Source organism: Callospermophilus lateralis, chromosome 3 (genome assembly GCF_048772815.1).
Source record: "Callospermophilus lateralis isolate mCalLat2 chromosome 3, mCalLat2.hap1, whole genome shotgun sequence".
NCBI lineage: Eukaryota > Metazoa > Chordata > Mammalia > Rodentia > Sciuridae > Callospermophilus > Callospermophilus lateralis.
In genome coordinates, this window is record NC_135307.1 from 91,539,556 (window position 1) to 91,611,644 (window position 72,089).

General features: G+C 37.1%; 1 protein-coding gene across 2 annotated transcripts; it reads right to left on the minus strand.

Annotated features, from left to right (window-relative positions):
* Nucleotides 1-1,350: 1,350 nt before the first annotated feature.
* Nucleotides 1,351-31,373, minus strand: Slc30a4 (solute carrier family 30 member 4). Of its 2 annotated transcripts, XM_076850735.1 has the most exons (8): nt 31,233-31,373; nt 30,607-31,100; nt 23,631-23,777; nt 10,129-10,282; nt 8,819-9,017; nt 7,441-7,546; nt 6,353-6,487; nt 1,351-5,753 (listed from the first exon to the last, which is right to left on the minus strand). In XM_076850735.1, exons 2-8 carry the CDS (start codon nt 30,995-30,997, stop codon nt 5,599-5,601), a joined length of 1,287 nt encoding a protein of 428 aa, XP_076706850.1. In that variant the 5' UTR covers nt 30,998-31,100; nt 31,233-31,373; the 3' UTR covers nt 1,351-5,598. The 2 variants fall into 2 exon arrangements, with proteins under 2 accessions (XP_076706850.1, XP_076706851.1); XM_076850736.1 differs by lacking the exons at nt 1,351-5,753; nt 6,353-6,487; nt 7,441-7,546 and having other exon boundaries at nt 8,840-8,940.
* Between the last annotated feature and the right edge of the window lie 40,716 nt (nt 31,374-72,089).

The window sequence follows — 72,089 nt, forward strand, 5'->3', positions numbered from 1 at the left end:
ACACATGACTCATATAGAGATTATATTTAGTCATAAGGCTTCACATTTCCTATTTATGCTTAGTCTTATTTCACAGCTTATAGCATTTATAATGGAAACATAGTTAAAATGACTTCTATATAGTCTGCTAGTATATTAAAGCTGAAAGTCTAGCATAAATAACAACTTCTAAAACTGTTACCCCAAATTAGAATTTAACACCTGACACAGACCAAAAAATGACACATCAAAATTGAAATAGTGAAGTAGATAATCAAATAATTTGTAATATGTCAGTATTTACCAATGCAACTTATCTGCTATGATTTCTGCCCAAACCCAAAGGGAGATAAAAAATAAAAAAGGTCAAGGAAAGAAAAGACCCTCTGGTAACTCAACTGGCCTCATATTCACCTGTCACAGAAAATTCCAAGTGGGTTCCAGAAGAGTTTACTGCATCCATAGTAGTGTTTTAGCCTTAAAATGGTACAAAACACACTACACAAGTAATAGCATACTTTCCCCTACAAAGTTCCAAATAGTAAATATTTTATATTGTCACAACTACTCAACTATGCCACAGTCACATGAAAGCTGCCATGGACTATATGTAATTGGACAAGTTTGCTGATTTCCAATGACACTTTATTACTTAGAGTTATTATTTATTTAAAGTTCACACAATTTTCACATATTACTCTACATTACAAAAGAGTTTAAAAATGTAAAAAGCATTTTTAGCTTTTGGGTCACACAAAACAAGCTGCATATAAGATTTGGTTTGTGAGGGAGTTTGCTCACCCCTGGACCACACTGTTACTCTGATCAGACTTCTTGAAGGCCCTCAACCACTCGGATTTTCACAGCGGCTTCCGCCCTTCTTTTCTGCCAATGTTTCTGGTATTGGAAGGGCATTACAAGTGACTAACAGCAAGCAAAAGATTCTTTTAAAATCTCTTTTTATCCTCTGGAAGACTTTTTTGGGGGTTTATTTCTTAAATTTTCTTTTCTTTTTTTTAATTAGTTGCTCAAGACAATACAATGATCTTGACATATCGTATATTTGATTCAAATGGGGTATGAATTCTTGTTTTTCCATGTGTACAGATTTCAGGATCACATTGGTTATACAGCCACATTTATACATACAGCCATACTAGTGTCTGTTGTATTCTGCTGCCCTTCCTATCCCCCCTCCCCTCCCATCACCTCTCTCAGTTGGTTATTTCTTAAAAATTTAAGAGGGCAATGCACTCTGAGATTATAAAATTAGATAAAATGTATTTTCCAATATTTTTTTCTTTTAAGAATATGTTTTAAGGCCCACAAACATTAATTAATGAAAAGAACAAAAATTTAAGGGACTGGATATTTTCAGTTTTTAATAAACCACATGGCAAAACAACACTTTATTTAATAAATGTATAAGAAATTCCAATTTGAAAATTCCAAATACAGTACATATACATATACATATACTTTGATCTTAATTACATGAATAAACCCCAGCTTCAAAATCTTTCTAAAATCAATCATATGCAAAATACCTGGTTTCTGAAGGGGCATATGGAAAAGTATATACAATTTCTTAAAACGTGATATGGCTTATTAAATAACATTGATTTGAGAAGCATAAACTTTCCAAATGTACAGTATCTTTCAGGTGGAAAGCTGATATACTGGCACATTTCAATTTTGTGTTGTATTTTAAAATATTCTGAATTGTACTATTTAAATGGACACTGTCTTAGATTTACCTGGGAAAGTCTCCATAAATGTTTTGCAATCTTAACCAAAGTTAGAAAATGTTTGTTGGTCCTGACAATGTGATTGGAAGAGCAGCTAAAACCCTTTGTAGGCAGATGAGAACTCAAACTGGCTGGTCTAAATTAAACACTGAAAAACTCCCACACAATTTCTTCAAATTTGCATGCTCCCACTAACAACAAAAAACAATATACCTGATTGGCAATCTGTAAATCAATTTGAAGCCCTGGCTTGATAGGATTCACATGATAGATCTGGAATTAGGGTCTGGAAACAGTATTTTGGCTATAGTGATATTAAGCTTCCTTAGTTATCCTGAGCATCCCCTTCATACAAGCATATAATGAGCTGTTACTGTTCGTTTATGACTTTGCTTGGTTCAAAGACAAACTGAACCAAATGAACCAATCTTATACCTAGGGACACATCCTGTAACTTTAAATTTACTATATATAAGACAGTCAAGAGCAAATTGCCTAAAACTTTATTTCAAAGGGATTCAATTCTGTAAGAACATCTCATTCATTATGATAAACTAATACAAATGCAAAAAAGAAAACAAGTTTAGCTGAACTGTGCTTGTTTCAGAATCAAATTATTATCTCTATGTTGAGAGTGGGTGGTTGAGAAACACAACCCAGAGTCCTGTTGGCAATTATCTTCACAGCTGGTTGTATGGTGTAGTCTGTCCATAACACTTGCTCTATGTATCAGTAAAAATCAACTACTTAAAAAAAAAAAAAAAAAAAAAAAAGATTCCTTCCCACCTAGAAACACATGTCTAAGTAGTGCCTTGTCTCTAAAAAATGTTTTTCATCACATTATAATGAGAGAGAAGCTCAAGTACTGGATCTTGACCATGTCCAAGAAGATTTTATGAAAGATAAATACTGTCACCTGGGACACCTGGGTTTAAGAGAGAGAACACTGAGACTCATAAGAGCAAGAAACTTAGTTGTAGAGAATGGAAATAAAGCACCCAAAGTTGAAAACAAACAGTAAAATAAGAAATCCAGTGATTTGGCAAACAATACTGACAGGAGCTATAGTTGTGAAAAATCTGTGCTCATATTACATAAGGTATAGCTAATGAAAATGTATGTAGAAATCACATCAGCTTCTAGTTCTGCATATTAAAGTCCTCTAAAATATGACTTCTTCAACTGCACTCCCATTATATTTCTTAAAACAGCAAGATTATTAGAGAAGCAAAAGGTCTTTTCCTAAAACAAATCAAAGGGCTGCATCTGGCCTGAGTTGTGAAACACAGGTTAACATACACAACATACACAAGTAACTTAGATATTTGCAAATATTAATTAGAACATGTAACTGTGAAGAACTGCCAAGTTGTTACATTGTGATCTGTTATGCCTTGTAATCCGTTTTTCTAATACAAAATTACTAATGCTATGTGTCTGTTCAACTCAGCCCCTGTGTTTCACAGGGCAGCAGAGAGCTCTTTGAGAGTTTAGCTGAGAAGCATAACCACCAGTGTGGTTGTAGCTCAACAGGTGAAGGAGAGACCAAACCAAAGCTCTTTGTTAGAAGCTGTGCAGTCCTTGGTCGCAATAGCTAAGTTAATGTCCTCTACTGTGGGTTTTGTCAACTTACAAAAAGTGAAATCTATCAATTCTCAAATCTTGCAGACCAAGTAAAGTATAATACAAAGTCTGTACAAAGACAAAGCACAGGAAACCAATAAAGTCTTTATAAAGACAAAGCACAGGAAACTTCATGTGTACCTTACTTTAAGCAAAACACAGTAATTAAAATTTACAAAAGTCTGCATTTTACAAAAGGGTCCTTTTCAATACTCAAATGGATTTTTAGACTGTTTTATCAAATAATGTTTTAGGGAACAGACTGATATGAAAAGCCATATAAGATAAAGAAAAATTTACAAAAAACAAGCTCTGTAGATATGGGAAAATTATTAGTATATAATGTGTATTGTTTCTTTTCTCTTCTAGATACCTAAATACCATAAATGCCCAGGTGTTCACTGAAATGGCTCTCATTTATTGTTACTTCTATTATGTGAGAGTATTTTGACTTAAAGTTTATATTCTTCTTAAATTTTTGAAGCTCAAATAAGTTTTCTAATGGATTGCAATAACAATTCAATTCAACAAGACCTACTGAATTTTATTAGGTATCACCAACCCTTTTATGATACCATAAATTCCCAAACAATCTTTAAGGTAAATACAGGTTGTCTTATTTTAGGTTTAATGAAAATGAACTCTATTTCCTGTTCTTCATTTATATTATAAGTCATCTGTACACCTATTTAAAGTTTTACTTCACAACTTGCCTAGTACATTGTTACTTTACTTTGATTTTCTGGGGGAGCCAAGAAGTATAACTATTCTTGGTTGTAAGATAACCAAGTATAAGTATTATACTTATTCTTGGTTATAAGAAAGTGTCCCCCTTGAAAAAGGACTTCAAATGTAAGTAAAGATAATCTCAAAACCAATGGCTACAAAATGAAACATGAACATTCACAGCTGCCACTTTAATACATCTGTTGCCAATTACATTGTCTTCAGTTTGGAAATGTTTATGCTGTCTCTTTACAACACAGATTCAGCGCCCATCCCTATCCCAGTGTTTTAATAAACACAGACACACATAAGGTCAAAAACCTTTTACTTTTTGTTTTCTTAAAGTAGTATTTCCTCCTGAACCTCTGAACCTTTCTGGTATGATATTAGAAAACTTCAAAATTATATCTTGGAATTTCTGGATTCCATTGAGAATCTCTAACCTCTGTCATAAAGCAGACATTCTCTCTGGAGTAGTAGTTAATCTACATAGTGGGCATCACAAACTGAACTTCAGCCCTCTACAGTTACCCTGAAAGGACAATACAGATAACCTGGAATGAGGGCAGAAACCAAGCTACCAAGTAAACTGTATAAAATATTGATAGTCCTTAAACAGGCAGAGAATCATTACTTAGATTTTGCAGTCTTTTGCTGTCCTTATGTCAATTCTAAAACCAAAAAGTGATTTTGGGAAGACGTAAATCTGATACTCCACACCCTGTTCTTGCTTCTTTGTTTTAAATAATCATATGGTAATCTGAGTTTAAGACTAATTTCTGCCATTCAGAATTCTACTGAAAATATTTCCTAAGTAATTTAATGACAGTGATCACAATATGTAAAGATTTGGTTCTGATAAGATTACAAATAATCAAAAATGTTAACTTTGAGATTCAAAGCCTGGTAATATCTGGAAAAAGTTCTTTATAAAGTATAACAATAACATTAAGACTTATTTGTGAAATAAAATGTTTCTGAAATACTTAGGAATACATGCTTATTCCATTCTGGACAATTAGTAGTACTTTCTGAAATCTGTTGAGAAATAATTTCTGTATAAAGAGAGCAGCAATTCCAGAAGCTGGATGTCAAGATTACATAATAAAAAACAAAACAAACAAAACAACAACTTAGTTTGCTAGCACTGGCTTGATATAAAGTGGCCTTTAAAAAGTATTTTTAAATGCAAATACTGATTCTGATGCTTCCTTTAAGATGTGTACTTTGTCAAATTAATGAAGTATGGTCTTGGATTGTCTTCTATGAGGTATCTGTAGAATTACATCTCATTCTGTAAACAGTATATGGGAAACATCTTCATCCTAAAATCATGGCGAAGTCTCATTTTACCATTAAACAGAGACTCCCATTGTCAGGCTGGAGTGATTGTTTTGAGAGACTGGTGGTTGATATGGACACAGCTGTCAGGGATCCCATTTTCTCATTTAGGTTTGCATTTATTGCTCTCAAGTCTGTGACTGCAGGATAAATAAGGCAGTAAACCCCAAAACACAAAAAATCAGGGACTGGAATTCTGACAATCTGCACAAGTTCTGTTTACTTCTTGTCTGTAACTCTGAAGCTGAATAGTACATTTATACATGCCAAATGTGTTCAATAATAAATGCTTTGCTTTGGATTGTACTTCCTCCCATTTAGATGAACTTCCAGGAACTGCAATGTCAAGAAAATATTATTACTATTCATTGTACATAGTTACACATTTATGGGGAAAAAACAACATTAACAAATTTTTACTAGTTTTAGTGTTACCACTCTAAATTATTCTGTTAAATAAGTCAGTTTGCATATCCATTCTCAGGTAGAGGAAGAATATCAGATATCAGTTATAAGCTTGACATTAAAAGATACTTAAAAAAATAAACCACATGCATGTATTATTTTGATACAAAATTAAAAGCATCAATTGTGAAAAGACACATGAAAACCACAAGAACCTAGCTTTTCTAGAAAAAAGAAAAAAGCATGGTAAATGTACTTAACACCTATGATCTGAAGGTAAAGACCAATATATGAAGTCTTATCTTAAAGGAAAAAAAATTCATAAGAGGAATCAGAACTGGGGGGAAAAAAAGAGAAAAATTCTTTTTCGGCCATCAATATTGACCTGCAACTTAACCATTTGAAGAGCCTAACTCCTCCCTTCAATCTTTTCATCAGAAAAGTCTTCTTAATTATAAGCTCAGATGTTTAATTCCAAAGATAGAAGTCCATTAACCCCAGGCAGACCCACATTTACATTAGCAACATACTTAGCTGCATGTGAACGATGGCAGTGGATTTTCCTGAAGTCAGAGACCAGATATTCAAATCTTCCACAGAATATACATCTTCTATTTTCATCAAGGCTTCTTTGATATAATCTACATTCAAATGGCTTGGTACCCCTATAAATTCAGAATATATAATTTAATAGTAAAATTTACTTTGGAAAGAAAAAAACAACTTTTACATTATATTAAAAAATGGCTTGCCAAATCAGTTTAAACAAATATCTTTTAAAGTATTAAAACGTATTTTAATATGTTAATGCTTTAAGATAAACTATATATACATTTTACAAAAGATAAAGGAAATACACAAGAGGTTAATAACACTTTAAAAATGCTCATTCCCACTAAAAAAGAATGCCAATCAAATCAGAATACTTAGTTTAATAGATAAGCTAGGATAGACAAAGAAAGGGAGGTTGAATATTTGATAATGATAAGCTTACTGATGAGAACTTTTAGTTTCATGATTATACATTCTCAGTAAGGCAAGAATATTATAAACCCAACAAAGTCAGTCATGAGTTAAATGGAAATTAAGGAATTAACTAAATTACTATCCATAATCACATCAAGAATCAAAAGTCAGGGGTTGTGGGGTTGTGGCTCAGTGGTCAAGCGCTTGCCTAGCATGTGTGAGGCACTAGGTTCGATTCTCAGCACTGCATTAAAAAAAAAAAAAAAAAAAAAAAAAAAAAAGGTCCCTTGACAACTAAAAATATTAAAAAAAAAATCAAAAGTTACATTCTTGTCCTAATCCACAGTTTATTAGCAGCATAACCTTAACTATGTTAAGTTATTCCTCTAAATTTCAATTTTCTTGACTGCAAATGGGGATAACTTACTCCACTGTATGCCTTACCAACTTTGCTTGGATATTATAAGGGTAAAATGGGTAACAGATGGGAGAATGCATTGATCCTTATATGCTATACACAAAAGCTGATGTATGTAGTCTAATAAGTATCAGTAATGTGCAAGTCATACCTCTAACCCAGAGTGTCCCTCTGATTCCCAATCTCTGTTAGGGAAGGAATAAACCCACAGTGAAGATTTTAGTAAGATCTTACCTTCCAGTATTATAACTACTGTATCCCAGATGATGCGAAATGTTGTGAAAGCCACAAGTAATGAAAACACATATGTACAGATGGGATCAGCAATCTTGTATTCTGGCTAAAAGGTAAAAGATCAAAGTTATAAGATTAAATATGGACAGACATAAAATACTGTAAAGCAAAGCAAGGTGTATGTCCTGTTCTTTGGCTTTCTTAACAGGATTAGAGAACACCATTTTGTTTGTAACTGGGGCTTGAACCCAGGGCACTCTATCAATCCTTTATATTTTTTATTTTGAGACAGGGTCTTGCTCAGTTGCCAAGGTTGGCCTCAAATTTTCAATCCTTCTACCTTGGCCTCCAAAATTACTAGAATTACATGGGTGTACCAAAGCTTGGGTAGAGAATACATTAAAACTTGGATATTGTAAAACTATTTCCAGAAGTTTAATCACTTGTTCTATTATTCTTCTCAGTGCCTTCTCTAAATCTTCTACCCAGAATCATAAAATATTGAACCTGGTGAGGTGGTACCATTGTGTTTACTACTAATAAAAATAAATGTATTACATCATGCTAAGTGAAATAAGCCAGACTCAGAAAGTCAAGGATTGAATGTTTTCTCTCATATGTGGAAACGAGGGAGGGAAAAAAAGGAATAAAAAGGGATCTCATGATAATAGAATATAGCAAAGGGAGCAATAGGAAGGGGACTGAGAAGAGATGGGGATAGACATGGGCAAGTACTGGGGAAAAAAACAACTAAATTATGCTATGTCTATGTATAAACATACCATAATGATCCCACTTTTATATATAATTATAATGCACTAATTATACATGGGAGATGAGTAGAGTAAGGCAAGAAGATCAAAGGGAGAGAAGGTAAGCAGAATTACTGAGGAATGAGATTGATCAAATTGTTATATACACATATGAATATAGGAAAATGAATCCCACTACTGTGTATAATTATAATGCATCAATTAAAAACAGGAAACTAAGTAGGGCGCTGGGGTGCACTCCTGTAATCCCAGTAGCTCAGGAGGCTGAGATGGGAGGATCATGAGTTCAAAGCCAGGCCTAGCAAAAGCAAAGTGCTAAGCAATTCAGGGAGACCCTGTCTCTGAAAAAAAAAAAAAGAAAAAAAGAAAATTCAAAATAGGGCTGTGGATATGGCTCAGTGGTTCAGTGCCCCCAAGTTCAATCCCCAGTTGCCCCCCTCCCCCAAAAAAGGAACTATACTTATTGACAGCCCATTAAACTTACACCAATACAAAATGAATAGAACTGGCACTGGTATCCAGCATACTGATAAAAGAAAATCATCTTTAGTTTTAATGCTGAAATTAAATACAATTCAAAATAGGAAAGTCAGAAATCATATTACCTTGAATCGTATGATGTATGCAGCTATTAGCACACCAACACTCTGTACCAAATCTCCCAAGGCATGCACAAATGCAGCTCTTACTGCCAGGCTATCCTGCCCATGGCTATGTCCACCAGAACCTGTGGTAGGAGAATTTGAAGGCAGGGAGTGGGAATGAGAGTGATGGTGACCAGACTGGTTCAACAGAAACCCCATTCTGTTAAAAATAAAAGAAAATATTATTATTTTCCCAACAATTATTGATAAAAATATTTGTTACTGTCAGATACAAATGAGGCAACATGGAACTCATTCATTTAATAAATATTTGAGAACCTATTTTATATCAGGTAAATAAGTGCTTAAGTCAAAACAGTGAATCAGACTTATCTATCCCCACACGGAGCTTATGTTCTAGTAGAGAAGGCAGAGAAGCAAGCAAACACATAATGTACAGCTGGTGATGTGAAATGCTTTAAAGAAATATAAAGCATTGTAAGGGGATGGAAAAATGAGAGGGGGAGTGGTCACAGAAGGCTTCTTTCAAATTTCATTTAAGCAGAGACCTGAAGGAAGTTAGAGAATAAATGGTTGAAAAGTGCTCTAGGTGGAAGAATAGTAACATAAAAATGTGCTCCATATACTTGAAAAAAGATGGTCATTGTGACCAGAATAAAGTGAGTACATGTGCTAGGAGATGAGTTGGAGAGCTATACACAGGATAGGGTCTTTTGATTTTATTTTAAGTATGACTAGAAGCCACTACACAGCCTCTGGTAAACTATGATTAGAAGACCATCTTGTTTGACTGTTGTTGTAAATACTGTTTTACCATATCACAGCAATGTTCATTTGTTTACACAATGAACATGATTGCTATTGTTTTGAAACCACAGGGCTGCAGCTTCTAAAGAGAAGCTGCATAGCTCTCAAAGTTTAAAATATTTACTATCTTGCCTTTTCAGAGAAAATTTCCTGACCTCTGGTCTAAATGATTAAGTGTATAACTTATAATCTTGTGGCTTGTAAGGAAAAAAACTGGCAGTTAAAAAAAAAAAACCCAAAACTAGTTTAACACGTAAGTATCCTAAAAGTTAAATAACAAAATACTTTGTCCTGCTTAAATTCCTGATTTTTAGCCAAACCCCAGTACACCTGAGCAAGCTAGAGGACTTTATAATATTCAAAGTTTTTTATTAAAATAAGAAAAATTAATGTTACATAATTTTAAATATGTGAAAACATCACTTCACCATATGAATGCACATCTAGTAGTCTCTAAGTTCATAGTGTCTGAAAATATTAATGTGAAAAAATGCCAAGCTTACATTATATTAATTGCAACTCCAACAGCAGCAGTGATGAGCATTATATCTCCATTTATTTCATAGTTCATATGGATAGTTCTTTGCACAGCTTCATATAAGAGGAATCCCATAAGTATATATATCAACAGCACACTAATCATAGCTGACAAAACCTCTAGAAGGAAAAATATATAAAACAAATATATACTCAGCATTTATTACACTTCAACTAATTAAATATTGTACATTTTTATATTTTCTTTTCTCTAGGAAGGTAAGAGCACTTTGTAATTTTTGTCACAAAGTATCTTTTTAAAAAAATATTTACCATTTGAATTATCTGAATCCTCCACTAATTTACCACCTCTCCACTTCCTACTCTCTGTTCATTATCTCTTCAGTGTCAAATTTTGTATACAAATATTTATAGACTATACACAAGGTAAAAAAATAACAAAGTGGGAAAAGTATTTGTAATTACAGACAAATTCCCTAATATTAAGAAAGTATACTTAAAAATGAGTAACTAAGTAAGCCAGAAGAAAAACCACTAAGGAATACAAACAGTAATTCACAGCAAACAGAATTGTCAAAATTCTCAAAATCAGTCATAAAAAAAGAAATTAAAATTAAAAAATCGATCCCTTTTCTCCCTTTCAACTGAATTGGCAAAAATTAAAAAGTTTGATAGTATCCAGAGTTAGCATTGTGTGGAGGAAACATTGTGTGGTTTTACCTTTTTTGAAGGTCAATTAGCAAAACTAATCAAAATTTAAAATGCATATATTCCTTGATTTGGCAATTCTGCTTCTAAGAATCTACTAGTGTACCAGCATATTGTGTACACTTCCATCTGTAAAAAATATCTACAGTTTTTTCACTATAGCATTGGCTTATTATAAAAAAAACTGGACATGTTAAATGCCCACCAAAGAGAAATTTAATGAATAAATTTTGATACAGACACAGACAGTGGGGATACCAGAGAATCATTTGTTCAAGAAAAAATAAAAATCAGGAAAATTGATAGTCGTAAGACAGACAAGAAAGTATTACATATGGGAAATGGAACCTGAAGCTTAGGGGATTTACTTTATATTCTTTTTGGTAGTGTTTGAAATGTTTTAAGGATTTACCACAAACACATGTTAACAGACTAAAGAAAAATAGAATTTTAAAATATGCAGTATTCAACGTACCTTGATTCAGGCTTTCTCCTGTAGAATGATATACACATGCCAACTGAGTTGCACATGTGCAAAATAAGGTATGCTCTGAGACTATTCATTAAATATTGTACATAACAGGAAATGATTAGTAGGAGCCTTGTAACATAATACTATGTAGTTGTGGAAATAATAAGAAAGCAGGTTGGAGATGCAGCTCAATGGTATAGCACTTGCCTATTGTGCACAAGGCCCTTAGTCTCATCCCCAGCACAGCAAAGAAAAAAAAAGAGTAAGAAATTTTATTCTGATGTCCAAGACACAGTGTTAGATGTAAAATAGCAAAGTATACAAAGTATGTATAATATGTTACCATTTGTATAACACAGAAAATATAATCATCTGAAAATGCAATCTCTGTAAGGATTATAAAAAACACTGGTTTCCTTGGGTGAGGAGAACTGGCTGGGAGACTTGGATGACTTTATACTATATATGCTTTTGTACCATTTGAATTTTCTGCCATGTGAATATGAAGTAAAAATAATTCCATCTTTTCAAAATAACAAAATATGGCAATGTGAAGTACATTTTAAAATAACTAATACTATATCAAATAAATGCTGATTACAAAATAATAAAAGCAGGAAAATATTTTAACTTTTTTTGTGGGGGGGTACTGGGGATTGAACCCAGGGCTTTCTACTACTGAGCTACATCTCCAGTCCTTTTTATTTATTTTGAGACAGGGTCTTGCTAAGTTGTGAAGGCTGGCCTTGAACTTCTGATTCCCCTGCCTCAGCCTCTTAGGTGGTAGTGATTACAAGTGTGTACCACCACACTCGACTAGGAAAATACTTTTTTTGGGGTGCTAGTATGAGGTATTGAACCCAGGAGTGCTTAACCACTGAGCCACATTTCTCAGCCCTTTTTATTTTGAGACAAGGTCTTGATGAGTTGCTTAGGGCCTTGCTAAATTGCTGAGGCTGGTTTTGAACTTGTGATTCTCCTGACTCAGCCTCCTGGGCTGCTGGGATTACAGGTTTGTGCCACCATATCTGGTTCTTAGTCCTTTTTCTTTTTTTATTTTGTGCCTGGCCAAGAAAATACTTTTCTTTTTCCTACATTTTTATTGGTGCATTATAGTTGTACATATTAATAAATTTGTTGTTACATATTCATACATGTACACAATATAACAATATAATTTGGCCAATGTCACTTCCCAGAACTTCCCCCACTCCCTACCCAACTCCCATCCCTTGGTCCCTTTTCTCTACTTATTTCCCTTTGATTTTTAGGAGATGCACCCCACCTTTCTTTTCCTTTTTCCTCTCTAGCTTCCATATATGAAGAAAACATACAGCCCTTGACCTTCTGAGTTTGATTTATTTCACTTAACATGATGGTCTCTAATTTCATCCATTTCAGGAAAATACTTTTAAAGAAAACTTTTCCTGTCAAGAAAACAGGACATTAATCCTATTAAGTGTTAAAAAGAAAAACAATCTAAAAAACTGTTATCTTGGATGACTCATTGTTCAAAGGTTCCAGGTAGTTCAAGTATGTTGGACTTTGATATACTTTCATCCCAATTTATAAATTATAATACTGTGAAATTATCTAGTGTTAAGAGACTTTTCCCCAAAGACAAATAATTAATTAGTAGCCAAAACTTCTTATAAAATCCTGTGTATCAACAGAACAGATGTTGCAATAAGACAAAGAAAATCTCATACAAATACTATTCAAAATTGTAGTCTACCTATTCCCGACATACTGATATTCATACTTAAATTGGCATATAAGAGCTGTAGAAGACAGGAAAAAGTCAACTGAAATATAAAGCTAGTGCAGTGCATTCCTATAATCCTGGTTGCTTGGGAGGTTGAGGCAGGAGGATTGCAAGTTAGAGGACAGCCTCAGAAACTTACTTAGCAGGGTCCTAAGCAACTTAGTAAAACCCGTCTTTTAAAAAAAATAATAATAAGGCTGCGGATGTAGCTAAGTGGTAAAGTGCCTCTGGGTTCAACACCCAGTAATATCCCTCCACCCAAGAAATATATAAAGTTTTGAAGAGAATTTCATATTAAGTATAGGCAGTAAACTCTTTAAGGATACAGACAGATTTGCATATAGCAGGTACTCAAATGTTTACAGATGAATTTGTAGAAAGAAGGTAGTCAAGGGCTGACAAAGGGCAGATGATAAAAGGCTATCCAGTTTATAAGTTTAAGCTAAATACACACAATAGGTTATATACTAAATCCTTTCAAACAAGGAGTAAACAGGTTAAAAGAAGTTGTAAGCCAAATAAAAGGTGGAAAACACATGAACTTTCTTGTCAAGTTATAATTGCTTATGGTAAAATACATCTGTATAAATAATATGAAGAAAGAAGACAATTTAATAAACCCAAATATCAAAATTCCATGTGCTAATGATAATCTCCTACTAGTAAGAGAACCTCAATCAGGTAGCAAGGCTCAAGTTAGCAACTAGGCCACCATAGTTTTTTTTTTAACATTTTAGTGAAATATTATTTTTTGTTTTTTATATATGACAGCAGAATGCATTACAATTCTTATTACGTATATAAAGCACAATTTTTCATATCTCTGGTTGTATACATAGTATATTCACACCAATTCGCATCTTCATGCCTGTACTTTGGATAATAACAGGTTTTAATAAAGACAGTGGATGCAGTCCTGCAGGGCTAAAGTGAAGGGAAGGGTGAGAGGCCAGCATGGATCCCTCATCCAATCAGAGTGGGCTAGGGCAGGATCTAGGGTGGGGGCCTGCTACAGAACTTATGAATGCCTGGTTTTGGATAGGAATGACAATCTGGTTCACAGTGAAAGTGGCATCAGTCCAGGAACTGCCTTATTCTAGACTTAAAGTTTACATCTTACTTTCAGTCAAGAGGATTGATAAGCCAGACTTGTCTAAAATGGAGAAATTTAACAAATTAAAACTGAAGAACACTAATATTGAAGAAAACAAAAAATAAAACAAAGTAACAAAACCCAAAATACTCTTCAAAGAAAACTATCCTGGATGAGAAAATGTGTCCAAACATCATAAAATGGAGATCTCCTCTAAAGAGCAATTTTTTTCCAACCACAAATCTTGGTTTTAGGATTCTTTTGTAAACCTGTGTAAAGAAATTTTAGGCACTATACAGCTTCTTATCTGTACTCCCTGGCTAAGAGGTTAACAGTAGTCAATGTTCCCTTAAATTTATTTTTAAATCTCCCACTGATATATAAATAAACTTCAGATGGAAGATAATAAGATGCTGTCAATAATCTCACCATTAATGACTTTTGTGTGTGGAGTCCTTGCCCACCCCCTTCAAAGGGCAAGTCAATTTTAACTTAGAATGGGTTCCTTCACTGATACAAACACACACACAGGGTGTTTTTTTGTTTTTGTTTTTGTTTTTTCCTGTACTGGAGATTGAACCCAGGGGCACTTAACCACTACAGAGTCACATCCTACTACTGAGATTTACAATTGAGAAGTGTAGGGATCTAGCTAAAAATGCTTATAGTAGTAATGTGATTGTTCACTCTGATAAAACAAACAAAAAGCTCTTTCACTACAAATAAATTAAACTTTGGTTAAATACTATGAACAGGGCTAATTAGGGTTTAAAAATTGTGTTTCATAGTATATTTAATGTGATAGAATACAGATAAGGAAAGGCAATTCCCTTTTCCCTAGCAGCATATAAGAAAAGGAAACTTTCCATCAACAACCAAATTATGACCTGTTTCAATTTTCTCGTTCTTGGTTGGTACCTAGACACATAACTTGCAATTAAGCTTTCCAGGACAAAAGGAATGCCTATCAGATGGATTTTTTCGTTTTCTTAAATGAGACCTAGGAAATCTCACAATTGAACACTAGATTTTGTAAAGTTACTACTCCGTTACCTTTAGATAAATCTGAAAGATTAATTTCAATCTAAATGGAAATTTAACATAAATTTAAAACTATGGAAAAAGATTTTATACAATTGCTATTACAGTAGTTATATTTGCCACTTTATACATATATAATTAAAATCGTTACATCTAGCTAAACTGTGGCATTTAGAGAAGGGAGTAGGATGAGTGAGTATGTGTTTTTGCTACAAGATCACTTAGATCTTCTCATTCATCAGAAATATAAACAAATATTTATGGCCAAAGATCTAATAAAGACTAGAATACATTCTGAATTTCACATACAGAGGATAGAGTTTTGGTTTTAATGGCTAATAAATGCTAAAAGAAAAATAAAAGAATGGAAGAAAATAAATGATTGTCAAGTTTTGATAGTAATATAAAACATGAAAACTGCTTATTGCACATTTAAAAACAATAGTAAAATACCAAAACTAGAGCTTTTCAAGTTCATAAGAAAAACACTGAAGTCCTTCTTCATTATTTTCCATAATAATCTTTCCATAGCATTTCCTATAACTTATGATTATATTTGTTTATGTATATTCAATACTGTTTGTCTCTCCACCCTATTATTCATTTATTCAACAGGTAACTGTTGGGCAACCATTCAGTGAATGAATAATAATTTGCCTCAGCTGTGTAAACTGCATACAATTAAAACATGTTTTCATGGGTGAGGCATAAATGTATTGGACTACCACAACTGTTAACTTCTCTAATGCTATGATGCCAATAATGAGTATATTTTACTTAAATTACACGAACACTTGTCTTTCTATTGTCTCAAAGAACTATATACAGTATAGCAAAAATCTAAAGTTGTGTTTCAGAGGTCTATAAAAATGAATAGAGAGTGGAGATGCATCCTCTTTTCCATTTCCTTTTATGATATTTCTCTTTTCTACCTTTCAATGGAAGACAGGAAGAAAACAGAAGGAAAAAGAGTGGACTATATTGGATTTGCCTAAGAATTCCAAACTAGCATTTGTATTTCAGCTCAGCTACAGAGGTCCTTCCTACTCTCAGACTGAAGACATACCGGATTTTTGGTGGCCCACTGTCACTATCAGAAGGCTAAGCTAAACACCAGGGTTTGTCTTTGGATTCGCTCACCTTTTATTCTAAATAGTATCTCCTGCTGCCTTCTTACCACTCCCCCTCACCATATACATGGTGCCAACTATTCTCAAGTTGATGATGGCTATCCAATGTTGACCTCCTTACTTATGTCTTCCTTCTGCTTCAATAAAAATTCCCATATCTAAGAAGTTCTAGAACTCTACTCTTTTCTTATAAAAGTTCATGTGATGTGGTTAAAGTCCCAATAAGATATGAATAATTACTAGACATAACTCTTGTCATGGGTAGGATGAAGCGGTTAAAATGAATCACAACTAGGAGAAGAGATTATGATTTTTTTTTTGGGTGTGGATATGAGAAGATTTTTTAGCTGAATATTTTCTGTTCCTTTAACATCAGAGGATGAAATAACAAATTATGTGGGACTAGTAATGCAACCATATACTTGCTCCAGGATGACCTGTAATCTAGCCAGATTTGCCCAAGATCTTTGCACAGTACATACAGCTATAAAAGACTTCTATATTGTCACTTTGCCATTAACCTAGGTTGATGATCTGCATTACCACAGCCCAGAAATTGCATTCTATTCCAAATACAAAACAACTCTGCTTACTACAGTCCTCACATGATCATAATCTTTAATCAGCACAATCTCTTCAGCCCAAGATCTGGGAAAAAAGCCACATAAATTAAGTCAAATTACTTTCACAATCCAAAGGATAGAAGCAGAAAGCAAGAAAGTAAGCAAGGGAATGGGCTATTCTCTTCAGAATGCCACTTCTCCTATTCCTATTCCTCCTGAGGATTTGTGAGATTTCTTCTATTGTGATTTCTTTACGTTCTAAGTTTTATTAGCTCTCAGAATAAGGTGACATAAAATAAATTGGATCAAATAAATCCAGACACTTAAAAATAACCCACATTTGGCTCCTATCCTGGCTCCTAAACCATAAAAAACTGCTATTGCAGTTCACTGAAAAGAAAGAAAGAAAAAAGAATTTTACATTATCTGTAACTCACATGAAGGGAAAAAAGAGAAGCAATGAAATAAAACTGACTCCTAGAGCAACCACTTGTGCTTATCCCACAAATCTAAAAATATCTCTCCACCTTGAATGAATGATTTTTGTTAAAATGAACTTTGTTATATTGCCAAAAAATTCAAAGACGTAAGAGTAAAAAAGCACATCCTTAAAAACTGTTATTTAATCATCAGAGTGAATCATCTTACTTTTCTCCTACTACCTTACTGAGACAGTTATGTGGAGACAGTAAGCACTCTAAAAGGAGAACGGAGAGGAGGCCCTTTGGAACATGGAACATGGAACATTTTGAGATATGAAAAGTTTGGCAGGCAAAAGAGGAAAAGAAAAGAAGAAGACTGGAACTTTTATTGGGAATTTACTGGGTCATTGACATGTTAGCTACTTTATAAACCTTACCATTTATTATTCACAATTCTGCAATATGGGCATTATCATCACTATTTTACAGAATAAAACTCCTACTCAGATTAACTTCTCTCCAACAGTTCATATAGATTTCATATTTGAACCAAAGACATGGCTACAAAGTTCAAAAGTATAAGTACCAAAGCAAACAAATAGGACCAGCACCTTACTGAGATAAGGCAGAATTTCCCTTCTGATTAATTCCTTCCTGTACCCAAAATGACCTATAATCAAGTTGTGCCATCTAGATATGATATGCCAACAATTAAATAAAATTTTATAGTTTAGTCTATGACCATGGCCAGTTTTAGGATTAGGGATATAATTTACATCAACACAAATGATTTTTGAGGATCAGAAACTATATTAAATTATTTGTTCCATAGCTTTATGACCTTATTTACTCAGCTTAAATATGCAATGGTTTTATTAATAATCTCTTACACAGAACTTATTATTACCAGACTCAACAGTATTATTACCTGTTTCTGTCCCTGCTTAACTCGTGGTCTCGAAGGAGATAGTTTCATAAAGAGAAAAGATGTGAGAAATGCTGTTAGGCATGTATAAACTGTTATGGTAACACAAAAAGGAAACAAACTGAGAGAATGATACTACCGTATCTATCATTCACAGACCCAAACTCTTTTTTGTATAAATCTAAAAATCAGTAAATAAAATAGGGGCAATTTCATTATAAAACCAATTCGTCATTATATATTAATATATTAGTTGCTTTATAAGACTTCATTTGTTGATAATTTAAACACAAATTTCAGGAAATATATGTGTCCATCACAGTTTCTATACAACTTTACATGTATACTATGTTTTTAATGAATGTCACTAGCTAGTGTGAATTAGATGTATCAGTTGTAATTTGAGAGTATTATAAGTGAATATTAAAAACTCCTAGCTAGGCATAGGGGTGCATCCCTATAATCCCAGTGGCTTGGAGGGTGAGACAGGAGGAGTGCAAGTTCAAGGTCAGCCCCAGCAACACAGTGAGCCCTATGCAACTCAGTGGGAATCTGACTTAAAGTACAAAAATAAAAAAGGGCTTAGAATGTAAGTCAGTGGTAAAGTACTGCTGGGTTCAATCCCCAGAATCAAAACCAACCAACCAAACAAACAAACAGACCAACCCTTCCCTTATTACAGAAGGAGAACCAAAGGCATAGTAAAACTAGTTACTCTATATCAGCTAAACAAAAGAAGATCAGAAATTTGGATCATAATTTCCTCATTTCAGTATGTTATTCAGTAAAAGCTAATCTTTGGGTTACTAAAGAAACAGAAACTTTCTTCTTCCTCACACCAGACCATTTGAAGGAGCTGGAAGTTCACTGTAGACAGTACTTAATACTGTGAAGCTAATACTCTATAAAGGAAATTCCAGATTCAGTCTCTGAACTGCCCAAGGAACTGATGTAGAAGACAGAAAACAAATGTAATAGCATGTGTCATTGTCACTATTTTACTACCAAGTAGAACTGTCTCTTCAATTTCCTTTATTTCTACTTTCTTAAGAAACATTCTAATCATTCTCATACCCATTACCTTTTGTACTTAAAAACTATTCATAGGCATAAATCAGTATCAAAAATATTTAGGAACCTAAAAGAAACCAAAGGTAAGAGTAGAAGGCAATAGGAAGTCCTCTTGCTTGCTTCCATTGGGCTCACAGCATTTCTGTTCTCTTAACCCATTTTGTCCCATTATCCCAGATGTGGAACACCTATAAAAAACTTAAATTGAGCAAAAAATATACCATTTATGGTAATTTGAAATGATTATTATGTTTTTAGAAGTCTACTCTTGAGAAAAGTAACAGGTGAATGATTAGAAAAATAAATTTCATATATATGAAAAATATTTATATTATAACAAATATATTAAGGATATACAAATATATATAAAGGACATATAAGCTCTACATTTTATTTCTAACCTATTTTAATGCACTTGTGTTAATTTTGTTGAAATATTCACAAAATTGAAAACTTGGGATTTAATGAGTTAAGGAAAAAATCTAAACTCCATTTTATCTCTAGCACCTAAAACTAATGAATATGATTTGTACCATATTATGATGAAATTTAACCCAAAATTTTAAAGATCAGAAAATCCGTAGTTTTTAATAGTCTTTCTAGATATATACGTATAAGCTACATATATGCCTTGAATTAACTTTATTTTCTCCCAAAGAATAAATGAAGCTAATTAAAGAATAAATGAAGGCTGTTTTGAAGTGCTAGACAGTGTTCTAAGCACTTTAAAAACTTCAACTCATTAAATATTCTTTTTTGTTTTTAATTTTTTTTGTAGTTGTAGATGGACAGAATGCCTTTATTTTATTTGTTTATTTTTATGTGGTGCTGCAAATCAAATCCAGTGTCTCATGCATGCTAGGCAAGCACTCTGCCACTAAGCTACTGCCCCAGCCCTCATTAAATATTCTTAATGACTCTAAGAGATAGGCACAATTATTACTATACTCTTACAAAAGGAAATAGAGACACAATGATGTTAGGTAACAACCCCAAAGTTACACTGGTAGGAAGCAAGGGAGCCAAGACTTAAGTCAAACCAGTGGTCTCTTTGTTGCCTTTCATGGGTACTTGTAAACACTAATCAAAAGGATATAATCAACTGGGCACAGTGGTATTTGCCAGTAATCCCAGCAATTCAGTAGTTGTAAATTTGAAGCCAGCCTCTGCAATTTATTGAAACCCTGTCTCAAAATAAAAAATAAAAAGGGCTGGGATTTAGTTAGTGACAGAGAGCCCTGGGTTTAACTGCTAGTACCTGGACATAAGTATAAACAAATCAAAAGCCTACAAGAGAATGTGATTTTTTAAAGTGGAAAATACACCCATAACAGAATTAAAATTACTATTATAATTAAACTATGGCTTGATAATTACTAATATCAAGAGTGCATTTGGTTCTTCAACACAAATAGAAATTTCTAAAAAATCTAGTTTAATTTTCTGCTTCCCCATGTGGAATCCCAAGGTAATATCTTGTATTCGATTCTTAGTCAAAAAGAAGCAAAAGAATTCTATTTTTATCTGAATAGCTAAGTGGTCATTCTTTAAGTTTGGAACTTTTAAGTCAGAAGTTTCTATGCATTTCTGAGTATAAAGTGATCTTCAAGAGGTAGAACTTGCATACTTGCTGCCTCAGGTCTAGAACTGGATATAGAGCATGTTGATTTTTTAAAAAAAATTTTAATAAGAAGGAACACTGAAGAACAGAATATGAACACATATAAGTATCTATTTATATTTCACCAAAGAAATGCTGAAAGGATAGCCCCAAAAGTAATCTAAATGGCTTATTACTATGGAGTAGGACAGGAGGATAAGGTGGAGGGAACAGAATAATATCAAGTCTTCCCTCAGTAAACTTTGTATGGTTCACATATTTAACAAAATTAATTAACAACAAAACCCCCAAACTCTTTCCAACCCTTCATGTTATCAAAACAAAACAAAATTTAGTCACAATAATAACACACCAGAAGTTTCTCAGGGGTACTTCTGCAGTGTTCTTCTGGACCTAAATCTCAAAGCGATGGAATTAGAGGTCACAAGAGCTGCATTGTTTAACTGTGTACAATGGAAGCATACCCTTCTTCCCAGAGCTTCAGATTATTCATGATATTTTGTGAAACTCAAAACACCAACTGCTTTTGTTTACAGCTTTTTTCACCAAATTCTGTATATTTCTGTGTCTTCTGCACTCCCCCAAATCAACATACTTATTTTCTTCCATTATTTCCACTATTACTTCATAGAAAAGAATAAGTGAAATAAGGTCTATATGTAGATACAGCCCCATAAGCTTTTGTAATACAAAAGGAAGACCCCAAAAGTACTCTTTTAGTGTGAAGCTTGAATACCTTCCTGCCTCTAAAAAATACTCACCTATCTGTATCTTTAATAATTCTTTAATTATTTTTAGATGACTTTGAAAAATTGAGATAAAAATTCACTATTTTAAAATATACATTTCAATAGTTTTTAATACCTGTATGAGGCTGTGCAACATCATCACCATTATCTAATTCTAGAACACGCTCATAACCCGTATAAGAAATCCATTCCATAGTTACTCCCTTTTAGTTATTTATGCACCACTTCCCTCCAACCCTGGGGATTGAGCCCAGGGCCTTACACATGCTAGGCAAGAAGTGCTCTACCACTAAAAAACACGCCCAGCCCTTTTTTTTGGGATAAGGTTTCACTAAATTGCCTGGGCTAGCCTTAAATCTGTAATCCTCCTGTCAGCCTCCAGAGTAGCTGGGATTACAGATGTGTACCACAGTAACCTTTTATTTTTGAAGTTCTATTTTATGAGATTCTTAATAGCAGGCCTTGTGGACCTTGCAGATTATTCTCTTATAATTTTAAACATTTTTTCCTGTTTCCATAATATCTATATTCTGGGAGACTTTCTTTTCTAGTCCTTCTACTGAAAAAGTATTTTAAAAAATTTCAGCAATAATACTTTTAATTTCAGATATAGCTCTTTCTTATGTTTCTTTTTAAAAAAATATTTTTTAGTTGTCAATGGATCTTTATTTTATTTATTTATTTATATGTGGTGCTGAGAATTGAATCCAGTGCCTCAACATGCTAGGCAAGTGCTCTATCACTGAGCCACAACCCCAGACCTCTTATGTTTCTTTTTAAAAACATCCTGAATATGTTAATAAGATAATTTTGTACAGTAGCTGATAGTCCTGAGGGTAGGGATGCCAGGTGACTTCCCAACATGAAGACCTAGATATCCAGTTTTGCACTAGAAAACACAATGACTAAACAAGAACTAGATGCTGTGTTAAGATTAGGCTAAAGAGTAACAAAGAAGATGATGAACTGATTGATTTATTAACCAAGAGTAGAGAGTCCCTACAAAATAAAACTTCCAGATATTAACTCTGGTTCTTTGAGATAGTTTCTGCTGAATATAAAGTTAATGGCAACTTCTGGATTCTATGCAAATGCTATCTGGGTATATGGCACTTCATACAATAGTTCAGGTAATAATTTTATACATATTTTCAAAATAAGTAAAAAAAATAGAAAAGCAAAGTAAGAGGCAGAGCTGTACAGATAACAATGTATGATACTGACCACCCCTCTTAAACATTAATATCTATTCAAATTGGCAATAAAAATGAGTGAATTTTTGGAATTATGTTGACACATGGATGAAATGAAGGTCAGGAACACAGTATATGTTATACCTGTTATAATAGTGCTTAAAATCTAGGCTTAGTAGCTTTGACTAAAATTTCTAAAGTGAAAGGAAAAGCTAATGCTCATTAGTGAGTTAAAACTAAATCATCATTTTCTTTTTAAACCCATATGGTTTTGCTTGGCTCAATACAATAAAAGTAAACTTTTTACCAACATCTTTAGGACAGAAGGAACAACATTTGAGGATTAATGCCACCATATAATTTTAAATGTGTGTAGCTGACTGGGCTAAATGTACGTTGGAAGTTTTTTTTTTTTTTTTTTTTTTTTTTTTTGGTACTGGGGATCCAACTCAGGGGCATTGGATCACTGAGCCACATCCCCAGCCCTACTTTGTATTTTATTTAGAGACAGGGTCTCACTGAGTTGCTTAGTGCCTTGGCTTTGCTGAGGCTGGTTTTGAACTCACGATCCTCCTGCCTCAGCCTCTGGAGCCACTGTCGCGCACCAGGAAGATAAGTTTTTGAATAAATATCACTTAACTATTTTCATTTGCTTTGTTCAAACAAGATATCACTATAAAGATTTTGGTTAATCAGGGTTACAGTTGTGGTTTTACCATAAAATATTATACCAAAAGAAACCTCAATTTCCTACCTAAGCGATGAAATCCAAAGGTGAATCTTCTGGTTGGTGACTTTGAAGATAGCCACAAAGCAAGGAGGGTAAGTATGATAGCACTTAGATCAGTTAACATATGAAGTGCATCTGTCATAATTGCTAGGCTATTTGCAATGTATCCACCTTAGAATAAGGGAGAGATGGAAGAAGAAACAAATTAATTAAAAAATGTAAGCAGACAAACCTGAATTATTTAATATCCTACAACACAAACTGTGAACTAAAATCTTTATCCTGTACAATTAAATTAAAGTATCCTCAATTTTATACAAAATATTAAATACATATATAGTTGTTTTTAGGTATCCACAGAGGATTGGTTTCAGGACCCCCTTGTTTATAAAAATCTGTGCATGTTCAAGGTCTTATATAAAATGATGCAGCATTTGCATATAACTTATGCATATTCTTCTGTATACTTTAAATCATCTCTAAATTACTTATGACACATAATACAATATAAAAGCTAAGTAATTATACTGTAGCTGGGCAGGGTAGCCCACATCTGTAAACCCAGCAATGTGGGAGGCCAAGGTTCACAAGGATCACAAGTTTGAGGCCAGCCTCAGCAATTTAGTGAAGTCCTGATCAATTCAGTAAGACCTTGTCTCAAAAAATAAATAAATAAATAAATAATTGAAAGGGAGTTCAGATGTAGCTCAGGGGTAAAGTGCTTCTAGGTTCAATTCCCAGCACCAAAGATAAAACAAAAAAAAAAAATAGTTACACTGTGTTATTTACAAAGCAATGACAGGAAAAAAAGTGCATTAAGTACAGATGCAATCAAAATAATACTTTTAATCCATAATTTGTTGAATCCATGGGAACCCACTCCGTGGAGCACCCACTACACAGAGTTGTTGATAAAGTCCAGTTGTTCTATTAATAGATTCTTCAATGAGTCAAAGACCTTAAAAAAGTTAAGAACCACTAAATTTGTGGCAAACATATAAAGAAAAATGTATTTTAGCAATGCAGCTTTTGCTCAACCTACTAATTCTACTATTAGTGAATTAATAACTGTAATGTATAAATATTACAACAAAGTTAAAGAAAATCTGTTCCCTTGTTGAAGAGGTTGAACAGTAAATGAAACTGAAGAAACCCACAAGATACACAACATAAAAGATAAAAATTAACTGATTCCTTCCAGGCATGGTGGTATATGCTTGTAACCCCAGCAATTTAAGAGGCTGTGGTAGGAAGATCTCAAGTTTGAGATGAGCCTCCTCAATAACTTATCAACATCCTGTCTCAAAAAACAAAATAAAATAAAGAAAAAAGAAAGGGCTAGGGTATAGTTTAGTGGTTATGTACTCCTAAACCCCCAGGATCCTCCAGCCCTGCCAAATGAACTGATTCCCTTGAATATGAATAGCAATGTCTCAAAACAGAGGAAGAAATAGTATTTAGAAAACATATTCTGATTGATGGCAATGTACAGGAAAAACATTGTTTCCACATGCTATGGTTTGAATATCCCCACCAAAACTTAGGTTGAAATTTATTTCCCATTGGGAGGTATTAAGAGATGGGGAACTTAATTTGACCTTTGGAAGGTTATTACAGTTAAATGAATTCAGGGGTGGGTCTCTATTTCAAAGAGACCCTGGATTTTATGAGGAGAAATATGAGGACCCTATATCTCACAATGTGATGCCTGGCACTGCCCTGGAACTCTGAAAAGAAGGACATTACCAGATGTGGTCATCTGGTCTTGATTTCCCAGACTTCAACAAGTGAACCTTTATTCTTTATACATTAGCCTGTGGTTTCAGTTATAGCAACAGAAAATGAATTAAAACCATGATCATAGGGTTTGGTACTATCTGTGGTCTTACGTAGTCACTGGGGACTCTGGAATATATCCCTCATGGATAAGGGGAGACTACTATATTTGAGTTTATACTACATTTTAATTTTTTTAAACTTTTCTCTCCTATTATCTATCATTTTTATTTTACTCTGACAGAGTACCTTAATCATCTGCTAACTCTTCTGTGAAGTTTAAAAAGTTCTATTATATTTTTATTGTTCAAAAGCTCTTTTCTTTACCCTTAGTTTCTTTTTTAAGGCAGGCTATTCTTGTTTCTTGGATACATGTGCTTCTGATATCTTTGAGGATACTAAGTACATTTATTATGCAATTATAAATGAATGGTTCTTGAAAAGGTTTTAACTGGCTCTCCTTATTTTACCCACCTTCAAACACACTTCCAGACAGCTAAGTACAACCAATTCTGGGCCTACTTAGGTTTCTCTAGTGTAATAGTTCTCAAATAAAATGGTTTCTGGATAATCGGAGGCATACTCCCTGGGATTTATTAGAAATCAAATGCTCAGTTCCCTCCCAGGTCTATTTAATTTAGAATCTCTGAAGATGGGGCCCAGAACTTCGTGTCCCAAGTTCTCTGTGTAATTCTGATGTACATTAAAATTTGAGAAACCATTAACCCTAGAGTAAATTGGGCTGGTTCTCAGCCTTCCCCACTGCTGGATTTCTTGGGTCTCTTAAGTCAATTACCTCTTTAATCTGTTTCCTTCCCAGTTTTCAAATTTTTTATTACCATTTTCTCCTTTCTAGTATTTCTCCTCTGTGTGGATTTATACTGTTTTTCCCCAAAATCCTTTTATTGCAGTTTAAGAGAGGCTTTGGGATGAAGCAAAATTAGAAGAATGAGTTCAATTTGCCATCTTTACCTGGGAGTTTATGTTCACTCAAGTGTTTTTGTTTCTAATAAAAATGTTGTAAAAATAACTGATAACGCTCTTACTAAATCCTATGGAATATCTTAGTCCTCATCTAATTGGACAATTTCAATCTATTTATTTTCACTGATTTATAGTGGTCCACCCTTATCCTCTCAAGGGATACATTTAAGTTCCTTAGTGGATGCCTGAAACCTTGGATAGTACCTAATCCGACATATTCTATTTTTTTTAAACATATACCTATGATAAAAGTTTATAACTGAGAAGAGATTTTAACAAGAGTCCATAATAAAATAGAACAATGATAGCAATGTAGTATAATCAAAAATTATGTGTGGATATGCTAGACAAAGGGATGATTCACATCATGGGCAGGACAAAACAGTACGGTGTGAGATTTCATCACAATACCCAGAACAATGAACATTTTAAAACTTAGGAATTGTTTATTTCTGGAACTTTCCATTTAATATTTTTGGGCTGTGATTGTGGTTAACTAAAACCAAGGAAAGCAAAACCACAGAAAGTGAAATTGAGGATAAGGGGTGACTACAGTGTTCTCTTTTTTTGGATTTTTGGGACACTTGTTTGCCTCTTCTGACTTTAAGTTAGAGTTCCTCAAGACTAAAGCTTTCTAGGTAATTTTACTCATTCCTGTGGCATCACATACATACTGCATCTCTCTCTACTTTGACCTCTCTTCTGAACCTCAGACTCATATTTCATAGCCCACTAGACATCTCCACTTGACTATTCCATACATATGAAAACAACTCTTGAACCCGTGCCCAAATCCTGCTCTGCATTCTATTCCTGCTTCATAAATGATGCCTTTCCACACACTGAACTGCTTAGGTAAGAAACTTCCGAATCACTTCCTGACATTTCTTTCTCATTAATCCCTACATCCAAATCATCAGCCAGTTTTGTCAATGTTCCCTCTAGACTGTTCTCATCAGTTCATTTTTCCACATCTACTCTATAGTCTAAGCCAAAACTGCTTATCTGGACCTCTGTAACAGTTTACTTTCACCTATTCTTGTAACCTCCATTCTCCACATAATAGCCAGAGTAATCTTTTGAAAAGACAAATGCCATCATGTTGCTCTCCTACTCAAGCCCTTCACTGGCTTCCCATTGTATTTATAAGAAGAACTATACTCATCTCACTCAATGTGGCCTATCAGGACCTGCTTATCTGGTCCTGCTGCCTCTTTCCCACATGCTCACTACATTCCAGCCATACTGGCCCTCTTTTTAAGTTTCCTTTAAAGAATTGAAGACTTTAGAACCTTTGTACATGCTGTTCTCTTTGCCTGGATAACTTCTATTATTCTCTTTTGGTTTAAATGTACTTAGGTCATGCATAAACTATGTCCCACTGGTTTCTATGTCTTATAGTACATTGTTCTTTTTCTTCATAATACTTAAAACAATTTAATCATGTCTATTCATTTAATACCTTTTTTCTTTAGATGAAATGCTTCAGATAGTAGGAATCCTACTAGGTTTTTTTGGTCCATTACATATCTAGAACATGTAGTGGCATATAGTATATATTTAAAAAATACTTGCTAATGAAAGAAGAAAAATGGATGTTGCCCAATGTCCTAGAGCAAGTTAGTAGCAAAGCTAAGAGTTAAAATCAAGTCTTCTCTTTCAAATCTTCAAATTACTTCATGTTTCATTACTACATACTTCCTACATGAGATGCTTTATTTCTAAGTCCTTTGAACATACTTTAATATCCTATTATAAAAACTTCTAAACAACATTCTGAATTGTTAATGTCTATACTAAGTATTATCATCTCTGTATTATTTAATAAGAGTTTCAGATTTGAAAATAAAGTCAGTATTTAAAAGGAAATACTTATTATGGTTTTCACTAAATAATAATTACCAAATTAGAGATTCTCAAAATGGGAAGTCAGGCCAATTATATCTTAATGACTTTCACTTAGGTGAAATAAACTCTAAAGTAAGGGGGAAAATTGTGGTTAATTACTTGAACTTCAAACATCACAAAGTCTGAATGTTTCAATATTCTTGTTGTATGAATTTGAGCAAATTACCAAATTTTAATCTGCTGAGATTGTGCCCCATCTGGACACAGTTTGCCCCTATCTTTGAATTTCTTTATAGCTTAAACATTTATAATTGTCTAACAGAGAAAAATTAATTCAACAAAAAATTTAATTATTGAATGTCTGCTTTGTGCCCATCTCTGTTTAAGGTTCTGGGAATTCAGCCTATATTTCAGTGCAGGAAGAGATATTAAACAAATAAATACACAAATAAGATAATTTCAGGTGCTGAGGGCTTTGAAAGTTAGAGATGGTAAAGAAGACAGAGTAATTTCCTTTAGTCTATCAGAAAAAGTCTCTCAGGTGTTTTCTGAGTCAAGAATTCAAGAAATTAGGGCTGGGCTTGTGGCTCAGGGTAGAGTGCTTGCCTAGCATGTTCGAGGCCCTGGGTTTGATCCTCAGCACCACATAAAAATAACTAAATAAAATAAAGGTATTGTGTCCAACTAAAAAATAAATATTAAAAAAAAAGAATACAAGAAATTAGCCAAGAAAAGATATGGGAAAAGGAAATCCACATAATACCCTGACCTATTAGTAGACCATGAAATTAGCATTCTAAGGCATAAATTAACAAATATTAGGACACATCACCTAATTTTTATTTTAATTATACATGTGTTTACACACATGCATATGTGTACATGTACATACATACATATGTATGCATGAATGTCTACACAAGTCACAATGTTAAGTGCATTTCTCACTATTGAGAGGTCAGAAAAAAAAAAATCACTGATGTAGAGAATCCTACCAGTTTGAAGGCATCAGGGTAAGGAAAAGCTATGTGAATCCTGAGAAGACAAAGATCAATATGGCTTAAGTTAACACTTAGGAGGAATGATATGCAATGAGGTAGGAAATGGGTATAATTTTTCTATGTAAAGCTTTCAGTCAAGCATTTAAAATCTAGACTACCAATCAGTTCTCATCATGGTTCATCAAAGAGATAACATGAGAGGATCAGCTCCTTGCTTTAATGTCACTTTGTAAAAACTGTTATTAAGAGAAGTTGGCAATTATACTTGGCCCTCCATATCTGTATGTTCTCTATCCTTGGATTCAACCATTCATGAATGGAAAACATCTGAAAAAAACAAAACAAAAACAAAAAACCAAACCCAATACTGCATCTGTACTCAACATACACAGACTTTTTCTTTTTTGTTAATTATTCCCTAAACAATACAATTTATATAGCATTTACATTGTATTTGGTACTATAATTTAGAGATGACTTAAAGTTTATGGGAGAATGTATGTAGGTTATATGCAAATAACTGCATCATTTTATATAAGGCACTTGAGCATCTTCAGATTTAGGTGAGAGGGAGATCCTGGAACCAATCACTCTTGGATAAAGAAGAGTGACTATGCACTACCCTAACAGTGAAAGTAACATCTAAGAATTTATCTTATACTGAAAATGTATTATTTGCAATAATTAAAAAATGAAAAAGAAAATCAAATTCATAGAACTGGTGGAGCCCTCTGGTTCATTTCAGAGTATCCTTACAATGAAAAACTTTCAAGTTAGTTGGTAGTATTGACTTTTACAAATCCATTGACTATAAATTCAAAAGGAAATGGTAATAAAGAAACTGAGTAAGTCAAACGTAAGAAAAAAAAATCAGAAGTCTGGGACTGTGGACGTGGCTCTTCCATTAACCACCAAAGTAGCCTCATAGTTTCTTCAACCCATTTAGGCTTTCAGAATTCTTATGTGTGATTAAAAAGGTACAGCAGGTGTTCAATAACATCTCTTAATACTGTAAAATTCTACGGTTCTACTTTAGACTCATTTGCTACTTTTAACATTGCAAAAATTAATCTGGTGTTTTATCATGATTGTTTTTTAAAAGAGGAAGTTACACGATATACAATGAAGATAATATCAACTTTACAGTAAATGACACGGGCGTTTGAAGAACTAGAAGATAAAGGCACGGTTATCTCAGGAGGTTTCAGTTGTACTTATGGCTGATGCCCTTTGGAATCCTGTGGCTTTTTCACATCCTAAGATCAGTATCTTGATACATAACAAACTTCCTGAAAAGAAAGCTTAAATCTCATATCATGTGTCACTAACTACAGCCTGACAAAGACTCTCAAGGCAAAGTAAACAGAAAGTGAGTTGGTAACACAACTCACCTACAAGTTCTCCAATCATGAAAAGCAAGTAAAGGACGGCGGCAATGGTCAACCTGGTTTTCACCTTTCTCTGCTTTACTAACTCTCTCCGTTTGCTGCAGTTGTCACAGGGGTCCACCTTCAAACTCAGCTGACTGTTGGTCAAAGGTAAGTCCTGGTCCAATAAGGAATCATCGTCTGTCTGGAGGGCCGGGTGCGCCCCGTTGATAGGCCTTTCTGGGACTTCAGAGTCATCGTCGGCCACCACGACTCGAAGTTTATTAAAACGAGAAAGCCCCTGGTCGCCCACCTCCTCCGAGAAGTCAAAGGCGCTGGTGTCATTTAAGAACAGCGGCGCGTCGTCCTTCCTCAGCAGAGATTTGAGGCGCTTCCACGCGCCGGAGCCGGCCATGGCAGAGGTTCAGCGGAACCGCTGGGTGCAGGCGGCCGGCCGGCGGCCCCTACTTCACGGGCGCGCCGGTTCCCGAGGGCAGTGCCGCGCGTCCCTCCCCATCCTGTGGAAAACGAAACACGTTACCAATTAAAGGCGCCCCAACACTGCCCACAAGTTCCGAAGGCGCGGACTGCGGGGAGCAGGGCCGGCCCCAAGGCGCGGCCGGGGATCCGCGAGGGGGCGGCGCACCTACCTGGGGCGCCGCCGCGGGGCCACTGCTCATCTCCCCGCCCCCGGCCGGCTCGACGGGGCCGGCTCGCGTTGTTCCGCCCGGGGCCGCGGGGGAGCGGGGCCGTGCTCTAGCCTGCCGCGCCCGCCGCTCAAGACCAGCTCCCGGGTCCGACAGGCTCGGGGCCCGGCGCCGCCTCTCTCCGCCCTGCGCGAGGCCGCGCGCGTGCGCCGGGCAAGGCGCGCGAGGGAGGGGTCGGCGCGAGGACACGCAGGCCCGCCGTACAGCGCTGGGCGCCCGCGGGGGCGGGGCGGGACGGGCGCGCGCCGAGCCCCCGGCGTCTCTCTGCTGGAGCTGATGGCCTCCCGGTCCTTCGCGCGGCCAGAGCCCCGGCTGCTGTGCCCGGAGAGGGCGGGGCTTGGGCCGCCCTTCCACCTACCCCGGAGGCGTGTGAGCGCGGAGCTGGGGTTCGCGGGTCAAGTGAATGGGTTCGAATGGTCCATCCCGGAGCTGGGCGTACCTACCTGGGGGTCATCCACTCAGAATCTCAGGACCGATCTTGGTCGTGGATGCTCCGCAGAAAACAAATTTAGTTGCTCTTGTACTGGGTGGGAAGCCAAGCAGCTTTTCTCTCCCCGAGTTGCTACCTTTCTGGCAAATTGGCAAAATTTGCTGCACAGCCAGGTCAATCCTATATGATCGGTTCTGTGTCCTGCCCTATGTTTATTATGATTTTTTTTCCATCAAATATGTGTTGTCCTCCTGTGTAATTTCTGCCACGTTCCTTTTGCCGTTGAGGTATTACAATATGTACTAATCCCAAGCACAGAAAGTCTAGTAGCTGTTTGGCCTTTGGTTCTGTTTGACAAATGACATAATAAGTTCTGAATAGTAGTTTCTGATTTAAACCTAAGTTTGAATGGCAAAATGGAAAGGCAGAGTGATCTCTTTCCTCCACAAAGTCTCAAAGATTCATCATCTAGGTTTTCTGTGTGGATTCTAGGGGGTTCAGTAGATCTTTAAATGTAAAAATTTTTTGAGTGTATTTTCTTTAGACTTTTGATTTTGTTTTTGGTACTGGGGATTGAAACCATGGGCGCTTAACTACTGAGCCACACCCCCAGCCCTTTTAATATTTTATTTGGAGACAGGGTCTCCTTGAATTAATTAGGGCCTGGCTAAATTGCAGAGGCTGGCTTTGAACTCTGATCCTTCTGCCTCAGCCTCCAGAGCCGCTGGGATTACAGGCATTTGCCACCCAGGCCCAGTTTTCCTTAGCCTTAATCCATTCTCAAATGGAGCTAAGACTCAAGTTTAAAAACACTGCCAGGAGAATTCATTTTATAGGTCAAACCCCTAGCTTCTACTTGGAGTGGAATTATGAGGCAAACTCCTGTGTTTATGCATGTTATGTTTTTAACACAGTCTATGTGTCTTTCCAAGTTACAAGTCAGAAAAAATAAAGTCACATGAAACATTTTCCTCTGAAGTGTCAGTCAGGACACCTCAGAATATTGTGTACTCAAGAGCAAGAACAGTAACTGCTTCTGAACTCCATAGCAATCCCTCACTTTTTGAATGCTCACTACATTCCAGCAGAGTTATCATCATGGAATTAAGTTATGAAACCTGAACAGAGACTCCATGATTCTAAAATCATGAAGGAAAGAGTGTTTCCCAAAATTTCACTAACCAGGACCCTCTGATCTTAATCAGCTGAAGGAAGAGAGTTTCTTGGGGATTGCTTTCCTGGTCCCAAATATCTTAATCCACCCAATTTGGGGAATAGGGTTTTTAAAATTTCACTTTGTTTTATGTCTGAAGTTTTATTAATAAGAGATAGAGATGAACAAAGTGAAGATTTCAGGAGTGCATACTATCTTTAGAATAATTTCTTCAAATGATATTTCATGTAAGAAAAGGGGATGGATGATTTCAAGAAAAGATGAGGCAAGGGCATGGGTTGTTTTGTGCTTTTACAGTAAGCTTTGTGGAGGAGGACTGAAGTTCTGCATCCCACTGTGTTTTTACTATTTTGTCCACTGGATCCTGGAGAGAGTTTTGGGAGGACAACAAAACTCTATATGGTGATTGTTAAGGTAGATCCACAAATTCTATGATAGCTCTATCCCTCAAGAAGTGGAGCTTAATTCCCTTCCTCTTGTTTGTATGGTTCACTTCATGATAGCATCTGACCTATAAAGAACAGAATATGATAAAAGTGACTGTGACTTATGAAACTAGGTCATCAAAGACATTGCAACTGCCTCCTTATTCTCATTTTTGAGTCATTTGCACTGGAAGAGTTGGCTACCATGTCTTCAGGAAAACTCAAGCAGCACCATGGAAAGGCTCATGTAAGGGGGAACTGAGGCCTCCTGCCAAGAGCCATGTGAGTGAACCATATTGGAGGTGAACCCTTCAGCCCCAGCAAGGTTTACAGAAGACTTCACCGTGGGCAATGTTGACTGAAACCCCATGTGAGATCCTAGGCCAGAACCACCCAGTTAAGCTATTCTCAGATGACCCACAGAAACGTCCTGACATAATAAAATAAAATGTTTATTGTTTTAAAATGAAAAGTTTTGTAGTAGTTTGTCATTATGTAGTAGATAGCTAATATGCTATATATCAATCTTACTCTACAGCAAGAAAGTCACTTATTATTTAATTACATGGGCTCTTATTTCTAGCCCCACCCTGAGACTAATGACATGATTTTTATCCTTGAGCTTTAAAAAAGGCTAAATAGTCTCCTGTGAATAGGTGTGGAAGGTAACCACCATTTGTAACCTTATTTCTATGCATTCAGAGTTTGTAACAATAGACAAATGAATTTCTTAAACATGACCCACTTGTAATCTCAGTACTGCCTGCAATTCTGTTAGCTATTGCTCAGTATGCATTTTTTTTTTTTAAATAAGAGACTTCATACTTCTTCACAGTCTGAAGAACTTTTTGCATGGAAGATGTAAAAATTTGCCAACCATTTAGCACATCTCTTTACCAGGTGATCCATAATCTTCAGATTGTAAGTAATAGTAGAGGCCTATGAGTTCAGTTGAAAGGTATATCTTGGGGCAGTTAACTGAGAATAAATAAAATATCCCATGTCAAAATCTGTTTTCTGGCCCAGATATCTCTTGGGGGGAAAAAAAGACATTGCTAAACACAATACCACAGCTAATATTTACTTAAGGCTCATTTACATACCAGGCACCATGCAGGGGACCTTACTTATATGAGCTCATTTAGTTCTTACAAAATCACTAGGAAGAAGTTAGTGATTAAAAGCACTTGAAGGTCTTGGAGTCAGACTGCTTATTGTTTGAATTCTGGCTTCACCTTCACTGTCATATGATCTCTGCAAATAAATCTCTTTGTGTTTCAGGGTTTTTTACATACCAAATGGGAATGACAATAGTACCTACTTTACGGTGTTATAGAAAAGACTAAATAAGATAACATGTGTAAAGCATGTAAAGTTAGGACACATAGTTCCTAGCACATAGTAAATGTTCAATCAATGCCAGCTATTACTGTTACATAGATGAAGATTAGTTTCAGGGAGGACAGAGTGAGAACTCAATTCCAAATGAGTTTGGTTTCAGAGCTCAAACTCTTAATAATTTTCTACACTGTTTCCTTCACTTTTTTTGCATTTATATATATATATATATAAATTATATGTATATATATATATTATTTGTTCTAATTTGTTATCATGACAGCAGAATGCATTTCGATTCATTGTATACAAATGGAGCACAACTTTTAATTTCTCTGGTTGTACGTGATATAGAGTCACACAATATTAGCAGTAATACATGAACCTAGGGTAATGCCATTCATCTCATCCCACCATCTTTTCTGCTCCCATCTCCCCTCCCCTTCCCTCCCTCCTGTTGCCCAAAGTTACTCTATTCTCCCCATGCCCCCACCCCATCATGATGGATCAGCATCCACATATCAGAGAAAACATTTGGCTTTTGATTTTTTTGGGGATTGGCTTACTTCACTTAGCATGATATTTCTCTAATGCCATCCATTTACCTGAAAATGCCATAGTTTTATTCTCTTTTAATGCTGAATAAAATTCCATTGTGTATATATACCACAATTTCTTTTTCCATTTATCTTTTGAAGGGCATCTAGGTTGGTTCCACAGTTTAGCTATTGTTAATTGAGCTTCTATGAACACTGATGTGGCGGTATCATATAGTATGCTGATTTTAAGTTCTTTGGGTATAGACCACGGAGTGGGATAACTCAGTCAAATGGTGGTTCCATTCCAAGTTTTCTAAGGAATCTCCATACTGCTTTCTGCCGCAGCCCGGCTGGCTGGGCAAAATAACCCGGGGGTGACGAACAACTTGTGTATGTTGATGCAGCAGGAATGGAAGCCGTTTATTGTAGGACCTGAGCGATATTTATACATTTTACACAGCTTATCTAATTAGCATAAAATAGATACAGCAGTCAACCAATAAGGAATCTCCGCACTTAATGGCTTGCTTTTGTTACTTTACAAACCACTCCCTCTGGCATTTTGCCAGGCACCATGCAGACTTGTTTACAGACTCTAGCATTTCTCTGGGAAAATACCAGGTGCCATCCTGACTTGTTTACAGACCTTAACAGCTTTCCATAGTGGTTGCACCAATTTGCAGTGCCACCAGAAATGTATGAGTGTACCCTTTTCTCCACATACTTGCCAAGATTTATTTATTGCTTGTATTCTTGATAATTGCCATTCTGACTGGAGTGAGAGGAAATCTTGGACTAGTTTTGATTTGCATTTATCTAATTACTAGAGAAGTTGGACAATTTTTTCATACATTTGTTGATCAATTGTGTATCTTTTTCTGAGAAGTGTATGTTCAGTTCCTTCACTTTCTTTTTGCACATAAATGAAATAATCTGCAGAAAAGCATCTAGATTCCTAGAAGCAAGCAAGCATATTAGAAGCAATCCCTGTTTCATACATGAAGAATTTGACAGCAATTGGAGATCTCGGTGTTCTGCTATGAAATCCTCCTTGGAAATGAGTGAAAAAAAAAGTAGAAGATTTTTTTTAATTGAAATATGGTGCCCCTTGTTAACAAATTCAAATGCTGCATATTCTCTATCCTGAGAATTCCTTTTTTAATAGGAGTATGTGGCTGTAGGAGGATCTATAGGATGTTTTGGAGTATATCTACCCATCCTTTCTAGGAGGGGATAGAAGCTGCTGGACATGTATGAACAATGGTTAGTGATGTGATGTACAACTATGGTGAATGTATTTATGGGTTACTCTGTTAACAAAGTGGCTGGAGTTTCAATTTAACCATCCTTCAAGTGAGGAGCCAGCAGGGACCCAGAAAAGATAAGAAAATTGCCCAAGGACAGAAAACCCCTGTCCAAGAAAGATAGGAGATAAAGAGAGAGTATCTGGCTCAAGGGCCCATCCACCTTGTCAAGCAAACCAATCTGTAAGCCAAAACTCTCAATAAAGTTCATTGCTTTCATATTTTGCACCCCACACCCTTAGTTTTAAAAGTAAATATTCCTCTATTTTTCTTTAACCAAGTCTGGCTGAAATTAGATGGAACAGAGGTCCCAGATCTCTTGGTCGCTCCGAGTGTTGGGGTCACTTTCCTTTCATTGATGCCAAAAACCCGGGAAGAAGGTTAAACCCCACTTTTGGGTCCCTCTTCCTTCAGAAGTGCCACTCACCAGATGACCTGAACTCATTTTCTCCACCACCAGAACTCCATCCATCACCGGCCTTCGATTGGTGAGTTTCCCCTTCCTGGAGTCCTAAACCCAATGGTGGTGGAGAATTTGACCATTGATCATCGAGCAAACCTCTTCGCCCACCTGCGGAGAGGAAAGCACCCCACTACAGCCTTTAAGGCCATGGTGGCCCTCAGGAACTCCTTCCTTGGGCAGATTCGACTCTAGGGTTCAAAATTATTTCCCTTCCCCTTCCCAGCTGGTAGTTTACCAGCATAGGCTTTGTAGGTCTCCCTCGAAGGACTGTGTAACCTCCAGGAATACATGACAGAGAACTAAACATCACACCCCACCCAGACTTTCACAGTTTCTGTGTCTCTCATAAAGTCCTAGTCCTCACACCTTCAAGACTCTGCCGTTAGAGAGACGCTTACCCTCCCCTTCCTCTCTCTTCCCCTTCCTCTCTCTCTCCCTCTTTCTGGCCCTGGGAGTATCCAGCCTCTCCAGGAGGGGTCCCGATTTGGCCAAGGTCTCCCACAGCACCAGCTCCATCCAGGATGGGAACCTCGACTCTCAGGATTCGGTGACAACCAATCTCTGCAGCTCAAACCTGCCACTAGGCACTCTTCATTTTTGGCTCTAGCGGGGACGCCCCTTTTGCCAATAAATCAGTTTCCTTCCCTTTCCTTATAATACATTTGCGTTCCTTTCCCTCTCCCTTATACTATGTTTGCAACATGGGTAATGCGTCCTCTCTGCCAGTTGACTCTCCCTTACAATGCCTCTTGGATAACCTCAAAACCCTCTCCTTGACTCCAGACATCAAACTCAAAAAATCAAATATAGCACCTAGGATTGGCCCACTTATCCCTTAGACAACAAAAGCAAATGGCCCCCTTTTGGGTCTCTGAATCCCTCCATTCTAAGGGGTCTCTACAATTACTGTGAGCATTTGAAAAAATGGGTAAAGAGCTGCTATGTCCAAGCTTTCTTCTTGTTTGTGCTCTCTGCACCTCTTGCAAACCTCTACAGATTTTTCTAGCTTGCAAACCAACCTCCACAACCACCGATCCCCAATCTTCTCCTCCGACTCATCCACTACTTTTGACCCTGCTGATGAACCTCCATCCTATCACCCAGCTGGAATAGGTCCTCACCCTCAACATTCTCCCTTAGCCCTTCCACCATCTCCCTGCCTCAATAACCTGCTTTCTCCCCTCCAATTACTAGATCAAAAACCCAAACCACCGCCCTTCCTCAAACCGAGGTAGCAGGTACTGAAGTTATCCCTCTACCCACTCATTCCTCTCTTCTCCTGTCAGTGCCCACATCCGGTCCCACCAGATCCTCTTACCAGTTAACTCAAAGCTCAAACTAGCTGAGGAGAGCTCTCGGACCCCTACCCGAGATCCGGTGAAAATGGCCTTTAAAATGGCCTTTAAAGTTGCTTTGTTATCACTGAAAACAAGGTTACTAAGAATTAAAGTCCCTTATAGACTTTTTGGGATATTTGCTCCCATCTTCCCCTCTGCTCTATCAGTTCTACTGCTCAAGTTTTCCTTGCTAGGGAAAATCCCAAACCCCTTTCCCATTATTCTTTTACATCTTCTTCCTCATTCTCAGATACACTTGAGCTGCTCTCAGTCCTGCCTTCCAGTCTTCCCCCTCCTTACCCATCCCACAGAAAAGTTTTAACTGACCTTCTCCAGAATCTTCACCTTAGCTGATTTTAGGACTGTCAGCAAAGAGTCCATACAGAAAAGTTTAATGTAGACAAATTTCCGCTTTTTGTGTTGCCCTGTTTTACTTGGCCACTGGCTGGGAAAAATCAGCACTCCAGGTGCTGGATACCCCCTTACTATTTTTCACAAAAATATGTAAACAAGGCCTCTGGCCTTGAGCTGGGGCTTCACAGTGATGATTACATTTCTAAGATAAGGAAGTTATTAAGCTTCATGGTAATAGCTGGAAGGGAGAAAAAAGAAAGGGGAGAAAAAGCTCTCCCCTTCCCAGGTGTCCTTGAAGGGTTAACTTGCCCAGAACAAAGAGGAAAAAAAAAAAAAAAAAACTTCTTCAGACTTTGAACTTCTGAGCCCCTCCCCTTACATGCTGGGTGCAAAATTCTGAAACTGCCTAAACTTGGAGTTCAGGGGATTAATTGATTACAGCAGAAGCTGTGCCCTCTGAATCTGGCTGCAACCAAATAAAACTGTTTCCCTACCTTTGGTGCTATCTTAGGTTCTTGCCTTGTCCATCCCTACAACAGTATAATTCTATATACTTAAACATTGTTTATGTTTTCATGAAATGGTAAGCAGATGTGATTAATTGTGTACTGCAAATAACAGAATATCTCTTATTAAAATGGAATAATTTGCCAAAATTCAGAAATTTACAAGGATTGTTACAAAGTGTGAATAAAGAAGGAGTTAACAGATGGGAAAGAGAAATTAGAAGGTTCTAAGTATGGATTTAATAGAAGAAAAATGTGTTTCTGGATAAGAGAGTCTATGTGATTATGTAAATAAGAGGGTTTAAGCAAGTGATAAAGAAGGTCTGTGAAAGTTGGTTATATATGTAAGTTTTTTGAGCAAGTAATCTTGAAGGAATTAAGCATTATACAACTATGGTTAAACAACAACTGTTATTTTGCAATATTGTAATATGTTATTTCTTTAAGAGCTAAATTTGATTAATATAAAAACATCAATGTAATTGTGGTACTATTACTCTTCTTTGTATATAAAATGTGTTCACAATTTCCAGGTATATAGGTCTTTAAGATAAAAGCTTTAAAAAAATTATATCAAGCTGGTGTTCTCCAAAAGGTTGCATGGTAATTTTAGACTTATAAAAATAACATATTGGAGATTTATTTATATCATTTAATTTTCTATAACTGGACCTGTTATCAATAAGATAAATATGAAGTTCTATACACTGGGTATAATTTAAATGTAATATCCTATTGTATTAGCTAGTATTCATGTGACATCAAGCAAACTTTATATAAAGTAAACTTTATATAATGATATTTAAAAACAAAGATCAGCTTCAATACTAGAACACTTTATCTAAGATTATAAGAGTCCCACCTTATCTGAGATAAGGCTCTGCCTCTCATCTTACTACATATCAGAATGACATTGCTAGATGTTTAAGATCAAGACTTAAAATTAAATTTAAATTAAAATGGCCAAGAAAACCAATATTTGGCTCTTACCCTCTGAGTCAGTCTGAATCTAGGGAACAGGAACTTCTCTAAAGAGCTTTGCAACTCTGGGCCACATAACCTCCTGATCTTTATTGCAGCAGTACAACAGAGGAGAAAAAGAGAGAGAGAGGGGGGTCCCCCAGGGGAAGGTTTTTATAGCCCTTCTGCTGTGCTGCCTAAATCTAACAGGGTCTCTGGGTTTGCAAGCTTCCTTATTGGCACAAGCGGGGTTAAGTGTTCACACTTGACACAAACAGTTGATAAAGGACCAGACAGAGGTTTGAGTACGTGGGTTATCCTGCAGCTAACATTCATTCAGCCTGCCCTGCAGACAACTTAGTTCAGCCTGTCCTGCACCAAACACTTTGAGCTTTTCCCAGAATTCCTTTATAAATAAAGGTGGCATTAATTTTTTTCACACAAGTATCTTTATGTTGGCCCTCTAAGAATTAAATGTAACAAGTTCAGCAGCTATTTAACTGCCTGTGTTTCCAAAAGCAAAAACAAAAATAACCTAAGTTGAAACCTAACCTAAGTTACCTTTAATGGTTTTGAGATGACTATAGGTACACACATGACTGAGCAGAATTTACTACCTTAATCACAAAGATCTTAGTGTATGATTTACTATACACAATAATGCCTCATAATCACTTTGCCAGGTGGTAATTAGGTATAAATTCCTGTAATTATTACAGCTATTTTATAGTGACCAATTAAGTTTTATTTCCCTCTGTTATTTATATTTTACCAATTTACATTCTGCTCACTTACAAATAGGGTTTAAGGTAGCTTTCCCTTTAGTAGTTTTCTCTATCTCTATTCAGTGGAAATGCTGAAAATTTTTCCTGGTACTAGGTACTGCGTAATTCTTGCTGCATGCACAGAAACACATACAGACACTAGATTAAAGATGGAAGTTAGAATTAAGATACAACAGGTGAGGTTCCTTGGGAACACCTTCTCCTTAAGTCTAATGCTCTCCTCTGATCTTCATCCTGTCCCCAGTAACCCACCCAACACAATGCTGTCCCTTCCCTTCACTCAAAAGAAGCAGCTCTCAATATTCTTAGTAGGCTTGAGGCAGCCGATACTCTGAAGCAGGCCAAGGTGAGGCCTGGGGAATAGTAGGATAAGAGGCCCATTGTCTATACAATGGAACCTATCTGGCAGGTGGCCAACCAGGTTTGCTTGGGGCTGACAGGGTTTCCAGGGACTTGTGATTTTCAGTTTACTGGGATGAATTTACCTGGCAATGAGAATAGATTCTGGAACCCTGATATTGGCTGAGTTTTTGCTGGGTAGGGAGAAAGGTTACCAAGGAAAGATAATTTGTATCTTTTGGGCCCTGTAGCACACTGGGCTGGGTGTCCTCAGGGAACACTGGACGTAACTCTCATTACATTGAAATAGAGGAGGTCAAAGGTGTCTAAGACAGAGGCCAGGCCTGCTCAGGTAGCATGCCCATGGCAAGTGGGTCCTGTTAGAGCCATCAAGGTTCCAGGTCAGTTCTAGTAGGTATGGTATCAGCATTTGTGGACAGGCTGGGAAAACCAATCCATGCTAAACAGTAAACTGCTGTTATAGCTGGCATCTTATTTGTCCTGGGGGATATAATTTTCCTGTTTCCCTGAAAGCTACCTTCAAGGAACAAGTGATATGAGAAGCCAAATTACCTTAGAGCTAAAACAAAGGTGACCAGGGGTTTTAAAGGGCATTCTGATTGCACCATTTTCCCTGCAGGAACACTCAGCATCACCTTCTGCATCTGGCTAATTCCTGTTCAGCCTTCAAGTCTTAACCCCAACACCTGTGGATTCTACTCAGTGCCCGTCTTCATGTCCTCTCTTCCCTACCTCATTCTGTCTTTCCTTCTCCTTTCTTCTTCCCTTCCTTCTGTCTCTCCCCCTTCCTCTCTTCCTTCTTTTCTTCAACAAATATTATTTTAATGCCTCTTCATACATGTGGAGAGCAGGCTGTGCCCTGCTCTGTCAGTTTGTGTTGTATAGAGCAACAACTTTCAAGCCTGAGTAGCCCTGAGTTCCTCCATTTTATAAAGCAACAGTTTCCTCAGAGTTTCACCATTTCAGTACAAGTACTAAGGCAGAATGAATTGGCAAAGAGTCTGGGCAAGTAGATAACCAACAGACACTGGATAGGCAGAGTTTATCAAAAAGAATAACCCACAGCCCCAAGGCACAATCATAAGGCACAAACTGATAAATAATTGTGCTAATAAAAAATGACCATCTGTGAACTTAAATCAAAGCACATAGATTGAAGGGCATATCAAAACCACATCAGGGAAACTGGGGCTGTGAACTTTTAGATAGATTAGACCACCAAATCATGCTACCCCCTCATCTGAAATGTAAAAAGAGAGACACCCAAGATGGTGGTACAGCAACACAGATGGACCTGTTTTTTTATCAGACCATCTGGTGAATCTGAGGACAACAGGTAACAAACAACGAAATCTGTTCTTCAGCTCAGTTCAATCTCTCTGCTCGACATGGTCCACTTTGAACCTATCTACTGTCTGGACACTTGCTTAGAACAAGTTCTGGCCCTGAACAGCTCTGTGCCCTGAACAAGTTCTTCAAGTCTGGTTCTTAATCTCATCTGATCATCTGCAAAATACTTTTGCATTTATATCTGCTTTCTGCCTTTCTCCTGAGTGAAGCCTCTAGGAACCTTGGGATAGCTGTTAACCCATAACCATTCTATCACCTCTATATATTCTTTAATGTATGATGTGTGACTTGAGTATTATAGGTATAAGTAACTAAGACTGGAATAGAATAAAGGAACTCATGATTGTCTTGGTCGTGACACTAAGTAAACTATGAATATGTAAGTGACCTAAAGCTGATGAAAGGGATGTAACTTGTAAATTTGAAGTATTAAACAAATCTGACATTTTGGAAAGACATGAATGGGGCTTTCACAATAATCTGCCAATCATTAAACCTATCATTGAAGCTATAACAAATAAGAGAAAGCATAGATGACATTTTACCCCCTAGTGTCTCTGCATATATTTACAAATTCTAAATCTTTATCATGAAATTTTTCCTAGAATAAATACAGACTATTGCTATCTGTATGTATTTTTTTTTTAGATGGGGTCTTGCTATGTTCTCCAGGCTTCCCTTAAAATCCTGGACTGAAGGGGTCTTCCTACTTCAGGCTTCCCAATAGCTGGGACTATAGGTGCTTGCCATTGCCTGGCTATTTAAATGTAATTTTTAGAGTGAAAGTAGAAAATAATGTATCCTTTATTCTCAGTTGAATTTTAGTCTAATCTTCCTGGAAAATTACCTCCAATCCCCCGTCAGATGACCGTCTGCAGATAACCAACCCCATCCATTGTATTTGAATTGTTATGATCTAGGGCAGGAAATTCACTTAATGCTACTTTAGTGATCTTTAGTCCCACAGTCGTGTTTAGTCCTGAATTGTGACCTCAAAGCTCACAGTTCTGTATTCAATTTATAAATAGTTCAGATATTTTTGTCCCAAAGTGCATTACTTGGCACTTGTTCCCATGAAAGCTCATTTGTTAGTTGTCTGATCACACAGTCAGATCTCTAGGCTCTTCTGATTATCTAAGGATTGGCAAACTTTTTTCTGTAAAATGACGACAGATAATGAATAATTTTAGTTTTGTGGCAGTACCCACGGTTGGTAACAGTTTCTCTGCCATTGTAATATGAAAGAAGTCATTGGAGATAGTAAACCAGTAGGTGATCCTGTGTTTCAAATAAAATCTTTTTCATAGAAATGAGGATATAAATTTCATGTAATTTTCACTTTTCTTATAAACTATTAGTTTGCTTTCTAATTTTTCCCAACTATTTAAAAATGTAAAATTCATTCTTGGTTTTCAGGGTGTTTAAAACAGGCAGAGGTCGGGTGTGGTGGCACACGCCTGTAATTCCAGCTACTCGGGAGACTGAGACAGGAGGATTGCAAGTTCAAAGCCAGCCTCAGCAATGGTGAGGTGCTAAGCAACTCAGTGAAACCCTGTCTCTAAATAAAATATAAAATAGGGCTGGGGATGTGCCTCAGTGGTTGAGTGCCCCTGAGTTCAATCCCCGGTAACAAAAAATTTTTAAAAAAAGAAAGAAAAGAAAAAGAAAAAGCAGGCAGAGGCTGGATTTGGCTCCAGTGAAGTTTGCTGACTCTGATCTAGACTTATCACTGTTTAAAAGTGTCAGTAGAGATCTTATCGCTACTCTCTCCTCAAGATCATTTACACCTGTGTCAGTGGGCCCCTTCTTATCATAAATGTCTGAAGAATCAGGTTTTTTATTTGGTTCCATTAATCCAGACTTCCCAAAATACTATGAAGGCAGCAGTGCTTAGACCACCAAGGTCTTCACTTGGGTGGTATTGTAGCTGGGGCCCCAAACCCACCAGAATGCTCAGCTTCTGGCTGCCTGAGCTCTGAGTGCCTCCTGTTAAAGTACCTTGGAATTTTCAGAATGGGGTAGATTGTGTCTCCCTCTCCCCTACCTTCCACTCCTCTTCAGGCATCAGCCTCTGCCCTGTGAGCTATAGCTACACTGAATTTGGGGCCCTGACTGTTGCTGCCTTCATGTGCAATTTATTTATTTGGAATGCTCCTCTTCCCATTATCTGATTAATTATAGGTACCCTCTAGAGCCGCTCTTCCCTCATGGCACTTATCACACCCCAAGTCTCGATGAGCCCCTTGGCTACATGCACTCATGTCTCACTTTGTAATTTTATCTTTGTTAGTGGCATTGTTTGACTAATGGCTACCTCTAACTCCCTGGTTGATTTCTAAGCTCCATGGGGTTAGAGAACTGTTTGCTTGCCACTCTAGTTCCTTCATCTGACATTGTGCATGGCACATGGCAGGTGCTCACAAGCACCCAGCAGGCCTCAGCCTGTTGGCTGGGACACTATTGCTCATGACAGTCTCTCCCTTTACTAGCACAATGAACTTGGGTGACTTAGAAGATCTCTTCAAGTCTCAGTTTCCTTCTATGTAAAATGGAGATAATGACTAATGTATTTAGGTTATGGTTATTTAAATGAGGTAACATGCCTGGTACATGCCTTGGCCCAGCCCCTGCTGGACTGACACTAGTCCCCTTCCTCCCACTTCCTCTCATGGATGCTAAAGTCTGGTTGCTTGATAACTAAGTACAACTTGCTCAGATTCCCCAGTGCACAGGACTCCACCTTCCCGATGAGAACTGCACTGTTTTCACTCAGAAATGCAGAAATAGAAATGTGACTATCATGCCTTCTTATGTCTGCTGCCTTCTTAGGAGCAGTCACTTTTGTCCTCTAGAACTCTGTGACACTACTGTAATCAGTAGGCACCTCCCATTGTTTTTGCTTCTGAGCTAGTTCCTTATTGCCTCACAAAGCATTCCAATCTCATGCAACACTTTATTGTCAGCCTCTCCTTTAGAAACCTGTCAAAGGCTTTTTTAGGGTCTCTAGGAGAATAATATTAAATACATGTTTATCACATACTACTTGCTTCTTAAAAATTAAATTAATTTGTTGAATTTACTCCTTAAAGGTATCATCCTTCTCTGAAATTAATTTTATTTAATTGGTTACCCTGCTTCATAAGTGAACTATAACTTCCCAGATTCCCTTTAGCTAATTTAAAAAATAATAAAAATTATATAATATTATTTTGAACTCACTGTGCTAAGAACCTTGCATACATTATTTAATTTAAACCTTATAAAAATCCTGCAGAGTAGACACTATTAAAATTTTGTATATGGGACAAAAAAAATTTTAAAAATAATTTGTTCCAAGTCATGCAATTAGAAAATATCTGCATCAAGATTTGCAAGTTATCTTTCCAATTTGACATTTTCCTCATTTCTGAGACTTGGTGGTGGGGAGATTATGCATGTCATATTTTCTTTCCTAATCTGGATGAGCAGTCAGTTGTTATTACTGGTTACTCACTTAGTCAGTGGTCTCTCAATATCTCGTTGGACTAAAAAAAAAAAAAAAAAAAACAAAAAACAAAAAAAAAAAAAAACAACAAACAAAAAAACAAAACCAGAAACAATAACAACAATAAAAACCCCTCAGTTATTATCCTCATATTTAAATAAGTTGTCATCCATTCAATCCATCCATCTATCCATCCTGTATTCCTTAAGAGTCTGTATTCAAACATTATGCTATGTGTGGAAATGCTTGAGGCCAAAGAAATATATCCCTCGTTTTTGAAAATAAGACATTTGGGAGTTAGTTGTGTGTATGTGGTGGGGAGGATTAGGATAGGGAAAATGAAGACAAAGGGAGTGAAGGGTGAAGCCCTCTTGTGAAGACATTGCCCCTGGGCTCATGTGTATGATGGGGAAAGGTTACAGAGATTCTTATACACTAAGATGTGTGAAATAGGTGAAAGTGCCAGAATTTTCCCCTGGCATGAAATACTATCTCTCTTTTTGTTACATTGTGACTTTTAATTCCCTTTCTAACAACTGGTACTTTTCTGGTTCTCTATTGTTCTCATTTACTTTTTTCAAGGTCAATTTTAGAAAATTTCCAGAATAGTTGTTCTGTTTACCATCCTCACTTATCTACCAGGATTGCTATGGTAGATTCAAGCTATATTTTTTAAAGAAATGGACTGTTTTGCTGTTCAGAATGCACTTACTTCATTTCTCCCTTAGTTTTGAATGTTCATGTGTTGGTGTGTGTGCATGTGCACATAGTATTTGCAGACTTCTATATGTGAGGAGAATGGGAACCTGGATTATTGTTGCTCAATCATTTAAACATGTTCAAATAGAGGAATCCTGGTGACTAGAAGAGTCCTCACAAAGTGGCATTTACCTTGGCGAATTTATTGAGTATCAGAGTCAGATACATGAGTTTTGTTGATACCCTGAGAATGCGTTCATCCTCCACTACCCTGGTTTACAAAATCTAATAAATACGAAGCAGAATGGTATTTAAGGAAGAATCCATGTTTTAGAGACCCATACCAGAGGTAATCTGAATGTCTTGGTCTGTGTGGGTTGTTACTTCAAAATACCATAGATTTGGTGGCTTACAAGCAACAGAAATTTATTTCTGACCCTTCTGGACCCTAGGAAGTCTAAGATCAAGGTTTAGTTTATTCTGTGACTGATGAGGATCCACATCCTCTTTCATACATGGCCATCTTCTTATTATCTACCATCTTCACATGGTAGAAGAAGGCCAGGGAGATCTCTGGGATCTCTTCTATAAGGGGATTAATTTCATGTGGGCTCTACTAACTGCACACTGCCTGAACTTCTTTTATAAAGAGGTTTATTTTATTTCCATGCATGAAGGAGGAGACCTTATGGTCTAGTCTCCTATGAAAGGCCTCACCTCTTAATCCCATCCCATCAGTAACACCTGGATTTTGGAGGGGACATATTCAAAACATAGCACCTACTGACCATACAAAATGACTTAACCATTCATTTCCCCCCAAATTTTCATCTTTCACCGTTTCATCATTTTTCATCGTTCACCCAAAATAATTAATTTGATCTAAATTACTGTTGTAATTTAGTAGACAACAGTTCTCCCTCTCCAAGACTACACCCAGAGCATCTTTAAGTGCTCCCCCAATTCCTCAATTTTCCATCTATAGCTTCCTAGTGTACTCCAACAAACAACTGATTCCCTCTTTTGCATTTAACTCTTTATAGAATAACTCTGAAAAGTGGCTTATTCTCTCATCTTCAAATCTTGAGGGGTACCTTACATTTGTTCCCTCCCTACTCCAACCATGTTCAGATAGCACTATACATTGTCCAGCATACAGCACATCTGAAACCAAATCAGCCCAAGACCACCACCTGTAGTCTGACAGACTGACTGACAGCAAGTAATTGCTCCAGAACTGTGAAAGGCTGCCCTCAACAAGAGCCCTCTAGCAACTGTGTTCTTATGGAAATGTTTAGATTAGTTAGGGAGCAAACTTTCCTTGTGTGTCTAGGAATGAATTAGTGCAAGAGAGGTAACAGGGCAATGGCCAGCATCTTGTTGGGGTCGGGGGTTCTTCTTCCTGCCAAGGCAGGTATAAGCCACTTGAAAACTTAGTCTAAAATAATTAGTGAAGAACAAAACACAGAGTCAGAAACTAGAAGGGTCCTCACAAAGTGGCTTTTACCTTGGCGAAGAGCCCCTGATAGATCTAGTACACATGGGTGATGGAACTAGACAAAGGAAAGATAGCTCCAGTGGTTTATTTAAGGGGATACATCAAAGGCAGGGATAAGGTTTCAAGGGCGGAGCCTTACTTCCTGATGTCTTGCAGTCAGCAGGTTGATTGGCATCTTGGCAGAGCTTGAGGGGGAAGTTCACCTGCATCGGGTGATCTATCATTGTGGAGGGTGCCACGGGAAGTTCCCAATACCAAACTTATCCCCTCATTGGTCTACAATGAGCAGCACAGTCCACACACACCCACAGATGCTCTCAACACAGAGGCTCATTGAGTCTGAGCTCTCCCATGGGACTCCTGCACTCTGGACTTTGGTAGCCATCCTGGGGCATGAGATTCCCAGCTGCAGCCAGAAGGACTTCTCTCTCCCCTTCTGTTCATCTTCTGTCCCAGGATCTCATTCTAGGGATTGCTACACAAGACTTAAGTATCTGATGCCCACACACATAGGCTTCTCCCATCAAATTCTCTGGTCCACATCAGGCAATTACATCCTGCTGCAGGCCAAGTGCGTGGTGCTTCTATCGCTGCCACCAATGGCATCAGGCATCCATTTTTTCCTGCTTCCAACTTCCGCTTTTACTTTAGGGACTCTCATTCATGGGATACATGAGAGGGCCTGTGAACCCTACTGCTGGTTCAGCTTCTGCTCCTGCTGGCCCCTCCATTCCAACAGATCTCTTAGGGGCTGAAATCTGAGAAACAGCAGAGCCCTGCAAAGATTCCTGAGCTGGTGTCCTAATCTCTTCACCCTGTTCAACCACTATCAGCCTCCTGGATGACAGATGGTTGAATTAAAACCACCTCTGTGGTTTGCAAATTGTTTTCAGAGGCATGATTTAATTTGATTCACTTTCAGATCTGTGAGTTATTTCTATTTGAAGAGATAAGAAGCCAGGGCACAGAGAGCTTAAGTGGTGTTCAGAGTCATGGTTACTTGGTAGCAGGGCCACAACGTGAATTGGGGTATTCCATCTCTTGGAGGAGTCCATCTGCAACTAAATTCAAGTTATCACTAAAGAACTATATTTGTATGATTAAAATATTATTTTTAGCAACCACATTGTGTTATCACAACAAATGACTCATGATTAATAGCAGGAAAAAGCAAGAGAAAGTTATAAATATATACACAGATTGAATGGTAATCAACAGTAGAACTTGAAGACAGAAACTGTTAATAAAACTTGGGTAGGCTGGGTGCAGTAGTGCATGCCTGTAATCCCAGCAGCTCAGAAAGTTGAGGCAGGAGGATCACAAGTTCAAAGCCAGCCTCAGCAACTTAGTGAGGCCTTCAGCAACTTCGTAAGATCCTGTCTCAAAATAAAAAATAAAACTGGGCTGGGGATGTGGTTCAGTGGTTAAGTGCCACTGGGTTCAATCCTTGGTACAAATAAGTAAATAAATAAAACCCGGATAGGTCTAGGGATATATCTCAGTGGTAGACTATTTGCCTAGCATCAGCAAGGCCCTGGGTACAATCTAAAATAAAACAACATAACAACATCTGGGTAAAAAAATGTGGAAGTGGTAAAGGTGGTGGAGATGAGTGATAAGAGATTTTTGTTTTTCATTTAGATATCCTTATATAGTCTTAATTTTTAAAACGTGCTAGTATTACTTCTAAAAATTAAATATAGAAAAAAGAAATCTCATGAAATAAGTATCTCATAAATGAATGATTGCCTACTCATATGTAATACTATGCAATTGTTCAAATTTTAAGAACATAAAATTGTGGAATGATATTGTTGGGATAATAATATTTATTTCAAGTGTGTGTGTGTGTGTGTGTGTGTGTGTGTGTGTGTAGATAGGTATGCTTGTACACCAGACTGGAAGGACATATACCAAAGTGTAGAGATGAAGGCTGGGGAGGAGAGAAAGACTTTATTTACTTTCTAAACATCTGTATATTTCTTGATTTTTAAAAGAAGCATGCATTGAATGTATAAATATGGAATGTTCTGTGTGTTCAAAGTTAAAATGATTCTGAGTGTTTCCTTTTGTTTTTAGCCATGAAAGAGACTGCATTGTCTTATTATGAGTCAGGATCTTACACCAACTTTAGTAAGGAAATTCCCTAATTCTCTGCTCCATGGTATTGTTGCAAAAAGGAAGTTTGTAAATGGAATCACTCTGCTCTTGTGACTTAATGTGACCACAGAGCTGACCAAAAGTTATTCATGTTTCTTTTTTTTAATTGTTATATATTCTTTCTCTGCTTGATTTGAGCATATGTGCTCACATATCAAAAGGGGAGAGGATTTAAATACAAAAATCCAGTATTCGATGACTGTAATAATATCTGTTCCAACTTTGGAGTTCAGGACTTTTTTGTTGCTGTTGTTATTGTTGTTTTGTTTTGTTTTTGTACTGGGGATTGAAATCAGGGGCACTTTACCACTGAGCCATACCCCCAGCTTTTCTTATTTTTTAATTTTAAGACAGTGTCTCACCAAGTTGCTTAGGACCTTGCTAAGTTGCTGAGGCTGGCTTTGAACTTGTGATCCTCCAGCCTCAGCCTCTTGAGTTGTTGGGATTACAGGTGTGCAGATTCAGGGTCTTATTAACCCTGATACTTTTTAGAATATCTTTTGTAACCTTGGCAATTAAGTTATTGACTGTGAGGCTGGATATCTTCACTTGTATGGTGGGGATGCTCATAATTTTCCCATGGGGTTATTATCAAGATCAAATGAGATAATCTACATGAAAGCTTTTTGAAATTATAAGCACTATATAAATAAATATAGATTGCTATTTTATCAGCTCCAGTAACAAAAATATACGTAATTCCCACTGACTACAAAGGGTTGATTAGGATTAGAAAATGGAGACTCTCTGCCTTATTCCTGACTACAAAGGGTTAGTGTTAAGGTTAAAAAATCTTACTTCCTCTTTCTATCCCTTGCAAACCATTACCACCCCTCTTAAAAAAAAAAAAAATTCCTTGGCAGGACAATTTTGATTGTTGTGTTTTCAGAGCGATGTACTAGAATTCACAGGCAAGTCTGGGAACTTGTAGCAAAAATATTTCCTTTTTCTACTTCCAGCCCAGATTTATCCCCAGCAGCATCAGATCATTTGTACCCTTTCTTCCTTTTATGTATGGTTCCAACTAGAGCTAGGAACCACTGACCATATAGTGTTTATTAAAGGATCTTCCAATAGGACTATAGAGATTTAAAAAGGTTATTGAAAATTCCTTGACATTCTTCTCATGAGAGTGGTGCCTATATTTCTTCCCTTTTAATCTGGGGTACATTCTTTCTTTTTTTTAAATTTTAAATACCAGTCCTTTATTACATATACATTTTACAAATGTTTTAAACATCTCAAAATTCTGTTGTCCTTTTTAAGAAAATTTATCTCCTTTTTAAAAATTTTTTAATTCTAATTTGTTATGTATGACAGCAGAATGCATTACAATTCATAATACACATATAGAGCACAATTTTCATATCTCTGGTTGTACACAAAGCAGAGTCACACCATTCATGTCTTCATACATGTACTCCCCTTTGCTCTATCTAGAGTTCGTGGGGTGCATTCTTGATTGTTTTGACCGACACAGTGTGGCAAAAGTGTTGCTATGTGAATTTTGAGGGTAGTCACAGAAAACCATGTAGCCTCGGCCTGTTCCCTAGGATATTTGCTCATGGAGTCCTATTGCCATAGAGAAGACAAGATATCCTGAGTTTTTGTGCTAGAGAGAGCACAAAACTCATGTAGATGCTCTGACCAACAATCCCTGTTTAGCCTATTCTTCTAGCCAAGGTAACAGAAATAAGAGGGAAGTTGTTTTGTACCCCCAGTATCACCTTACCTGCCAGATGAATGCGAAGTATCCTTTACCAATGCCTCATGGAACAGAATTATAAAGCCAAGTCCTGCTTAAATACATGCCCCACAGATTTGTTTTGGGGTAGTTGCACAGCAATTGGTAACCAGAACAGGGACTCCTGCTACCACCATTTCAACTCAACTTTTGGGCAGATTTAGCACAATTATGGATCAATTTATCTTCTTTTTTACTTTATACTGAACTTTAAATATGAAAACAATTCTGGTTCTTTTAATTACGTACTCACATTTTTAACCTAATTTTAGTTCATTTACACCTATTATTTTCTTCTCCGTTGTAATTTAATTTTCATTATACCAATAATTAGCCAGACTTTTAAAAACAACTATATTGTATTCTAGATGTCATAGTAGACTTCTTTCTTTGGGCTTTAACATTTCCTCTCCCTGCTCATTCTTGTCAATATCCATGTTTTCTTCTTCCTTGGGGCCTTTTTTCTGCACTTAGATAAGGTCTTTTAGCTGAGTTCTGCCAACAAAACATAAGCAATATGATGTGTGCACTTTTTTTTTTTTTTTTTTTAGAATGAGGTCTGCTTCATTAAAAAGTACAAATAGGGCTGAGGTTATAGCTCAGTTGGTAGAGGTTATAGCTCAGTTGGTAGAGTGCTTGACTCGCATGCATAAGGCCCAGAGTTCAATCCCCAGAACCACCAATAAATAAATAAATAAATAAATAAATAAATAAAAATAAAATAATCTTCCCTTTCTTTCCAGCCCAGCACTCTGAAGATACGGAGGAAGGCACACTGATAAAAGAGAAGGATTCTAGGTTTCTTAATGTGGAGCAAAGTTCCCAGAACTTGCTGATCTCCGTGGGAAAGTATGGTGAAAGATAAATAAGCATTTATTTGGTAAACTGTAGAGTACATCTGTTCCACCAGCATCTGTTATTTATCATAACTAATACAGATTATCTTGAATGCCTCTGCCACCATCATGTGCATTTACCCAGATGAAAGAGTCGGGTAGTAATTACTACTGGCACCCCTAGTGATTACTACATTTTTGTTAGTTTCTGTTTTCAGTAAATTAACTTTAGGAATCCTGCAAGCATTTAAAAAAATTTTAAAGAATTCACTAGCTTTTAAAGCTAAAGCTTTATGGGGTCTAAAAAAAACCCAAAAACCTTGACTTATAAATTTGTATCTTAGAAATAGGAATAATAATTAAAGTTAGTATAGATATTGATACTTGTGTGACCTCTGAGACTGGATGTTCAAGTATTTCTACAATTCATTACTTCATTCACTCATATATGCATTCCACATATGCTAGACGTTGAAAACCAAAAGATAAATGAGGCTGATTTACTTCTTTGAACCATGATATTTGCAGTCATGTATTATTGGCTGACCATGACAGAACTACTAACCTCTGTGAATTTTAGTCTCCATCTTTAAAATGAGGATAATGTTATTTTATACTCACTTCTAGGGTTCTAGTATGTTCTAAATGAAATTAACCATGTAATACACTGCCTGTCCTATACTAAGAATCAATAAATATGTTTCCTTTAAAAAATATTTTACTTCTCATTCTTGGTAGCTGGGTTAAAGATAAAAATTTCCAAAGGCAGAATGTAAATTTTAATTCTTTCCCCAAATAGGAAGCACCAAAGTTTCTATGCAGTCATCTTGCCTGAGGAAATTCCTTGTACCAGGGCTACTGAATTAATGTTATGGTTTAGATATGAGGTGTCCCCTAAAAGCTCATATATGAGACAATGGAAGAAGGTTCAGAGGTGAAATGATTAGATAGTGAGAGTTGTAACCCAACCAAGGATCAATTCCCTGATAGGAATTAACTGGCTAGTAACCAAAGGCAGGGAGTGTGGCTGGAGGAGGTTGGTCCCTGAAGATACGACTTCAGGGTTTATATTATTTGGTCCCTGGTGAGCAGACCTCACTCTTTCTTCTTCCTGATCTCCATGTTCTGAGCTGGTTTCCTCCTCCACACTCTTCTGCCATGATGTTCTGCTTTACCTCAGGCCCAGAGCAGTGGAGTTGGCTGTCTAAGGACAGAGACTTCTGAAACTGTGAGCCCCAAATAAATATTTCTTTTTCTAAAATTGTTCTTATTAGGACTTTTGGTCACAGTTGCAAAAAAAGCTGACTAAAGCAGTCAACAATATTCTTTGAAACAAGAAGTTTATGAGAATATCCATAGGTATTCAACATTCCTCTTCAGTAAATACATAGGAGTGAAATTGCCAGGTTATAGAACAGATATGTGTTTAACTTGTCAAAAAATTGCCAGTTTTCCAAGTGCTTTTACCATTTTACATTTCCATTAGGAAAGTATGAGAGATCACTCCTCATCTCATCAACATTTAGTATTATTTCAGTCTGTTTTCTGTTGCTTTAACAAAATACTGGAGGTTGGGTACTTTGAACAGAAAAGATGATTTTTTTGTCTAAATGAACCCAAACTACTATGTATAATATGCTCATTAAAAAGAGAAAAGATTTACTCACAGTTCTGGAAACTGAAAGTATAAGAAGGGGAGACTCTTTTCTATTTGGCTTCTGGTGAGGGCCTCATGGTTTTCAGCATCATAATGGTGGGAGTACATATAGAAGAGATCTCATGGCAAGACAGGAAGCCAGAGAGATCCAAGGACTAGGCTTGCTCTTTTTTACAACAACCCCCTCTCTCTGGGATCCCATGAAAGCTAAATTAATTCCTTCCAAGGGCAGCTACTTTGGTGTCCTAATTACCTTCCACTGGGTTCCATCTCTTAACAAGTTCACCACCTCAACACTGCCTTACTGGAGATCAAGTTTCCGCACACGAATCTTTGGGGGACACCCTCAAGCCATAATCAAACCATAGCATATATGGTCAGATTTTTTTTTCATTTAATTTTGACGAAGTACAGTTTATTTTTTTCTTCTATTGCTTATGTTTTTCGGTATTATGTCTTAAAATCATTGCCTAGTCCAAGTCATAAAGATTTATACCAATATATTCTTCTGAGAGTTTTTACAGCTCTTACCTTTAGTACTATGATTACCTTTTAATTAATTGTTGTGTATGAAGTGAGGTAATGGTCCAAGCCAATTCTTTTGCATGTTGATATCCAGAGGTCTGAGCACTATTTGTTGAAAAGATTATTCTTTCCTCATTGGATTGTTGTGGCCCTTTTGTAGAAAATCAGTTGACCACAAATGAATATTTATTTTTAGATTCTCAAACCCTATTGATCTACATAGCTATCCTTGTGCATAGTTTTTACTGCAACAGTTCATCATGGTTTTAATTTCTCTTTTCCTGGTGACTAATGATTGTTTTGGAAGGTTCCTTCTTGGTATTCCAGTCATTCCCTCCCTACCCATAAACTACCCATGTTTCGTTGGTTTTCTAGTATAGATTATTTTTACCTGCTCTAGAACTTCATATAAAAGAAATCACATAGATTCACTTTTTGTGTATATAGTTTTCTTTAACTTGACATAATGTTTTTGCAATTTGCCTGTGCATAGTGTATCAACTATAGTATATCATTCTAGTTTATTTATCTCCGTTCAGAAGAAATTTTTACCAGAATGCTTTTAACTTATTTCAACTAACTTATTTTTCATGTAATTACTATGTGGAAAATTCTAGTCTATTGTTTACATTTCTCATCCATTGACTGATTAATTTTTGTAAGGTTTTAGATCTGTCCAGTTTTGGATCTTAACTACTTATTCCTGATTTTTGTTATGCCCCTGAAGTTTCTTCTTGTAGTCCCTTGAAGACTTACAGCATCAAAGATCATTTTCTTCTTTTTTTGTAAGTATACATGCTAACTGATGGCAACATTGGAGCTCTGTCTTCTTTCTTTCTAAGCTCATATACATTGCCATCTTTTTAGTAGTTGGCTTGAGTATATATTTATCCAAATACCCTATTTATTCCATTTCTAAATTTTATTCTTGCTGTTTTGGAATTAAAATACACAGTTAGAATACCTGTTAGTTTCTGGAGAATTTGCCCAAATTATTCATAGTATTTTGGGAAACATTATAGATACAAAGGGAACCCCATTCCTTCTGTTATTTATTTGGTGCATTTGATTTTGCAGATGAATCTGGAAGCATTGGTTGCAAGATATGCATTTGTTTCTCTGGCTATGAGAAAGAATAGAAATGCGCTAAGAAGTCAAAGTGAACTTGTGCTATTCTAAAGAATAATTTTCATGCAATCTGCAAATACCATTTGAAAATCAACCTTCTCCTCATCCCTACTGCCAATAACTAAAGCTGCTAAGAGTGAAGTTTGTGGTATGCCCATCTCTCTACTTTTTCTGCAGTTATTCTGTGCTCTCAGGTTTTTTTTTTTTTTTTTTTTTTTTTTTGCGTCTGTCTTTTCTGTCCTTTTTTTTTTTCCCGTTCAGATAAGGCCTGCCTTAGGCAAAACTGTCAAATCAATACCCCTTCCAGCACTTCCTTTGCTGCCTGAGTCTCTTTATTTCTTTTCTGTGACAGACTTAACAGGTTCAACCACCCAACCACCCACTCTCAGAGTTCAATCAGAGAAACAGAAGGAGTAGGCAATACTGTTTAGGAGGCATGTTGCATGGAATCGGCTTATGTTGTTTTGGTGATTGGCAAGGCTCACTGGAGGAGGAAGCTAGAATTCTTAGTCATTAGCTGAAGCTATCATCTTCAGAGGAACTTCCTCTGCAGGGATGCCTCAGTTCTGCTCTAATTCATTTCAACAGGTTGGGTCAGGTCCCCCCAGATTATCCAGGACAATCTTTCTTACTTAAAATCAATAGATTTAATTCACATTTGATTATGGATTTAATTCACATTTACAAAAATCCTTTACTCTAACACCTAAATTAGTGTTTGATTGAATAAATGGGAGCTGTAGTCTAGCCAAATTAACATAGTAAAACTGACCACTACCCTCTATTTCCTAGAGGATTTTGCTTTGACATACTGGTTTAATTGGTAACTAAGACATAAAACTGATGGGATCTGAATGCTTCCCAGGGGTATTTTCATTTTCTGAAGAAAATTTTAAGGGCTGGGGATATAGCTCAGTTGGTAGAGTGCTTGCCTCACATGCACAAGGCCCATGGTTCAATCCCTGGCACCACAAAAAAATTAAGACTAAACTGTGAAGTAATAATGACATAAACTAAGGTATGTGTAAGTTGAGGTAGCTTAGGTGTGAGATTGAAACCTACTGCCTATTCAAAAGGCTAGCACCGTTCACTGTCATAGATGTTCCTTCTCACTGACCTTTTGATCTCCTGGGATATCAATTATTCCTAGTTTTTTATTTTAGCTCCACATATTCCTCTACTACCCCACCAACATATCTCTCCAACTCCTTCCCACAGCACCCCAGGTTTCCTTCCATGAACACACCTTGAGATCTATGCCTAATGTATTTGCCTTTGGGCTTTCCTCATCTTCAGCCTGCTGCATATATTTATGAACACATGTTTAATCTGTCTCATATAAGGTTTTTTAATAAAGGTCAAGTTTTTAATTTATTCATCTATCAAATATTCATCTTGGGTATTGGCAGGTGGTACATAAAAATAAACAGATTCAGTTCCTAAAGATCTTGGCTCCTACCAGGTATGGTGGTGTGTACGTATAATCCCAGCCACTTAGGACGCTGTGGCTGGAGGGTCACAAATTTGGGGCTAGTCTCAGAAACTAAATTAGACCCTCAGCAACTTAGTGAGACCCTGTCTCAAAATAAACAATAAAAAAGGGATGGAGATATAGCTCAGTGGTAAATTGCTCCTGGGTTCAATCTCCAGTCCAAAAAAAAAAAAAAAAATCTTGGCTCCTAATGCAGGGGACAGAATGAAACATACACAGAGAGATAGTGTGTTCTACTTGGGGGATATGGGAAAGCTAACAGAGCCCTTTAGTTGGACTTGAAGGCTAAGAAGGATTTTGATGGATGGAAAAGAATGGGTGAATTGAACTAGATGAGCAAATTCAAGGAGTCTTGAAGATGAAGGAATAATTAAGAGCCTGCTTGTGGGTTTGGATGTAAGATGTAGATGGTCATACAGTTACATTTGAGGCACCAGGTTATCAGATGCATTTAAATGAGGCTGAAGACTACTTATCCTTAGAAGAGAATAAGACTTTGGACAGAACTTAGAAAAAGCAATCAAAAAGGTGGAAGAAGATCAGAGGACACAATATCCAAAAATTGTAGGAGGATATTATAAATTATGTTGGTTCCACAAAGAGAGGCCTAATAGCTTATGACTTAGTGTTCAGCATTCTGTCTTTTTAGGTTATATTTTTTAAGCCCTTTGGCTAGAGAAAAGAGGCTTTTCTTATATATATTCTTTTGTTACTATTATTTGATTTGAGCCTAATTGGCACAGCCTTCTCCAGCACAAAATCTAGGATATCTTTTAAAAATTTTAATCAATTTATTGAGGTATAATTAGCATGCAATATAATATACTTATTTCAAGTATACTATCCTATGAATTCTGAGAGCTGCATGCAATCATGTAACTATAAGCACAAGATATAGAACTTTTCTGTCATAAAAAATTTTACGAAGGATATTAATGTTCTTTTTTCTTTGTACCAGGGATTGAAATCGGGGGGCATTCAACCACTGAGTCACATCCCCACCCCTTTTTGTATTTTATTTAGAGACAAGGTCTCACTGAGTTGCCTAAGGCCTCCTTAAGATGCTGAGACTGGCTTTGAACTCACGATCCTCCTGCCTCAGCCTCCTGGACCACTGGGATTACAGGCATGTGCCACTGTGCCCAACAAGATATTAATGCTTTTAAATAATATACTTTTTGTTGTAGATGAACATAACAACTTTATTTTATTTTATTGATTTTTTATGTGGTGCATAGGATGGAATCCAGTGCCTCACATGTGCTAGGCAAGTGCTCTACCACTGAGGCACATCCCCAGCCCTAGATGTCAACACTGTTTAAAAAAAAATGTAAAGAGATGTTAACACTAACCAAAGTGATTTACAGATCCCATATTATCTCTATCAAAATCCCACAATATTTTTCTCAGAATTAGAAAAATTCACCCTAAAATTCATAAGGTGTCTCACAAGGCTGCAGACAGTCAAAAAACATGGGTAATGATAAATTAAGTTTCCTAGCACCTCTGACTAGTCAATCCTTTCCCTCCAAGCCCAGGAGAGCAATGATTTGCTTTCTATCACTACAGATCAGTTTTTCTAGGTCTAGAGCTCTTGTAAGTAGAATCATACAGAATGTACTCTTTTGCCTATCTTCTCTTGTTTCAGCATAATGAATTTGAAAAATTTTCCATGTTCTGTATACTAGTAATTGATTCTCTTTATGTTTTATAGCATTAAACTCCAGTTTGTTTATTTGTTCTCCTCTTAGTGGATATTTGAGTTGTTTCTAGTTTTGAAGTATGCCTCCTTTTAGGAAATATTTAACTTTTGTAACAGTGAGGGCTACCAGTTTATTTATAGCAGACAGAGGTAGAGGGAGGGATAGAGAGAGAGAATAAATTATTAAAGAGACATTGAATATCTCCTAGTCCCACTAATAAATCTAGCCCTAAAATTTGGTTAATACAGAGAATATGGTATAAGCAATGAGGACACCTGTTTTTCCTTATGTTCTTGTGTGGGTACATCTTCCCATTTATGGCCTTTTCCTCCCATAAATAGAAGGGAAAATGACCACTCTAGAGGATTTGGGGAAGGACAGATAACTCTAAACAGGTGAGAGACCGGTTTACTTGGAGTAATTATCAGCTGTGACAATTCTGAGTTGTTTCTTGTTTCTGACACAAGCCAGAATGTGAGTCCCATTGTGATGCCCAGGTGACTATGAAGGAGTTCTTGCTGAGGAAGGAAAGGCTATCCTGTTGGGAGAGAACTGGACCTTATTCAGCCAGGGACATCTAATGACAGTTCTGACTGAGGAGGGCATACCGATTCCCTTTTTACCTTCTCTCTTCTTGTTCCCACTCAGAAGATATTTTGTTCCAACTGTGCATACATTTTCCTTTATTACTTTTTCCCTTTCCCAATCTTCTGGTACACTTGTGTGAGTGAAATAAATGTTGATGTGTGAGTGAAGTGAATGTTTATGTTTTTAAGTGTAAATTTTAAAAAACAAGTCGCCATGCATCCTGTGGTCAGATTGATTGTTGCTTTTCCAATATCCATTCTTCCCTTCCTCATAGTGTTTTACCTGTGCACAGGGATGTCAGTGAAAGACTGCATCTCCCAGCCTCTCCTATAGCTAAGGGGGTCCTGTGTGGCATATGACTAAGTTCTGCCCGGTGGAATCTGAGTAGAAGTGATATGCACAATTCCAAGTCATGGCATGGAGACATGATCTATTGTCATGCTGGGGCATCTTGTCTCTACACAGATGAGGCCAACACCCAAGGAATGACTGAGCTAAAAACTATAAAGAGCCTAGGTTTGTGTAGAAAGATAGACATCTTTTTTTTTTGAGCCATAATAATTATCTTATCAACAAAGATCAATTATCTTGATCTTTGTTGCAGCAACTAAATATATAACCCTAACTAATGTAAATCTCACCAAGAGCAAGAGACTGAGCTAAAAGATGAATGGAACAGCTTAGAGCAAGTCCTGAGAGAATTCACAACATACTGGGAGAGATTAATACAAACTCAGTAACCATAATACAGAGTATACTATGGTAACAGTTTTATTTGAGATTTAAATCCTGGAGAAAGAGATTCTTTTGAAAGAGATTAAATTTGATTAAGATACTAGAAAAACTTCTGAAATAACGTGACACATAACTTGGGGTTTGAACAATGAATTGAATTCTTATAGGAAGAGAGGGTAAATGGGGCATTCCAGGCAGAAGGAACAGAATGTGTAAAGGCACAAAGGCATAGAAGGACACAGTTTATTCAGAAAATAACCAGAAGAGAGAATGTCAGTGAATTTAAAGGAATAGCCTACTAAGGTAGGTACCCAAATGCAATAGACCCTGAGTATTGTATCAAGGAATTTGTTTGGGGGCAAGTTAAATCTGAGATGTTTAGGGAAGGGATCATTAGCAGATGGCAGGGAATTAGATTCTGGAGCTCAGAAGTGAGGAGCTTAGAAGTGAGGTGAGAGCTGGAAACGTAGACCTGTACATCATTCACACCTAAGGGACAAAGTGAAATAGACAAGGAAGAAAGTGTGGACTGAGAAGAGTGCTGGGGAGGAAACAGGCTATTGTTCAAGTGGATGGGAAGGGGAAGATGACAGAAAAGGAGTCTAAAGGAAATCAGTTGTCTCTATTTGAGACAACTTGAAGGGTCTTTGCAGCTCCAAAACTTTCCAAAGGATATCCAGGCTTTGTGCTGCAACTCCTAATGTTAACTCTTCTTCTGATACCCAGTTCTACTTCCTTCACTCCCTTACAGGTATTGTTCCTGAAGTACCCTTCAATAAACCTTCTGCATGCAAATCTCTGCCTCAGAATCTGTTTCCTGGGAAATCCTATCTAGGACAGTTGGTCTCATGCTGTGCTAGCAATGACAGCCCTCTGGCTGGCTAGCAATAGGGATTCCATCACTGGTAGTAGGTAGAATACTAATAGTGCCTGGCATTCTGCAGTTGCACAATTATTAAAACATTCACTGGCAGTAAACTGGGATAGGGCACCAGTGGAAGGGAATGGTATAATAACTCAGGTGTTTGAGATGTTTGGAGAAGGTAGTAATTACAAGGACCATAGAATCAAATGGCTCTTGCTGTATGCTAATGAGGTGCCTGAGAAAAAATAATGAAAGGCAGACAATGATTAATGTCCAATTCAAGATGAAATGTGAAAGCCAGACAGCCTCCTTGGCAGCATGTAAGTAGACTCTCAAATCCTGCAGCCAGATGGCAAAAAAAAAAAAAAAAAAAAAAAGTTGATGATCTGACCCAGGACTATAATAGTTACAAAGCTCCACAGAACAGTGAATTCTCAGCCATTCCAGGATGGTTTGTTACACAAATATTAGGTTCTTCATTGAAAGAAGTACCCTGAAACTTTAAGTGGGGAAAATTGGTTTGGTAAACTTGAAATTCTTGAATCTTCTGATTTCCTTGGATCCCCTGGGGCTGAAAAAACATACAAGTCCTTCCTGTCAAAGGATCCCCCTTTACTTGAAGTTGATGTAGAGCCTTTGTCTTAGAAGATACATGTACCATTCCCCTCATCAAACCTCATCTCCTCACCTGGCCACAAGACTATTACTAAGACCAGGAAACAGTGTAACCCAGCCCTTCCCTCAGGTGTTAAGGGAGAGCATGAGTCACAGGCTAAAGGGGCTGCAGGATCTAGCCAGTATATATTGGCAGGAGCTGGGAGAATATATATAGGACTGGATTCTAAGGATGCTGGATCAATGTGGGTGAGATATAAGGTCGAATAAAGAAGAATTTATGAATGAGGGAGCATTCTATAACACAGGATCTAACACAATGAGAATTTGGGTTAACTTCCTGCAGCAATAGGTTTGAGGAAGATTTAAGAGTTCAATAGAAAATCAGATTGTTCTGGAAGATAGTAAAGAGTTAAAAGACTCAAAGATGTGCTTTCTAGAATGGATATGTTATGATTATAATGTGGAGAAGGATACAGGTGATGTTATATTTATTAAATTGATAAGTAATGTGCTGATAAAAGGGACAGACAAATCATTGAGACAGTTGTGACTGTCTTATGTAGGCCAGGGTTACAGAAGTAAGATACATAGTTATAAAACTGGATTCCCTCATGGTCATGTGGATGATCCTAAAGTAACAAAGGTCAAACAATAGTATGTAAACTATCAAAAGAAAAGTGGGTGTAATTATCATAAAAGGCATGAGGATAGAGTATCCTTCAGAGGAGTGTGACACATAAAGAGCTGGTCAAGAGATCATGGGTCTAGGAGTAAGATGGATGGATAATGAGTGTTTTGATGATTGCTTATTCAGAAAAATAAAAAGAAATCAAGAATGAATGAACAGGAGGTTGAGGGCAGCTGCATAAAGAGAAAGTCATGGGTTATTGTTCAGCTTCTGTATCGGAGTCAGTTTTCGGATACACAGTCCAATGGATGATGTCTGCTACACCAGATGCATCCTTGTCAGAGAAGATTAGCATGGTTTTAGGTACAGAATGATGAATGCATTTTTCCATACTAGTAAAGAAGATAACAAGAATCAATTTGCATTCATGTGGTAATGGACACAGTAAATATAAATGTATGTTTCTGCTCAAAGGCTATGTTAACTTTTCCATCCTTTCATATAATATAATAGAGGTTTGGATCACCTGGAGATATGGAATATCACATTGGTTTATTGTAAGTATGACTTCATTAGACTGAACAAGTGAAAAGTCTCCAGTATGCCAGTGCCTTGGAAGAACACCTGTGCTTCAGAGGGTGGGAAATAAACCCCATGAAGATTCAGTGTCCTACAACATCTGTGAAGTTTGTAGAGGTCTACAAGTCTGGCATGTAAGGACATTCTTTTTAAAAGAAAGGGCAAATAATTGTGTCTGTACCTTCCACTGAGAAGGAAGCACAATACCTGGAAAATTTCTTTGGGTCATGGAAGCAGCATATGTTACACTCAACCTATTGACTGAGTAATTACAGAAAGTTTTCCAGAGCTGGACATGGCTCTGTGGCTGGTCCAGTTCATGGTGCAAGAAGCACTGTTTCTTGGGCCTTCATACCTGGAAGATCCTTTGATGTTGGATGTATTGGTGGTGGGAATAGAGGTCTTATGCAATTTATTTCAATCCCCAATAGGAGAATCACCACATAGACCCTAAAATTTGGAACAATTTGCTCCAAACTTATAGACCTTCTGAAAATCAGTTCCTTGTGTGCTACTGGGCCTTGCTATTATGTAACATCATGTATCCTTGTGGCTGATGCTGCCTATTATGGGCACTTTTCTGGATTCTGTAAGGCCAACCAAATCATAAGTCAGGCAGATCTACTACAACCCACAAGTGGCACATCTGGCTTGGGTATAAACAGGGGCAGATGGCCCAAGCAAGTAGTTCAGATCCCCATTACATTTACAAACATTGCTGTTCTTATGGTTTTAGCCCATGTTGCCTGGGTGAAAAGAAACTTTGTGTTAGTAATGGTTTAACTAGAAAGACTGAAATAATTCTCAGTATTTTAAATGAAGAGTTTATTTTTGGGAATTGTTCATAGATGATAGAAGAACCAAAAAAATCAACAGGGGCTAGTGAGGCAACCCAGGGGTTAGTGACTACAGGCAGTCTTCTTCTTAGCTGGATCCCAGGGGATAAGTTTACCTTGTGTGCAGGTTGTCAATTTATTGCTTCTCTATGCCATATCCATTCTTCATTGACAGTAGGCATGATTCTGAAATGCCCTCAGATTCTCTCCTCTGTCATATATGTCCTGGGTAGTCCCTTTCCCTTGAGAGTAGGTGGGACTGTGAATCTGACAGATTTTTGCTCCTGTGATGACAAAGGGGAAGATATCCTAAATCAGCTGACTCTGAGATTATCAGAAGGGTGATTTCCCTTGGTGGGTCTGCCTGAAGCAGGTGCTTGCTTAAAAGAGAGGAGATTCAGAACTTAAGAGGGTGTGTGGAGGGGGCCATATGGCAGAGAAGATAACTAGAGTGGCTTCTAGTTGAGCATGGTTCCCAGTCAGCAGTTATCAAGAAAACAGGGACTTAATTCCTACACCTGAAGGTATAGAATTCTGCCATTGACCTGAATGAGCTTGGAAGAGAATCATTTCCTAGTTGAGTCTCCACATGAGGATGTACCCGGCTGACACCTTGATTTCAGCCTTATGAGACTTCCACAGAAGACCCAGACAAAGTATTCCAAATTCCTAAGCCAAAGAATCCGTGAGATAATAAATTTGTGTTTTTTAAATCACTAAGTTAGTGGTAATATATTACACAGCAATAGAAAACAAATATAGACCCTGTTAATATTTGTCAGTTGACAAGATGTTAAGCTTTGTCACTAGAGGGCGCTGAAAAAACACTGTGGGAACAAGGATTTCTCTGTTTCTTACTGGCCAATTCTGCATTACTCCAATGTCTGCTATAGTAAATAATTATTTATATTAAACTCTGCCTGTTCAAATCACTGTGAGGTTCTCTTTCCTTGCTGAACCCTGGCTTATATCTGACAAAGCTGGAATCTTAATGAGACTCTCAGGAGCTGGAACCTGGTGGCAGACAGTCATGGCTTCAATTGCCTCATGAGGCAAAAATGAAGAAATACCTTGATTTCTCTTTTATGCTCCCCTTGAAACCTCCCAGCCTCCAGTCTCTACCAGTGTGTCTACTGGCCTAAACCAGTTGGAGGCAAGTTTGCACAAGGAATGGGGAACAATGGCCCTTGTGATAGACAGTGGTGCAGGGGAGGATTTGAGGATGAAACCGAGGGCAATCAGGACTGACAAAATCCTACAGCAGTTATTGACATTAAGGAATTAATTTTGCTAAAGCTTATGATGAAAAGCCCGTAGACTATATTTATCTCTTCATTTAGTAAATTAAAAGTCTACTCTTTTCTCTGGGCCCACATAATAGAGACTTCTTGACTAAAACTTTTCTCAGAAGAAAAAAATGACATTCTGAAATCATTAACTGTTTAACAGAAATTAATGATTATAAACATACCCTTTAATCTAGTAAATTAAATAAGAAGTTTAGAAAACATGCTTTAAGATGAAGGTAAGTGAATAATTAGTTTTAAAGATAGAAATTTCATAAAGTAATTCAAAGCATGTTGACAAGAAATTTATAGGAAGGCCAAAGACTAGGGCAATAATTTAGAAATTACTTGATCCACTGGCACTTTTAAATTAAAAAAGAAATTAGAGACTCTGAACTCTTAGTATTATCAACCTCATTATAAAGAAATTGAATTTTTATATATCATCTTGAGGGCTGGGGATGTGGCTCAAGCAGTAGCACGCTCATCTGGTATGCGCGGGGCACTGGGTTCGATCCTCAGCACCACATAAAAATAAAAAAATAAAGATGTTGTGTCCACCAAAAACTAAAAAATAAATATTAAAAAATTCTCTCTCTCTCTCTCTCTTAAAAAAAAATATCATCTTGAAGCTAATGAATGGGTTAACTCGCTCCTGGAACCAGTGAGTCTGTTTTTCACTGTTTCCCCTCACTACCTTATGCCTTACTCTCAAATAATTAACCAGGAAAGTCAGCCTTGCCTGAAAGAAAGAATAAGAAAAACATCAAAGAACAATACCAGTCATATGACCTCCTCATAAGTAATCTTTCTTTAGGTTTACAGGGACCTGGAATACCTGAAACACCTGGTGACCTGAGGACAACATCAAAACCATGTCAGGGGAGTTGATTACTGCAACGACAAATGACCATCCAGTGCTACCTGGTTATGGCTAAAATTAGGCCCCCAGAAACGCCATAAAACGTTTGTGCCTGTGACCCATGGCAAGATGGAATTTGGGTAAAAGCTCTCCATCTTCCACGTGCTGGCTTGTTGCCAATAAAGCTTGCTCTTCTATCACTGTCTTCCAAGTCATTGGCGTCATGGGGCAGTAGAAGAACTGGCCTTTTCAGTTACAAATGTGGCTGATGTGCCTATGATTGGGAAATATTGGGATTAGTCCCTGTGGCCACTGGGACATATTTTCCCACCCCACTGCTGGTTACATCTTATTTTCCCACTCCATTGCTGGTTAGATCTCATGCCCTTTGTGATAGTGTGAAGAAACAGCTCCTGGTTAAGTCGACAGATTGTCTCTGGAGTAGAGTTAGTTATCTCAAGGTGCATGCTGGAGAGCTCTGATCTCCTCCATCTGGGTGCTCTTTCTCCTCTCCCCACAGGAAAGGAGTGAGGGTAATTGATGAGTTCTCCTCAAGAGGGGGAATAATTATAGGACTTTATCCGCAACCTGTTTGTGCGGATAAAGGGGAAGATATCCCAAATCTTTGTGGTCTGAATTTCTTGTTCCATTTCTGTTTTCTTGGTGTATTTGTTTCTGCTCTGTCATTGATTTTGTGTTGCTGCATTTTGGGAAATGTTCCCTCAGTTCCCAACAAGGGCCCTCTGGGCTTAATTCTGAATAAGTGGGTTGACTATAGCTACGATACTATGACAAAGAAAAAATTTTTTACTGCAATACTGCCTTGAGCTTCAGTATGCATTGGGTCAGAGGAGGAATAACTGATAAATGGCTCCCTTAACTACTACTATACCATTTTGCTGTTAGACCTATTCTGCAAAAAGGAAGGAAAGAATGATGAGATCCCTTATGTGCAGGTTTTTATGCTTTTATATCAGGATAAGAGAGGAGGTAAGCAGGATTTTGTTATGGTTCGAAGAACAGAGCAGGAAAAATGGATACTACCTGATGGTAAAACAGAGAATGAGGAAGACTCAACACTGGTTCAGTCCTTAAGCTCTGTCCAGAGGGAGCCCTTTGTCCTAAGCACTCCATAGCACTCCACAGGTTATGGAGTCATTAGCTCTGTTTCCCACAGAACTAAACATACAACCCTCATATGGATCAGAATCTGAAATGTACTCTGAGGTCATTGGAGCACCATGTGGGGTTTCTCCCCACTGGACAAGATAAGAAACACAATTTGGATAGGGAATCACACCTGAAACCAGGCAATTTCTATTATGTCAGTATCCTATTGAAGCAAATGCTCAGGGGAAACCAGTTGGGTATATTTGGATGTGGAATCCATTTTCTATTTCCAACATTTTTATTTGGAAAAAACAATCCTCTATATCAAAAGAATCCCACATGAACGATTGAGCTCTTTTTGTCCATTTTGACTATGTATTATCCATCCTGGGGCAATGTCCATACCTAAATGAATGTTATTCTTATGGGGGATGAAAAGACATTGGTAATAGATATTCAGAGAGGAGCCTCAAAAAATATATTTGGAGGACACTTCTAAGCCTTTAGCAAAAAAGAGGTGGTCCCTACCACCAAGCCTGCATAGAATCCCAATGATGAGGACCCATCAGCATTTCTAGAGAGAATATACCATGACTACAAGTGCTATACAAATGCAGACCCTGAAGACTGAAAATTTATGATGGCCATTTAATTTTCATAGGACAAAGTGATTTGGGCATTTAAAAAAAATTACAAAACCTGGAAAGGGCTCTGAGTATGAATCCTGCAGATATTACATTTAAGGTTTACAATGGCAGGAACAACACATGAATCAAGAAGATGCCAGACAAACTTTGCTTTTCTGGTAGTAGCTTTGGGAGGTAAAGCAGGGATCACTGGGAGAAGGGGACAATCTGTGAGAGGTAAACACCCCTTAAGCAAAAATCAGTGTACCTATTAGAAGGAGGAAAGTTATTGGAAAAATAAATGTCCAAAACAAAACAAAAAACCCAAACCAACCAACCAAACAAACAAACAAACCAAAAAATAATAATGAGACAACAATGGTGGGGAGGAATGGATATTCTCATGAGAACTGAAGGGACCTTGGGGCTCCCATGGATCTTTATACCCAATCTGCATTTTCTCACAGGAGTTGCCAATACAACTGACAATGGGGAATTGGCTTCCTGACTTTTGTGTGAACTCATAACACAAGGCTGCCTAATCTGTGCTTAAAACAATTTAAAGACTGCCAATGATGGGAACTCAATACCAAGGAGAATTCCTAAGTGAGGACTAGCAGATAGAGTTTACACAAATGCCCCCAGCCTCAGGTAACTTTTTACTTATAAAAGTTTTGGTGGATACTTTCTCTGTGTGGGTGGAGGCCAGAACTGAAAAGGGAACAGAGGTGGCCCAGATTTTGCTAAAAATATAACACCAAAATATGAATTTCCAGAAATCATAGAATGACAATGGGCTTACTTTTATTTCACAAGTCATAGCAGGTGCCCAAGGCCTAAGATCACATTTGATCTGGAGGCCATAATCAACTGAAAAAAAAATCATACTTAAAAAAGCCTGTTTCTAATTTATATCAAAAAACACATTTGACATGGGACAAAGTTTTGCTAATTGCCCACTGCACAAATATGCACCTCCCTGAAGTCAAGTCAAATTAAGAACTTTCAAAATTTTGTATGAAAGACCATTTCAGGCCTCATCTATGGGACAAATTCAGATTTGTCCTTTAAAGAAACAACTTATTAAAGCCTATATCCAATCTTTAGTTTTTGCACTAACCTCTATGCACAAGAGATGTCTCACCATTCAAATTTCACCCTGGAGACCAAGTGCTTCTGAAGACTTAGAAGGACCCAGGATAATCTGATCTCCACCAAATGAATGGGAACTTATGACATTCTACCATTAACTCGTTTGTGAAATGGACAGTTGTCAAGCCTTGGATACATCACACGAGGATCAAAGCAGCAATTCATGAGGTCCTCCAAGAACTTTGACCCATGACTAAAAGTAAAGCAAGCCTCAGGAAGGAAGGCAATCAGAAACAACCCTCAGTACCTCCATGTACTGACCATGGACCTAAGCTGGTATTCAAAAAGAAAAAAAAATCTCAAATGCTAAGTAGATTCTTTCAAACAATGAACCTACTTGCATTAGTTTTCTTATTATTACAGTGCCAGACCTGATATAGGGAGAAGTAAGTTTGATTTTCGATTGGGCCCAAAAGCATGATAACAGCTTACAAAAGGATGCTTGTTGGATATGTGGGTTACTACTTGTTGAGAGCCACAACCAAGTCAAGATGGCACCTGGCATTTTGCCAGGGGGAGTGGTTTGCGAGGCAACGCCAGCGAGCCATTAAGATGATGAGGATTCCTTAATGACTGATTGCAGTATCTAATGATGTTAATTAAGTTAAGCTGTGTATAATTATTAAGATGATGAGGATTCCTTAATGACTGATTGCTGTAACTGGATGATGCTAAATTGAAACAAGCTGTGTATTCAGTTAGGTATATATACCTTTGCTGTCCAACAGTAAAGCGGCTCCCACTGTTTCAACCTTCACAAGTTGCTTGTCACCACCCCCCCCCCTTACTTTGCCCAGCCAGACTGTGGCAACTACTATTTTCCATCATTTCAGAGATACCATGGTAGGTGTTTTCCCTAAAGGGAAATGACTGGATAAAATTACAGTACCTAATTCAAGACCAAAAAAAAAAAAAAAAAAGACATGTATTTGTTAGAAGACACCTCTCATGCTCTTATTCAATGGCTCATATTCCTCCTTAGAATAGACCAACTCCCAGGCTTGTTCTATTGCTAAACCCCAATAAGACTATTTCACACAAGTTTCTCCACAGTCCTAGCAAACAACAATACACCCAAAGAAGGATATTTCCATATCTGGGATGAATTTATCTGGCTTACATCTACTGCAGGACATTTAAATCAGAGGGCCCCGATCTGTTAGGAATAATGTAACCTAGATAATACGTGGCCCAATTGTACTTGGGAGTTAGTATGGATCCCTGATTATCAATGCCATCGTGTTATGATTTTACAGGCCCATGACTGGTTTGGGATTGATTGGGTACTCAGGCCAGGAGTTAGATGGTTGGCACCCACTTGCACTAAATGGTTAGCTGGGACAAATTTGTGGCCCTGGGTTTCCCTGGATTGTTTGGAGAGATTCAACATAGGACACTATTGGATTCAAGAGAGATGTGTAAAGGAAATAGGTCAGCAAGCAAATCTTGTCAATCTCCTACATAGATGGACTGCATCTGTTTTTCAGAGTATGATTATCTAGCATCTATAAGTCCCTCAGATTGGTCTGGAAGATTTAACGTGGCACATGGAAGCACTAATTTCACCCAGAGAGCCCTAAATGACAATGCTAGAGGGATCTCTTTACTCAATACAGAAGTATCTCTAATGAGAATAGCTGTTCTATAAAATTGAATAGCATTACATATTTTAACTGCAGCTCAAGGAGGGACATGCATCATTATAAAATCTGAATGTTGTGTGTATATTCCAGATAATTCAGAAAATGTCTATTTGGCCCTGTAGGCCATATATACCCAACTTAAGGCCATCACTGTTGACTTTAAGGCCATCACTGATGATTCAGCTTTTAATCTAAGTGGATGGTTTGCACCATGATTCTGGGGAAGTTCTTGGTAACAAAAACTCTTAATGGGTTTGGAAAGAAACAACTGCATAGGACTGATGTTGTACTGTGGGATGATGTCCCACCTACAGGACAAAATTATACAAAGGGCTACACCAGCAGCCAATGTCAGGAGATACTAGAATAGGAAGCTTCATCCCCTAACCAGAGGCCAAAATAGGGAACTAAATTTTTTTTGATTGGCAGGTCTCTTTGTTCCATACACTGTCAACATCTAGTATGTCCCTGTCCAGCAGGAAGTAGCCAGATGGAGTTGGTACCCCTCTTCCCTCAAGTCACATAGGATTATGTGATGGAACAAACTGACAGTGTGGAATTGAAGCTGTTGAACAGGTTAACTTGCTCCTGGAACAGGGAAGTCTGTTTTTCACTGATTCTGTTTCCCCTCACTCCTTTATGCCTCACTCCCCAAACAATTAACCAATGAAGTCAACCATGCCTGGAAGGAAGAATAAGGAAAACATCAAAGAACAATACCAGTCATATGACCTTTTCATCAGTAATCTTTCTTTAGGTTTACAGGGACCAGGAATGCCTGAAAAGCCATGTGACCTGTGGACAACATCAAAACTGTGTCAGGAGAGTTGATTACTGCAACAACAACTGACTATACAGTGCCACCTGGCTATGGCTAAAATTAGACCTCCCAAAACTCCATATAAGGTTTTGGATCTCTGGCTCATGGCAAGATGGAGTCTATCTTCTCCCTCCTCCCTTGTGATGAAGAAAACTCACTCTTCTTCCAACTCTCTTTCAAGTCATTGATTTCATTGGGCAG

Coding starts and splice junctions, on each gene's coding strand:
- Slc30a4 (XM_076850735.1), bottom strand. CDS start 30,997: ATGGCCGGCTCCGGCGCGTGGAAGCGCCTCAAATCTCTGCTGAGGAAG. Junction 23,778..30,606: donor CATGATTGGAGAACTTGTAG/GTGAGTTGTGTT, acceptor CCTTATTCTAAG/GTGGATACATTGCAAATAGC. Junction 9,018..10,128: donor GGAGTTGCAATTAATATAAT/GTAAGCTTGGCA, acceptor TATTTTTAACAG/AATGGGGTTTCTGTTGAACC.